Source organism: Brachyistius frenatus, unplaced genomic scaffold, assembly GCF_029030835.1.
Source record: "Brachyistius frenatus isolate BFR_SWC_R1_liver_20210118 unplaced genomic scaffold, ASM2903083v1 Contig_114, whole genome shotgun sequence".
Lineage (NCBI taxonomy): Eukaryota > Metazoa > Chordata > Actinopteri > Embiotocidae > Brachyistius > Brachyistius frenatus.
This window is the reverse complement of record NW_027210713.1, coordinates 1-58,243: the sequence shown is the minus strand read 5'-3', so window position 1 is coordinate 58,243 and position 58,243 is coordinate 1. Positions and strand designations below refer to the sequence as shown.

At 40.8% G+C, this 58,243-nt stretch overlaps 11 protein-coding genes across 11 annotated transcripts; 2 read left to right on the top strand and 9 right to left on the bottom strand.

The window, feature by feature from the left end:
* Nucleotides 1-253: 253 nt before the first annotated feature.
* On the bottom strand, nt 254-4,172 carry olfcq20 (olfactory receptor C family, q20). Its single transcript, XM_069712962.1, has 8 exons — nt 3,897-4,172; nt 3,691-3,777; nt 3,159-3,428; nt 2,366-2,566; nt 2,001-2,270; nt 1,487-1,714; nt 1,277-1,400; nt 254-1,194 (listed from the first exon to the last, which is right to left on the bottom strand). Exons 1-8 carry the CDS (start codon nt 4,161-4,163, stop codon nt 254-256), a joined length of 2,388 nt encoding a protein of 795 aa, XP_069569063.1. The 5' UTR covers nt 4,164-4,172.
* A 2,230-nt stretch (nt 4,173-6,402) lies between these two features.
* On the top strand, nt 6,403-10,517 carry LOC138629329 (extracellular calcium-sensing receptor-like). Its single transcript, XM_069712950.1, has 7 exons — nt 6,403-6,696; nt 6,801-7,090; nt 7,234-7,529; nt 8,062-8,267; nt 8,397-8,618; nt 8,707-8,830; nt 9,239-10,517. Exons 1-7 carry the CDS (start codon nt 6,436-6,438, stop codon nt 10,141-10,143), a joined length of 2,304 nt encoding a protein of 767 aa, XP_069569051.1. The 5' UTR covers nt 6,403-6,435; the 3' UTR covers nt 10,144-10,517.
* Nucleotides 10,518-11,691: 1,174 nt separating this feature from the next.
* On the top strand, nt 11,692-15,631 carry olfcu1 (olfactory receptor C family, u1). The gene is made up of 12 exons (XM_069712951.1): nt 11,692-11,853; nt 12,007-12,135; nt 12,272-12,424; nt 12,513-12,713; nt 12,938-13,108; nt 13,253-13,447; nt 13,549-13,679; nt 13,836-13,932; nt 14,101-14,224; nt 14,400-14,872; nt 14,974-15,054; nt 15,256-15,631. The coding sequence occupies exons 1-12, from the start codon at nt 11,692-11,694 to the stop codon at nt 15,610-15,612; spliced, it is 2,274 nt and encodes a 757-aa protein (XP_069569052.1). The 3' UTR covers nt 15,613-15,631.
* Nucleotides 15,632-16,710: 1,079 nt separating this feature from the next.
* Nucleotides 16,711-21,953, bottom strand: LOC138629338 (extracellular calcium-sensing receptor-like). Its single transcript, XM_069712961.1, has 10 exons — nt 21,916-21,953; nt 21,315-21,476; nt 20,402-20,690; nt 20,231-20,317; nt 19,673-19,864; nt 18,969-19,238; nt 18,705-18,908; nt 18,413-18,619; nt 17,724-17,847; nt 16,711-17,612 (listed from the first exon to the last, which is right to left on the bottom strand). Exons 1-10 carry the CDS (start codon nt 21,951-21,953, stop codon nt 16,711-16,713), a joined length of 2,475 nt encoding a protein of 824 aa, XP_069569062.1.
* Nucleotides 21,954-22,758: 805 nt separating this feature from the next.
* Nucleotides 22,759-25,930, bottom strand: LOC138629307 (extracellular calcium-sensing receptor-like). Its single transcript, XM_069712929.1, has 6 exons — nt 25,794-25,930; nt 25,385-25,670; nt 24,459-25,283; nt 24,123-24,344; nt 23,888-24,011; nt 22,759-23,672 (listed from the first exon to the last, which is right to left on the bottom strand). The coding sequence occupies exons 1-6, from the start codon at nt 25,910-25,912 to the stop codon at nt 22,759-22,761; spliced, it is 2,490 nt and encodes an 829-aa protein (XP_069569030.1). The 5' UTR covers nt 25,913-25,930.
* A 2,459-nt stretch (nt 25,931-28,389) lies between these two features.
* Nucleotides 28,390-31,220, bottom strand: LOC138629310 (extracellular calcium-sensing receptor-like). Its single transcript, XM_069712932.1, has 5 exons — nt 30,957-31,220; nt 30,033-30,836; nt 29,645-29,875; nt 29,401-29,524; nt 28,390-29,303 (listed from the first exon to the last, which is right to left on the bottom strand). Exons 1-5 carry the CDS (start codon nt 31,191-31,193, stop codon nt 28,390-28,392), a joined length of 2,310 nt encoding a protein of 769 aa, XP_069569033.1. The 5' UTR covers nt 31,194-31,220.
* A 6,293-nt stretch (nt 31,221-37,513) lies between these two features.
* On the bottom strand, nt 37,514-40,438 carry LOC138629337 (extracellular calcium-sensing receptor-like). Its single transcript, XM_069712960.1, has 5 exons — nt 40,184-40,438; nt 39,151-39,963; nt 38,830-39,057; nt 38,532-38,655; nt 37,514-38,424 (listed from the first exon to the last, which is right to left on the bottom strand). The coding sequence occupies exons 1-5, from the start codon at nt 40,436-40,438 to the stop codon at nt 37,514-37,516; spliced, it is 2,331 nt and encodes a 776-aa protein (XP_069569061.1).
* A 2,824-nt stretch (nt 40,439-43,262) lies between these two features.
* LOC138629317 (extracellular calcium-sensing receptor-like) lies at nt 43,263-46,119 on the bottom strand. The gene is made up of 5 exons (XM_069712937.1): nt 45,850-46,119; nt 44,850-45,662; nt 44,543-44,770; nt 44,305-44,428; nt 43,263-44,182 (listed from the first exon to the last, which is right to left on the bottom strand). Exons 1-5 carry the CDS (start codon nt 46,102-46,104, stop codon nt 43,263-43,265), a joined length of 2,340 nt encoding a protein of 779 aa, XP_069569038.1. The 5' UTR covers nt 46,105-46,119.
* A 722-nt stretch (nt 46,120-46,841) lies between these two features.
* LOC138629336 (extracellular calcium-sensing receptor-like) lies at nt 46,842-50,427 on the bottom strand. Its single transcript, XM_069712959.1, has 6 exons — nt 50,267-50,427; nt 49,801-50,098; nt 48,884-49,678; nt 48,513-48,740; nt 48,215-48,338; nt 46,842-47,755 (listed from the first exon to the last, which is right to left on the bottom strand). Exons 2-6 carry the CDS (start codon nt 50,062-50,064, stop codon nt 46,842-46,844), a joined length of 2,325 nt encoding a protein of 774 aa, XP_069569060.1. The 5' UTR covers nt 50,065-50,098; nt 50,267-50,427.
* Nucleotides 50,428-51,553: 1,126 nt separating this feature from the next.
* LOC138629316 (extracellular calcium-sensing receptor-like) lies at nt 51,554-55,121 on the bottom strand. Its single transcript, XM_069712935.1, has 5 exons — nt 54,849-55,121; nt 53,932-54,726; nt 53,561-53,788; nt 53,249-53,372; nt 51,554-52,514 (listed from the first exon to the last, which is right to left on the bottom strand). Exons 1-5 carry the CDS (start codon nt 55,104-55,106, stop codon nt 51,613-51,615), a joined length of 2,307 nt encoding a protein of 768 aa, XP_069569036.1. The 5' UTR covers nt 55,107-55,121; the 3' UTR covers nt 51,554-51,612.
* Nucleotides 55,122-57,392: 2,271 nt separating this feature from the next.
* On the bottom strand, nt 57,393-58,238 carry LOC138629335 (extracellular calcium-sensing receptor-like; the record flags this gene model as incomplete). Its single annotated transcript, XM_069712958.1, has 1 exon — nt 57,393-58,238. A coding segment is annotated over one exon (846 nt), but the record flags the coding sequence as incomplete, so codon positions are not given.
* Nucleotides 58,239-58,243: the final 5 nt, after the last annotated feature.

The following is a 58,243-nucleotide window of genomic DNA, read 5'->3' as shown; positions in this document are numbered from 1 at the left end:
GGCCAGTCTGAATATATTTTATTTATTAAAAAAAAAAAAAAAAAAAAGAAGGTCTCAGTTCAGAGAGAAGCTCATTTTGAATTTGGTGCTATTAAATAAACTAGTGAGGCTTTCTTCAAGTCTGAATGAGCTCCAGAATGGCCAAATACATGTGCTTGCAATTGTTCTGGAAGAATTCAAGTTGTGTGCATAATTCATTCAGAGAAAGGGATCTACAATTGAATTGGGGATAAGGTTAACTCTAACCACGAAGTCACAAAGCCAATGATTGCATTTGAAAAACAAATACTTTGGTGCCTCGACCCATGATGGCTTTCTTGGTGTTCCTCTCTGGTCTCAGCAGGATTATGTAACATTTGGGTCCAAACAGTGCCACCAAGAGGCCAAAACTGGAGGCCAGGATGGCAAACACCTCCACTGCATCTGCATATTTGCCTGGAGAGTTGACATAAGCAGGAACAAAGGCCACCCACACAGCACAGAAGATCAGCATGCTGAAAGTGATGAGCTTGGCCTCATTGAAGTTGTCTGGAAGATTCCTCGCCAGAAATGCTAGCAGGAAGCTGAGGAAGGCCAGTAAGCCAATGTAACCCAGTAACACTGCAAAACCAATGGTGGACCCAACTACACACTCATACACTATCATGTCATTGTGGTACTGAGTGTTCTTATGAGGAGATGGAGAGGAAGACACAAGCCAAACAGTGCAGATTGCAGCCTGAACGCAAGTGAGAGCTAGAACTGTTCCTCTCTGCTGCACAGCTCCAAACCACTTGAGATTAGCTCCCCCTCCTGGCTTGGAGGCCTTAAACACAGCCAGAACCACTATTGTTTTCACCAGGATACATGAGACACAAAGCACAAAGCTGATGCCAAATGCTGCATGTCTCAGTTGACATGTCCACAGTCTGGGTCGTCCGATGAACAGCAGTGAACACAGGAAGCACAGTTTAAGGGACACCAAAAGCAGGAAGCTCAACTCTGAATTGTTGGCTCGTACCATGGGTGTGCTGCGATGACAGTAAAAGATCCCTAGAACAACAACACAGATAAATGTGCCCAGTAACGAAGCGGCTGTCAAGCAGATACCCAGAGGTTCATGGTAGGAGAGGAACTCTGTTTTCTTAGGAACACAGTGGTCCCGCTGGGGGCTGGACCAGAAGTCCTCTGGACAACTGATGCACTCCATGGAGTCTGACAAAGAGGGAAAGATAGACACATTCTGTATATGCTACTCCAAAGTAAAATAAAAAAGTATTTAAATATGAACACCCACCAGTCTTATTGCTGATCTTTCCCTCAGAACAGGGGATGCAGTCAAAGCAGCACTCAGGTTGACTCTTTTTTCTGGCCATTCGAGTACCTGGAGGACAGCTCTCACTGCACACTGACTGGGGAGGCTGTAAGAAAATACATCTGTTTTCAATTTGTTATATACTGCTGAAATCTACTTTCATAAAAAGATGTCTGAACAGTTAGAAATCACCTCTTTTGACTCAAAGTTCCAGAAGATTTTGTGTTCATCAAGTGTGAGCTCTTCAGCTTTGGAGGCTGACCTCTTGACCTCACCCACATTCTGAACTTTAGTTCTTCCATCAGGGAGCCACAGCCAGTTCATGACATCATATATTGGTAAGGCATCACCATTCTCATCAAAGGACACTTCATCACCAAATGGAGTGGTGAAGTTGATCTTTTGTAAATAATGTACAAGCTGCAAATGGAAATAGAAAAAAATAAAACTTGAGTGTGACAGACTCCATCCAAACAGTGATTAATCCAACTGTTTAAATGAACAAAATCATGATTTTTTTTTTTCTTTTAAGTTAAGGTCTCACTTTGACTGCACACTGAAAATGAGATGTGAATGGGTTTAAAATGGTGTGTATTGTAAATATCTACAAAATGATATCATTGACTATGACCTCCATTTCTTGTTTCTGTCCTCAGAGTACAGAGTTTTGTCATATAAACAGCGGGAGTGTAAAATGATATCACACCTGCCAGGGCTCCAGTGTTTGCACAGTGGCACAGCTGTGCCCACTGAAAGGCCCCCTCCCTGGCTCACACTGCAGCATGTCATCCAGGGCATACGCCAGAGCGTACACAGCCTTGTACACATTATATTCAGGCCTGAGGTTAGAAAGATCCAAGAACTCTGTCTCCACAGTCTCTAGATTTTCTTCTCCAGTGCACAGTGCTCCACCAGCTTCCACCCAACCTGCTGGATCAAATCCACACTGAAATGTGTGTTCCCAAAACTGTCTCACCTGGAACATTCACAGAAAATATTACATTCAATTATTATATGATTTTATGTATCATTGATTTTATTTAAAATCAGACTGTAAGGTTAAACTCTCACCATGTTATTTCCATAGTTTTCCTTTTTGTCAGGACGTATTTGTAGCAGGAAGTCCCTGAGCCCTGGTATTTCTCCTCGACGGATGGCGATGCCCAGTGTGCCACCCAGGTACGGCATGAGGCGAGGTGTCTGCAGCACTGCAGCTGATGTCCAGGCTTCACTGGCCATCCACTGCAGGCCTGTCACATTCTGGTTCATCACCTGTGTATTGCATTATAAAAAAAAAAATGTTTTCCAAACTTCTGTTGACAAAGTGTAGTTTAGAGCAAATATTGACTTGTCAAAAACATTTCTGTGATTAGGAAAAACATGTTTTTTAATATAGTTAAAGAAAGAACGAAATATGATAAGCTTTTTGCATGACACAACATTACAGAAGTTCTATGATCTACGTGTAATAACTGAGCAATTACAATGAAGCAAGTCCAACTAGAACTGCTGTTTTTTGTTTATAATGGGTGGTTTAACCCTGCTCATAATGTAAAACTAAAACTAAACCTGAAGATTCAATTTGTCTCATAACCAATATAATCCAAATATGGTAATAATTTCATCATTTATTTCATATTTAAAAAACATTCCTTTCATTCCTGTACACTGATGGAGACATTGATACATATACAGAGATACAATATCAAACATTTTGCATTTCATGTGATGATCATCACAAAAGAACCAAATCTGTTGTTGCAGAAAATGGTTGTGCTTAAAACTCATGATATTTCTGATCAGTGAAATTCAATGTACAAAATATCAATAAAATAAACAGAGTTATGTATTTTAAAATACTAACCTCTTCCATTAGATGAATCATATGGATCTCGTGAGCAAACACTATGACCACACGAGCGGTTGATGTCTTTATCAAATGTACAATCCTCCTGAGTTCATTAAGGTCACTGTCCCAGGGCAAAACCTCCACGTAGGCCAGACAACCTCCCCCAGACTGAGCCAGGTCAGACTGGAAGGACTGGGCAACATGGAGTCCGTAGTCATCGTCACTGACCAGCAGGCCGACCCACGTCCAGCCAAAGTGTTTTAGAATCTGAATCATAGCACGCACCTAAGAGGATATATTAGGGTGAAGGGATTAGTGCGCAGAGTAGGATATTATTTTAAAAAAAGACACACAACTAACTTTAATTATTGTAACCCCATATTACTCAAATTATTCATATATTTTTTTTACAATGAAATCTGTGTTAATTATTAACATTAATATCAGAAACAACATTTCTGTGTCATCAGGGACAGTTTTTACAAGCTTGCTGTATTAACTTAATTACACAGATTTTGCAGTTGTCAACTTAGTAACAGTGTTTCACCTGGAAAGCATCGCTTGGGATTGTTCTGAAGAAGGTTGGAAACCGCTGGCGATCACTCAGGCAGGAACATGTGGCAAAATAACTCACCTGTACAGAAACATACAGGATGAACACCAGTCAGAATTTATTTATATATATTACATCAACACATCACTTTTCAAAATGAATAAAATAAATATACAAGACAAAAGGTTTAAGAAACTTACCATAGGCATTTTGAATAAACTTAGCACATTGGAGGAGGCAATAGAAAATGTTGAGTAGGAGTCACCCACGATCCCCAGGACTGGAGGGGTCCCTGAACAGCTCTCCTGAAGCAGAAACTGCTCCTCTCGACCACTGGCCAGTGATAATGCACCACTGAATCCAACGACAAGGGCACCACAGTTGTCATACAGACTGTATCCCAGAGTCACATTAGGCAGCAGCTTGGAGTTCTTGTTGATCTCATCAATAGCAAAGGCCATGGTCATGGCGTGTCTGAACCCTAGAGTGTCAAAGCTAACACACAAAATGTAAAGATTAAACACCAAAAGTTAATATATCACTGTGTGAGTGAGTATATATGTTTGAGTAGATATGGATATTTACAAAGAAAAACAAACCTATGTTCATCATATTTCAAACTATTCTTACAGTAATGTACATTTTACAGTTTTATTTTAATACTTCAAAAGTATTGCTAAAATAGTTATGAGGCATAATATTTCATAAGAATTTGTGCGATCATACAATGAAATGCAATGCCATTCTCTTCTACATCCTCAGAACAGACCTGTGAATAATTTACACAGATTCATGCAATCTGCTGCATGTGTGAGAGCCTTACCCTTTGCAGCGGGGCTGTTGTGGCTCAGAAGTAAACGTCCGCTCAGGAAAAACAGACGTGTAGTGGACCTCAAAAAGCCCACCCAGAACAACCTCACCAGGCTTGTGCACTTCATTAAGATGAAACTTGCTCCGTAGTTTACAAAATGAAGCAAGAGAAGATGACAGGGAGCACACAAAAGAAACACTCAAGATCAAATCTACATCACGTAAAGTCCTCATAACTGTCCTCCTCCCTCACCTGTTTTTATCATTCATTCAAGGTTACCTCATTTTATATGCAAGGCTATGTCATCATGATTATGTGCTTTCCATTAGAGTTTTATCCTTCACACATCCTATGAGAGCAAGCTTTGGAGGCAGGGCACATGTTTTCTTAACATTCAAAATAAAATGTGCCTACACATGGAAGAACTAAAGTTCAGAATGTGGGTGAGGTCAAGAGGTCAGCCTCCAAAGCTGAAGAGCTCACACTTGATGAACACAAAATCTTCTGGAACTTTGAACCCAAACAGGTTACTCCTATTAATTGTTTAACCCCAACTTCTATATCACATGCAAAAACAGCATAATAAATGTGACATAAACCTTTGTATGCCTACAGCCACCGTGCTCAGTGTGCAGTGAGAGCTGTCGTCCAGGTACCCGCACTGCCAGAAAAAAGGGACAACCTGTGTGCTGTTTTGACTGTGTCCCTTGTTCTGAAGGAAAGTTCAGCAATGAAACAGGTACCATTTTATCATCGTATTTGTATACAGGAATCATTCCTTTCTTGGTGCCCAGGTGATGTAGACAAAAAGCACATGCCCACCATGGCAGAAACACAGGTAATATTTGGCATCACTGGTCTATCGAAGATAAACAATAAATCTTGTGATTTACTAGTCATAATAACAACCAATTAAAGGTGAATTTATAAGACTTAAGTATAACATTTGATAAATCAAGTCAAAGGTGGAAGCATATGGAAATATTTATTGTTTATAGTGGTAACTTCACAAGAGGAGAAAGGAAACAGGGACATAAAGTTCTAATTGCATTGTACAAACATGTCATCAAAGACCTCGCTGGGTACGGGCATCAACTCTCTGATGTATATAGTATGCTGACGTGCAGTAGACAGTTTTGTGTTGACCTTTATAAACCAGGAAAAACACACATACGCCCACATACAGGCGGTTGAGGGATGGAGATCTCAGCTCTCCTGTTTGGCCTGAGATTGGCTCTGTGTTTGTTTGAGCTGAACTCAGCTGTTGAATTGGGTGGGTCTCTGGATGGTCTGAAACAAGGGACTGTGAAATGCAAGTTGCAGAGTTCCACTCGACTACCTGCATTTTCAATGGATGGTGATTACGTTATTGGTGGTGTTTTTGCCATACACTACTACATGCACACAGTGAAGCAAAACTATACCATCATGCCTGAGCCACTAAGGTGCACAGGGAGGTCAGTAAGAGAGAGATCTGGGGGGATAAAAGGATGTAAGATTGTTGGAATACAAATGTTTTGATTTATGCAGTTTACCATGTTGGAAAACGTTTGTGTAGTATATTATATTATATTGTTATGTTATGTTGTGTTATGTAGGCTGTATATGAAAAAAAAGGAACTTTTGTGTATTTTAACTTGAAATATAACTTATTCAGCAATTGATTTATAAACATTAAACAGGACAACAAATGCAGACATTGGATTGAACATACTACTGCTAATCTATTTATCACATTTGTGTGAATTTGGACTGACATTTAAATTAATTGGTGAAGCAGCCCTTTATTTTCTGGAGTGCATTGTCCACTTTCTATAATTGTGGATTTCCCTGACAGTGTTTTTTTGTGTTATTGTATGTAAATGTCAACGGTGATACGAGTGTCTGTGTGCAGCATTGTCTCCCGTGAACTGCGCTTCTCACGCGCAATGGTCTTTGCCATCGACGAGATTAACAACAGTACGGAGCTACTGCCGGGTATCAGACTCGGGTATCAGATCCACGACTCGTGCGCCGCAGTGCCCGTGGCGGTGCACGTGGCGTTTCAGCTTTCAAACGGCCTGGACCCCGTGTTCCACCCCGGCGACGAGTGCTCCCAATCCGGTACGGTGATGGCTATCGTCGGGGAGTCCGGGTCCTCGCCATCCATCAGCATGTCACGCGTCATCGGGTCCTTTAACATTCCTCAAGTAAATACTTTTAATTTCTGGCATTCTGCGTGTTAAAAACATGACTGTGGTAATATTTTTTAATTCTTGCTCTCAAAGACTTATACGGTCATGTTTTGCTTTAGGTGAGCCACTTTGCCACTTGTGCATGCTTGTCCGATAAGCAGCAGTACCCGAGTTTCTTCAGAACAATCCCCAGCGACCAGTTCCAAGCGGACGCGCTCGCCAGGCTGCTGAAACACTTCGGCTGGTCTTGGATAGGTGCTGTCCGCTCAGATTCGGACTATGGGAACAATGGCATGGCGTCTTTTCTGGACGCAGCGCACCAAGAGGGGATCTGTGTGGAGTACTCTGAATCTTTCTACCGGACCCACCCTCGGAGCAGGATCCAGAGAGTAGCTGATGTCATCCGCAGGTTCCTACATCACTCAGTTTGTTTGTGTGGACATTATTTTATTCGTTATTTTGACAAACACATACATCTCATAGTTGTTTTGATATTGCAGAAAGTTTGATGTGTATGTCAGCATCCTAAAATGCAATATAATGTCTCTCCAGGTCAACAGCTGTGGTTGTTGTTGCATTTGTTGCTTCTGGAGACATGAGGATCCTGCTGGAGGAGCTGTCACGAGAGCCTTTTCCACCTCGCCAGTGGATAGGCAGCGAGTCCTGGGTGACCGACCCGAACATGCTGAGGTTCGGTTTCTTTGCCGGGGCCGTCGGAATTGGCATTCAGCAATCTGTCATCCCAGGTCTGAGGGACTTCCTGCTGGATCTGTCCCCCTCTGAAGTGGCTGCTTCGCCAGTGCTCACTGAGTTTTGGGAGGATGCGTTCAACTGCAGACTGGGAGAAAGTGAGAGTTGTCTCGAGTTTGTGATGAAAAGTAACCACTCACAATAGGCTCCTGTTTATTTAGTTGTTGTTTGAAAGGAGAGGTGGATGTAAGGTGCATCTCTGCAAATATTCTCATTCAATAGGAGGATATTTCAGGTAGAATTAATACGATTTAGTTTGAACTTAACTGCAGCAGTCTCACAATGTCAACACAGTGTATAGACAGTCACCTATTCACCAAATGAATTCTTGAAACTGTACTTACGAGCATGTATCAGTTACAGGAAATGTACATCTGATCAGGCTATGAACATATGGTATGAATATAAATCAATATAGTACAATCAGTGATTTCTTTTAGTTATTTTTAAAACAAGGAAAGTCAGTTGGTGATTGAAGTTGTGGAAATGTTTTTTTGCACCCACTTATAAATATGAGTAATTGTTTTATATGTGATTTGTGTTATCCTGAGATAATGGTAGAAAAAAGGACAGTGTAATCAGCTTTCATGGATTAAAACATCTCCGTCTCTGTGTGTGTGTTTTTTTTAGGTAATGCTGCAGACAAGCGTGTGTGTGACGGAAGTGAAGACATGCAGAAGCTTCAGAGCCCGTACACGGACACATCTCAGCTCAGAATTACTAACATGGTGTACAAGGCTGTTTACGCAATAGCACACGCCATTCATAATGCCGTGTGTCAGGAAACTAATTTCACAACTCACTGTGACAAACTCAGCGGGTTAGAGTCCGAGCAGGTCAGTCAAAGTAAATAAGTATGTCCCAGTGTCTTTAATGTACTGTCAATGAAACAAAACATTCATTTGATTTTACATTACATCCTTTGTCTCCCTTCCCTTTCTGTCTACTTTACTTCATCCTCACAGGTTTTCACTCAGCTAAAGAAAGTCAATTTCTCTCAGAATAGTTATGATGTCTCATTTGATGCTAACGGGGATCCCGTGGCTTTTTACGAGCTCGTTAACTGGCAGAAAAGTGAGACGGGCATCATTGAGTTGGTAACCGTGGGGTACTACGATGCATCTCTGCCGGTGGGTCAGGAGTTCCGTATCAACAGGAACCTAACCTGGCTGGAGGGTGGCACGCAAGTAATGAGCCAAATGACAACAGGTGAACTTAATCATAACAACTGGGTTGCAAGAATATACGATGATCTTTCCTGTATCTCTTTGACAGGTGCCGGTGTCAATGTGCACGAACAGTTGTCCCCCAGGATCTCGTAAAGTGCTGCAGAAAGGAAAACCTATCTGCTGCTATGACTGTGTGCCATGTCCTCAGGGAGAGATTAGTAATGCTACAGGTAAAATAAAATGCTTTTCCACGCAAATGAAATCTTTTCCTGTACATATCTGCAACATTGAACATATGACAATCTTAAAATGTATTGAAAAGGCCGCAGCCAGACCTATAGATGGAAAGATAGATAATAAATAGATAGATAGATAGATAGATAGATAGATAGATAGATAGATAGATAGATAGATAGACAGACAGACAGACAGACAGACTATCTATACAGCTGTAGAATGACCTACCAAAGGACATTAGGGAAGCTAACAGACTGTCTTCTATTAAGTCACTCTCAAAAACTCACCATTTCAGACATGCTTTTTATTGAAAGCGCTTTATCAGCACTATATGAATAAAGATGTTAGTATCAAAGATATTATTATGACTGCTAAAAGCCCTTTCTGATTCCTTTTTCCAGACTCCCCTGATTGTTTCCCTTGCCGTGAGGAATTCTGGCCTAATGCCAAGAGAGATGCTTGTTTCCCCAAGCCTGTAGAGTTTCTTTCCTTTGACGACGTCCTAGGAATAATTCTGAGTGCATTCTCCGTTGGCGGTGCCCTTCTGGCCATCACAACAGCGTCTGTCTTCTTTCATCACAGGACATCTCCGATCGTCAGGGCCAACAACTCCGAGCTGAGCTTCCTCCTGCTCCTCTCCCTCACTCTCTGTTTCTTATGTTCATTAACCTTCATCGGTCGGCCCTCTGAGTGGTCCTGCATGCTGCGACACACAGCGTTCGGCATCACCTTTGTTCTCTGTATCTCTTGTGTTCTGGGGAAAACGATGGTGGTTTTAATGGCCTTCAAAGCTACGCTTCCGGGTAGTAACGTCATGAAATGGTTTGGTCCCCCACAGCAAAGAATGACCGTAGTGTCTTTCACGTTTATTCAAGTATTAATATGTACTATTTGGTTGGTACTCAGCCCCCCCTTCCCAATGAAAAATCTAACCGTGTACAAGGATAAAATCATCCTGGAGTGTGCATTAGGCTCTGCTGTCGGTTTCTGGGCTGTGCTCGGGTACATAGGCCTCTTGGCTGTCTTTTGTTTTGTGTTAGCTGTCCTAGCTAGGAAACTACCTGACAGTTTTAACGAAGCCAAGCTCATCACCTTCAGCATGCTGATATTCTGTGCAGTCTGGATCACCTTTATCCCAGCGTATGTCAGCTCTCCCGGGAAGTTCACTGTAGCTGTGGAGATATTTGCTATTCTGGCCTCCAGTTTTGGACTAATTCTGTGTATATTTGCACCAAAGTGTTTTATCATATTGTTTAAGCCAGAGAAGAACACCAAGAAATATATGATGAGCAAAAATCAATGCTAGTATATTAAAGGTTTTGAACTAGTTGAGAAGGAAGCAGCAACTATGCAAATTTAATGCAGTCAGCAACGTTATTCATTTATAACTCTTAATTTAATGTTGAATATTTTCTTATTTACATGTCAATTTATGAACAGATTTGAATGTTTTTGCCTTATTTTATTTTATTTGCTGAACAGATAGAATGAATTAAAAAAACTCAAAATTGATAACAACAATGTTTCTCTGTTCTTTTTCAACATTTTAGTACCACTGTTGAAGATGCTGTTTATTTATATACTCTTTTATGATTTTTTTTTTTTTTACCAGCTATCAATGGATTGATTTGTAATGGTATGAAATCAATAAAAAGACTTCCTTCATCCTCTTGTTCACATTTCAAATGGGTCAAGCACATTGACTTTACAAGTTTAGTTAAGATGAAATTGATGACTATTTCATATTTGCAGAACAACCAAAACATCAACAATGCACAACTGTCAATCAGTAGATGTAAATTATGCAACTTGTATAATGTGTTACATTACATGATATCCAGAAGGTGGCAGCAACCAATTTTTTTCTTTGTTTTTTAGAAACAGTATTCACTGTAAGAATAATTTTTCAGCACCACTTCATGCAAATTGTTCATTAGATTGTTGTATTTGTATAATCCAACAATCTCAAACTTAGAACCAACCAAATGAAACCCTGCGCATTATTTTTCTTTTTATTTCTTAAAATATCGGTTTTTTTTTTAAATCTTTAATTTCTGTCATGTCTAGTAAGACAAAAAAGTCCATCAAACTTTTTTCAGTTTTATTACTACTAGTTCATGTGTAATGTCGTGTCCTCTCTCCTGTGCTTCTCACTGATTGGTTGATCTGATGATGACGCGTATGACCGATGAAATGAGCATCACAGTTTTTAACCGTCCACCTCATTAATCTGGAGAACCCCATCTTCAGCCCACACACAGTCTTTATGGGGTCAGTATCGACAATGCAGCCAACCCTTGTTGGGACTGGTCTTTGTGTCTTCTTCAGCTTTTTTTCTCTAGTTTTCTCTGGTTTTCTCTATGCTGTAGATGAAAGAAAAGCCCTCAGTGTGGAGGGAGGTGTTGTGGAAAAAGAAGAGACTCCAGACAGAGTGAACGATGGGGGGACAGAGGGAGTGAGTGGTTTTGATTCTAGTTTGTCTCAGTGTGGGAAACTGGGAGACAGTGAGCCTTTAGCCCTGCAGGCGGAAGGAGATGTTGTGATCGGAGGGTTTTTTCCTCTGCATTATGTGGCCTCCGAACCACAGCACATCTACCACAGCAAACCCCAAATCACACCTTGCAGCGGGTGAGTGTGAGGATACTGTTAATATCTGCGATGTATTCATTTTGGTTTGTTTTTCTTCACCCCACATTCAAAAATCTCCTCTTTTTTTGAGATAATATCAAGTAGCTCTTACTCAACATGTCCCGATTTATATTTCTGTGATACTGTGATGTTTGTCTCTTTAAGACTTACAAAAACTGCACTCAACCTAATTTTCTGCAGCTTTGACCACAGAGCCTTCCGCTGGATGATGACAATGGTGTTTGCAGTGGAAGAAATTAACCGTAATTCAAGCCTGTTACCAGGTGTTAAACTAGGCTACCGGATCATGGACAGCTGTGACCACGTCCACACCAGCCTGCAAGCTCTGTTTCCTTTAGTCAGTCAATCCAAAGTTGTGACGAGTGAGGTCGAACAAACAGAAATGATGATGAAGGTAGATATGACAAAGGATGTCGGTGTTGGAATCAAGACTGTAGAAATAAAAAGAAAGCAAAGGATACTGAATGATACCAATGTCGAAAATACTGGAAATTACATAAAGGAAAATGCAACAAAGGAGATGAGGTCAACACAGTCTGATGCATCCACTTGTCTGTCTGGTTCCCCTGTGCCTGCTGTGATTGGTCTGGCATCCTCTTCCCCTACAAGAGCTGTCGCTCAAACTCTCGGCTCTCTCAACATCCCACTGGTAAGAAAGGAAGAAAAAGGCACGATCATGTACAATACTTCATGTTCACACAGTGTTTAAAAATGTTCAATGATGTTTTATTTACAGCTTTTGTTTTATCCCAGTAGAGGTAAAAATGAAGTTTATCTCTTTCTAGGTGAGTTATTTTGCCACTTGTACCTGTCTTAGTGACAAGAAAATGTACCCATCATTCTTACGAACGGTGCCGAGTGATCTCTTTCAAGTCAGAGGTCTCGTGCAGCTGGTCACTTTCTCAGGTTGGCTCTGGGTGGGAACAATAGGTACCACGGTAAGATAATGACCCTTTTTTTTTATTCTATAATTAGTCAGTAAAACATAACGACATGATTAACACGACTTTTCTGTATATATTTCAGGATGACTACAGTCACTATGGCATCCAAGCATTCTCTAATCGGTTTAGACAACAAGGTGGATGTGTAGCATTTCATCTCACTATCACCAAATCACCCACAGTGGCTGAGATACAAGGAATGGCAGACAGGCTGCAGAATTCAACTGCACAGGTTGTGGTGGTCTTTGCCACAGAGGGACAACTGCTGGATCTGCTCTTCGAAGTAAACCCCTTAGTTGATGTACAGGCCTATTATATTACATGATGTCTATATTTATAATAACAATATGTGAAGTAGTAAATTGGTGTTCATGGTTATTATCTAATTTATTCATGTCTGCTCTTCAGCTTGCTCAGAGAAATGTGACGGGGATACAGTGGGTAGCCAGTGAGGCCTGGGTGACCGCTACCCTGCTGACCACGCCCCACTTCCACCCTCTCCTGGAGGGAACGCTGGGCTTCTCCTTTCCCGGAGTCAGGATCCCTGGCTTGAAAGAGTTCCTTTTCAATGTCCGTCCCTCTCCCGAACCAGGGATGGAGTTTATCAACATGTTCTGGGAAGAGCAGTTTGGTTGCAAGTTTGGAGGAGACAAATCCAAAGAAAATGAAGCATGTACTGTGAATAACTTTACAGGCTTGGATGCTTTTGGTTACAAAGCAGACGCTCAAAACAATTCTGGGTCGTTCGCCGGGCCTATTGTAGGACAAAAAAGCCTATCTAAGGTGTCAGCTGATGGAAATGATAAAGGTGCTTTTGAAAAGCCTGTATGCACAGGTTCAGAGGATCTGAGGTACACTGACAGCAGCTATGCTGATGTTTCTCAGGTCAGAATATCCTATAATGTGTATAAAGCTGTGCACGCCATCGCCCATGCTCTGCACACTTTACTGAACTGTGATCTTTCAGGACCTAACAAGGGAATATGTGAGAAACACAAATCATTTACTTCTCAGCAGGTGGTTTAAACAATTACAAAATGTCTAAATCAATCTGAATGTGATTTCTTCCATTTTCCTTTTTTTCCCTCATTCTGTTCTGTTCTCTTCTTTTAATATAGTTGCTGCATCATCTAAAGACCGTGAATTTCACCAACCAGTTTGATGAGAAAGTATATTTTGACTCCAGCGGAGAGCCGGTCCCTCTCTATGACATCATCAACTGGCAGAAGGACAGCAAGGGTGAAATCAGGTGGAAAATTGTCCTTCAAGATGCAGCAGTTCAACTATCTGTTAAAATAATCATCATCAATAATTGTTCTTTATATTTGTTGTGGCAATCTGAGCATCCAGTTGAGCCATGGTGCAACACTGTCCCATGTATTGAGGATTTTTATGCTGTGTTTAGATTTATTAAAGTGGGAAGTTATGATGGATCAGCTCCACTGGGACAACAGCTGCAGATAAAGCAGAGCACCATTGTATGGACAAAAGGACAGTCACAGGTGGGTCATTTCACATCCCCCTTAAACATGATTTCTTTAGGGAATATATAATATTTTAACCGATTTACCTATTTAACCTGTAAAAACTCTTTGTTGTACTCTGTTAAGTCTGCAGAAAGAAAATCTTGTTCCTAAATAATTGCCAGCTCTTCTCTGATCATTGTTCAGGTGCCTGTGTCTCAGTGCAGCGCTGCATGTCCTCCTGGCAGTAGGCAGGCCAGACGTCCAGGAGAGCCCCGCTGCTGCTTTGATTGTTTGCCCTGTGCAGATGGAGAGATCAGCAATCAGACTGGTAGGCTATACGTGTTTAATTTAGTCATATCCTTTCTACCTTCAAGTAGAAGTAGGTCATTAAAGGCCAATAAAGCCACAGAAATGTTGCACAACTTGAGTCATCAATGTGGATGTGCGTAGAGAAAAGTTTCAGTGTTTTCACAGCGCTGATCTACTTTGTTTTTCTCCCAAAGGCTCCACTGAGTGCACGAAATGTCCTGACTACTACTGGTCAGACAAAGAAAAGGTGAAATGTGTCGCAGGGGTGGAAGAATTCCTGTCTTTCTACGACACCATGGGCATCATCCTGGTAGCACTCACCCTGCTGGGCGTCATTCTGACAACCATCATCACCATTGTCTTTCACCATTTTCGCTCTACACCCATTGTCAAGGCCAACAACTCAGAAATAAGCTTCTTGCTTCTCTTCTCACTCAAGCTCTGCTTCTTGTGTTCCCTGGTGTTCGTTGGCCAGCCGTCTGTGTGGACATGTAGGCTCCGTCAGCCAGCTTTTGGGATCAGCTTTGTCCTTTGTCTGTCTTGCCTCCTCGTTAAGACCATTGTGGTCCTCTTGGCGTTTCGTGCCAATGTACCTAGCTCCAGGGGTCTGAAGCTGTTTGGTCCATCCCAACAGAGGATGCTGATCCTCTGCACCACAGCTCCTCAGGTGGGGGACCATAGAACTGTTTATAATTTTAATATGAATATGTCACTGTATTTGTTTAGTTTTTTTTTAAAGAACTTTCTATCTTCCTTTCTTGCCCTCAGATTTTTCTCTGTGCTGGCTGTATATTGGGTGCACATCCCTTCCCATTCAGGAACCCAACCTACCAAGCCTCAACTGGAAAAGTAAGAACCATGTTTTGATATGTTGTTTTTTTAATATTGAAATCAGCAGCTGCCAAAGTCAGAAATGCTTCCATTCAACACACAGGGGCTTTAATGTTGGTCTTTGAGATCAGAATGACTCGATATATAATCATACTAAATTGATTTTCTCTGTGTATTATGCTAATTGATCTGCATTATTGTGTTTTTGGACATAACTAGATTGTTGTGGAGTGTAAGGAGCCATGGCCTCCAGGATTCTACCTGATCCTCGGTTACATTGGCCTGCTGGCCTTCGTCTGCCTCCTGCTGGCGTTCCTCGGACGGAAGCTCCCCGACACATTCAATGAAGCCAAGCTCATCACCTTCAGCATGCTGATTTTCTGGGCCGTCTGGATCTCTTTCATCCCAGCTCATGTCAGCTCTCCTGGGAAATTCACTGTGGCTGTAGAAATATTTGCTATATTAGCATCTAGTTTTGGGCTGTTACTGTGTGTTTTTGTGCCCAAATGTTACATAATATTACTACAGCCTGAAAAAAACATTAAGAAAGGCATTACTGGAGTATATCCCAGATGAGCTTAATATTTGTAGTTTATGTGTCCAAACACAAAAACGAGCTGTTTGATTTGAAATCATCAATCAATTATTTTTTTTATAGGTAAAAGTTGTAAAAGGTTTGTATATTTGAATATGAGAAAAAAATTAAATGCAATATGAAACATGCCGTCATGTTTTTGATTCTTCAAGAGAGGACCTGACTGAAAGTTTGCCCAATTACTGATATGACTGGAACGTGTGGACACTATTTCTATTACTTCTTTTATCTTATGAATGTAATTATAATATATATATAATATATATCTATATATTGCAGCCTAATGGCTGTCTGCCTCGGTCAACCAGTGAAGTTGTAGTTTACATTCATGTCTGTCCAGACTAATGTAATTTTTATAGTGAAGACTTTGAAGGAATCTTTACTGTATATGCGTTCACATGCTTAGTCAATAAAAACTTATTCTGATGACCTTTGACCTTTTCGATAAAAAGTGTCATAATTTTATCCTGTTTAGTCCTTTGTGTGAAATTTTGTTATAGTTAGCATATAAATTATTTAATTATTGTCACCAATATGTGACCATCGTGACCTTTGACCTTGAACACCAAAATCTTACCAGTTCATGGTCTAAAAGCCTTGATTTATATTCATGTCAATCCATATTTTTTAAGAAACAATAACTGAAAATCATTACGCAAGAGCGTAACTGTATAACAGTGTACTTCACAATACAAACATACAGTATTATGGGACCAGTTAATCAATAATTGGTTAATGATGATTATCTTGTCCTACGTGCGCAGTTCTAAACCCTCTGACATTGGATCAGTCCTCAACTAAAGTTTATCATGAAGCAAACTGAGCATCAGAAACTTCAAACAACAGTCACAGATGAATTAAATTTATTTCTTAAAGATATACATTAAATAATAAGCTTGCTGCATACATATTTAACATAATATACATAACATCTAACAGTTGCAGTGCTATGATTTTGGTTCCAAGCATATCTACCAAGTCAATACAAATGTGAAATAAGTTATAATATGTGAAGAAATAACATTAAACATTGAATAGAAAGCTGAAATATTTTCTCAAAAAGTTAAACTTATGCCACGTTACTTCTTTTCTTTTCCCATTAGGTGCTGTTTTGTATTTTTTTCTGGCTTCAGTAAAATAATGTAACACTTTGGAGCAAACAGGCAGAACAACAAGCCAAAGCTGGAGGCCAGAATGGCAAATGACTCCACTGCATCCGCATAGTTTCCAGGGGAGCTGATGTAAGCAGGGATGAATGCCAGCCACACAGCGCAGAAGATCAGCATGCTAAAAGTGATGAACTTGGCCTCGTTGAAGTTTCCCGGCAACTTACGTGCCAGGAAGGCCAGTACAAAGCAGAGACAAGCTTGAAGACCTATATATCCTAAGACGCACCAGAATGCGAAGCTAGATCCCACACTACACTCCAGTATGATCTTTGAGCGTTCATATTGAGTATTTCGGGATGGATAAGGAGGAGCATCAATCAGCCAAGCTGCACAGATAACTACCTGAACCAGAGTGCAGCTGAAAATAATGGCCCTCTGCTGCTTGGACCCCAACCACTTCATCAGGTTGTTCCCGGGCCTGGTGGCAGTGAAAGCAGCCAACACCACCAGAGTCTTTCCCAGGATGCAGGAGATGCAAAGTGAAAACGTGATGCTAAAGGCAGTATGGCGGAGCATGCAGGACCAAAATGTTGGCTCCCCAATGAAAACCAGAGAACAAAGAAAACACAACGTCAGTGCGAACAGTATGAAGAAGCTGAGCTCTGAGTTGTTTACACGGACGATGGCTGAGTTTCTGTGGTAAAAGAACACTGAAAACACAGCTGTCGTGAGGAAGGCACCCACCACAGAGATTACTGTCAAGGCTATGCCCACAGAATCGTAGGCCAAGAACTCCACCTTCTTGGGGATGCAGTCTGTTCTGTCCTTGTTTGACCAGAAGTCCTCGGGACAAAATGTGCACTCTATTGAGTCTACAGAGAAAAGGGTCCAAAACAGAGCAGCTCATTTTAGTATTCAAATATTATCTGATTGTGAAATAAGTTTAAATTGGAGTGATTTTTACTCCTTAGTTTTAAGCTTACTTGTCTGATTGCTAATTTTGCCACTGTCACATGGTACACAGTCAAAGCAGCAGACAGGCTGCCCACGACGGACAGCCTTCCGGGACCCTGGAAGACAGCTGGCACTGCATACAGACACCGGCACCTAATGTGACAGAAACAATAATGGTCTCAAGCTCCACTGTGTCAAAAGAAAGTCCTGAAATTATTAAGCAATTATTGGAGTAGTCCACTGACAAAAAATACCATTTACAGAAGTGGTTATGCAGTTTATTAAGAAAAGAATACACTGTGCTGTTTCAGCTCCTCAAATGTGAGGATTTTCAGAATATTTCTGTTTAACATAATTGAAAATCTAGTGTTTTTACATTTTGTGATGTTGGTGAGACATAATAAGCAATTTGCAGGCATCACTTTACACTCCAGAGGACTTTAAATACTTTTCTGCTTGCAAACATATTACGGTATCTAATCCTTTTTTTTTTTATCGTTAAGTACAAAACGGGATACATTAAATCACCAAATATGTCACAATGTATGTTTAGCTTTGAATTGACTGTTTACTGTATGAATGCAAAGGGACTCACATCAGATCCAACCTGTCCTGCCCACCTGACTTACCTCCACCTCAACCTACAGAGCTTCAACAGTTGGCATCTGATGAAGCTAAAAACACAGTGGGAGCAGCTTGCCTCACTCTGATGCCCTGCCCACATTATCCTGTCCTCCCGGATCACCAGCTCCTCTCCAGCACGCTTGGTTCCATCAAACAACCCCACGTTGACAAATTCAATGTTCCCACTTGTGCCTCTCTGCCAGTTGATGATATCATAATAGGGAATGGAGTCACCCTTCAGGTCAAAGTTCACCTCCTCCCCGGCTATGTTGAATGTCACTTCCTGGAGGTAGTACTGGAGCTTCAGAAAAAGTGTATAACATGAAATACTCTGAAAAAACAGATTCTAACTGCAGCACCGTAACAGTAAGAATGCTGGATTTTACCTGCCAGGGGAATATGTTGTTGCTTTGAGCACATGAGTTGCTTGGAAAAGGTCCACTGCCTGGTTGACAGAGAAGAAGGTTGTGCAGGGAATGAGCGATTGCATATACAGCCTTATAGACATTATAGGCCACTCTGGGGCTGGATGTGTTCATGTAGGCTGAATGCTGCTCCAACAGTGACTCCTTCCCTGAGCAGAGCGGCAGCTGGGAGGCAGAGGATAGAGAGGACCTGCAGCCATACAGAGCCTCCCACAGCTCCTGCACCAGGAGATCATTGGGATACCTCTGAGGGTTTACTGTCTGCAGGTAGTCGCTGAGTCTGGAGATGTGACCTTTTCTGATGCCAAACCCAATGGTGCCCCCGAGGTAGGGGTAATACTCGCTCCCTGTAAAGACAGATGCTGTGACCCAGGCTTCACTAGCCACCCACTGGATTCCAGTGACGTTCTGCATCATGTAGTCTCTCAAGAATGGTGTCATTTCCCCCTCAGCTGAAAATACCACCACCACTTTTGCCCCAGATCTACGCATCACCTTCACAGAGAAGCACATGATAGACAAGGGGAAAGTTTACAGGACAAAGTGAAATAAAAAACAGCAGATTAAAAGATAGAGCTCACAGAAACAGCACATAATATGAAACAGCCCTTAAATTTAGGATATGGTCATTTCCTTATCTGGTGACCACTTGTGTTAACATCAAAAAGGAGGCTGCAGGTGCATATCAATACACCCCTCCTTCCCTTTGTGGATCCAACCAAGCAACCACCAGCATAAATGGGCTAGAAGTCTCTTATACCAGGGAAACAATTTTCACCAGGATTGTCAAATTTTATGACAAAACAAGATAGAAATTTCACACATACATTAAACGCTTTAGTATCACTGATATGTAATCAGCACCTTCTATAAAAGGGAAATGAGGTGAAAGAAAACTCAATGAAATCATCTGTGCTTATTTGTATTACCTGCATGATCTCCAGTGCCCTCTGACGATTATAGAGCAGAGGGATCATTTCTTGGTATGCCACACACACTTTAGTACCCTGTAATTCCCTCAGTAAACCTTGCACAGCAAAGCGGCCATATTCGTGGTCCCCTCGCACCAGCCCCACCCAAGTCCAGTTGAAGCGTACCAGCAGCTGAGCAATGGCCTTCACCTGGGTTCAACAGAAAAAAGAGCCAACTTGCTTGGTCTCAAAACACTGACATAAAAAACAGTTCACTGACATCATTTGAACGTTGTGTGGTAATAACTTTTTTGCTCTTGATTTTGTATAGCACTGCAAATTAATATGAAAAGCTAATATAAGTTTTAGTAAGAAGATTGTACAAATAAGATATGCTGATTACTTGTGTTCAACTCAAAATTACCATATAAACTAGATGAACCGTCTTGGTAAATTGTTTGTTCTCAGAAGGTTTTTACATAAATATGTGACATATTTAAACTTGTGATTTTTGTTCTACAGCACTGAAAAATCCTCAATCATCAAACCCATTCAATTCTGATTTCAAACTCTTACCTGATAATCATCATTAGGGATCACTCTGAAGAAGGTAGGATATTTTCTTCTGTCAGTCAAACATGCACACGAAGAAAAGTAGCTGATCTGTGCAAAGAAGGAAAATAAGAGTACAGTTCAGTGAATTACGTTAATCTTTGAGGGTACAGAGACAAAAAGAACCTCTATTACCATTGAGATCCTGAATGGCTGCAGGATTCTTGACACTACGATGGACTGAGCAGAACCAGATTCCCCAACCACAGCGAGAAGTGGAGACGCACCGCCACACGTTGGAGAGTCGTCCTCACTCATCCCATTCAACACAGACAGAGCAGCCCTCTGGCCAGTCAGTGGATATGCACATGAATCGAAGATTTTGTACCCCAGGGTGTGATTAGGCAGCAGTTCCGGACTCTGGTTTATCTCCTCCACTGCCAGCCTCATGGTCTGAGCCCAGCGGAAAGCCCTGGGATCAAATCTGTAGCTCAGCATACACAAATGCACAGACCACACACACAGTGAGCTCAGTGGAGAGGAGAGCATTTTTGATTAGAGACAGAGATGTTCTTCTGATCTGAAGTACGAAATGCATTTGTATCTATCTTGTGTGATTAAAAAACGGAATAATTCCTTTTGTCCATGTTTTCTCATTCTCTTTTTCTTATACGTAGCAAGTTATACTGTACTATATGTCTGTGGCAGTACTTTTTTCAAATAATATTTGAGATGTTACCTCGAAAGATTTATGTAAGTTGTTTTAGAGAAAATAGACCCATTGTTCAAGCGCTAACTTGCAAGTTATTACTAGTAATTTCAATTGTGTAACAAGGAGAAAATTTCCATTTTTTAAATCAGTACTACCAAATTAAATAGTTCTTTTCTGATAACTTCGTCAGAAATATTTTTAAATTACTGGAGAATTGCAAACATCTAAGATACCAGTCCAGTCTTTTTGTGTCTCTTATTGGAACCTTTTTTTCAAACCTAAATATAAAAGTCACTGTCTAGACATATTCTGAACGAGTGCAGGAAATTATACTGAATTTTAAAAACTACCTACTATAAATATATGCAGCATAATCGAGTCAATAATTAAACTCACCCATTGCACCTCACTGGTGGTGGCCTGTAGGTGCAGTTTAGGTCCGGCATTTCCTGGTTGTAATGAAGGGGAAAGATCCCTCCGATAACATAGTCACCCTCGGCCACAAAACTGGGCTGAAAGTTGTTTTGAAGAGTGCACACTTCAGCAGCAGAGGTAGAACTGGAGATTGGGATGTAAATTAAAGTGAGGACAATGTAAAGCAATGTATTTAAAGTCATATTGTTCCACATCCCCATAAACAGTGAGAGAGTGAAGAATTAGGAAAGTTATATACAGAGTATGATCTTCTCATTATTAATGACAGAGTGCCTCTGGATTGGACATCCATAGCCCCGCCTAATTCACTAAAGCAGGTTAATGCAGACAGAATGACAAAAAATAGATTATGTAAAAGAACAATTCTATTGGAGGTAGAATTTCCTAATAAAATACATCAATTATAACCAAATCTGCACAAATTTCCTCAAGGTGTTCCTGAGATGTCACATTCACGAGAATGGGATGGCTGGATGGGATGAACATGAGGTCACAGTGACCTTGACTTATCAGTTCATCCCTGAGTCCAAGTAAAGTGAGATATCATGTACAAAAGACAGACCTTGGGTTGCAGTGACCTTGACCTTTGACCCACAACATCTAAGCACGTCATCCTTGACTCCAAGAGAACGGTGCCAAATTTGAAGAAATCCTCTTATCTCTTATCCGGAGATAATGCATCCCCCCAGAATAGGACAGATGGATAGGAGGGATGTGAGATCGTAATGACCTTTAACCTTGGACCATCAAAATCTGATAAATTCATTGTTGAGTCCAACTTTACTGTAACCTCGCAATGTTCTGCCAAAACAATCTTCTGTTCATTATTCGACATCATAACTAAGGAACAGAAGTGGAGATCATATTTCACATTTGGTCGGATACTTGGTGACACTGATCTTAGATGTCCACCTTGAAACTGTGATGATTGAAGCATCCACGTTTTTAGAGTTTGTTGCTTCTTTGCAGCAACATTAATATTTGAAGCATTGTTCATCGTCATTGCTTTATGTTTTAGTAACAATGAAGGATAATGATTTAATAATAAACATGTGGAGACAGTGACAGATGTTATTGTAATATTTTTATTTTGGTTATGATGATAAAAAAAATCTAATAGCAAGTACAGTGAATGTACTTGAAAAAAGATAATGCCATATTTGTACTATAATAGTGCTCAATGGTGGATTATTAATATTTTGCATGTATGTTAAATCCATATGTACATTTATTTATAAAGTGTGTCCACAAATTCAGTTTAAATGAAATATTTATTTTTTCTGAGTTATTTAATTTTACAGCACTCATACAAAGTCAAAATTTGTACAAATGTCCCTTTACTATTACAGTGCACTACTACAGCATATAAATAAAAAGTATTTTCAAAAGTAGATAAAAAAAGAAATTATATTTTTTTGTTAACATTAATTCCCATTACATGTTTCTTGGTATTTTTCTCTGGCTTCAAAAATATGATATAACATTTAGGTGCAAAAATGCAAATTAACAAGCCAAACGCTGAGGACAATATTGCAAATATTTCCACAGCTACCGTGAACTTTCCAGGAGAGCTGACGTATGCTGGGATGAAGGTGATCCAGACAGCACAGAATATCAGCATGCTGAATGTGATGAATTTGGCTTCATTAAAGTTATCAGGCAACTTTCTTGCTAGAAATGCCAGGACCAAGCACATGATTGCAAGGATCCCTATGTACCCCAGCACCGTGTAGAAGGCAGCCTCAGATCCAGTGTTACATTCTAAAACAATCTTCTTATTGCTGTATCTAAACACCATATCTGGGAAAGGTGGGTTTAACTTCAGCCACAATAAACATATCACTATTTGAATCAAAGTGCAGGAACAAACGATGATCCTTTGCTGTCCAGGACCAAACTTTCCTGCAAATTTGTTGCCAGGAAATGTGGCTCTAAAAGCTGTAACAACAACAATAGTTTTTCCCAGGATACAGGAAATACAAAGTGCGAATGTCACACCAAAAGCTGTGTGGCGCAGCATGCATGTCCAAACTGTTGGTCTGCCAATGAAAGTGAGAGGACAGAGAAAACACAGTAAAAGAGAAAACAACAGACAACAGCTCAGCTCCGAGTTGCTGGCCTTTATTACAGGAGTTTCTCTGTAGTGGATGAAAACCATCATCGTGGCCAGCGACAGGGAGGCCCCTACCAGGGATACAACTGTGATCGCTATTCCCATCGGCTCATGATATGTCAGGAACTCAACTGTTTTAGGAATGCACTCATCTTTCCCTTCATTGGACCAGTATTCCTGTGCACAGGATGTGCAGTCTGCTGCACCTGTTGAGGATAAACAGAAAGTGTGAGTTGGACATCCTGTTTGCAGAAATTTGATTCAGAGGAAAAAAGTGAAATGAATTTTAACACAATTAAAATCAATGCGGTGCAGTAACATTCTCTAAATATGAAATATATGCAAACGCTGATTAAATGTCTCTGGATCGTGTATGTTTAGTTCAATGTGGCATCTATGCTTTCAATACATATCTGTTTACCTGTTGAGTTGGCAATAGTTCCATCAGCACATGGGATACAGTCAAAACAACATGTGGGTTTTCCCTTAATTTGTGCTTTCCTGGTTCCTACTGGACAAACATTTGAGCACACTGATGTGGGGACCTGAGGGGGGAAAAGTACGTAACAATAGTGAAGCCATATTCAGTTGATATTAACAATTTTATTCAGCAAGCCACAGAGCTGAGGAACTACTGTATATGACATTATAATTACCCTTTTTCCTGTCCTCCACACTATCTTTTCCCCCTGGATGCTGATCTTATAATCACCGTTTGCATCAGATGCAAAATAACCCAGTGTCACATGTTGCACCTGCCCGTTTTTCAGCTGCCAGTTAATAATATCATAAGAAGCAGGAGGGTCACCATTCTCATCAAAAAACACATTATCCCCGAACTGATTCCTGAAATGGACTCTTTGTAGGTGATAAGTGACCTGAGAAAAGGATCAGATTACATGCTCATGTAAACAAGGAAAGTTCAGTTTAAATGAATTGTTTATTTACTGATAGTCAGAGGTATTGTGGACTATATTTGCACTGTTTCTCACCTCTTTGGGCTGAATTTTTGATACGTTCAAACACGGCTTCACAGGTTTTTCTCCAGCTGGTTGGCAGAATATCAGCTGATGAAGAGCGTGTGCAATAGCATAAACTGCTTTATACACATTATAGGACACTCTGAGCTGTGTGACATTAAAAAACACATCCTGGGAATCCATTAGAGTCTCATTGCCAGTGCATATTTCATTTGGTGCCTCAGTACCTGCCAGTACCCCAGGTAGAAACGGTCTACAGTTTACCATAATCTCCCAGAAATCCCTCACAAATGCTGCACCTGGATCTGTGTAAGGACTAATACCTGTAAGAAATGGGTTTAGATTTGGGATAGGCATCTTCTGCACCACAAATCCCAGGGCTCCACCAAAGGCTTGGTAGATTTCAGGTGTGGAGGGACGAGGTGCTGTTATCCAGGCCTCACTGGCAATCCACTGAATTCCTGTAATGTTCTGTTTCACTACTTCTTTCATCAAAGGATAAAAGTCACCCTCAGGAACAAAAGCCAGAATGACCTTGACAGATGACTGCTTGATAATTTCCACAACATCCAGAATTTTATGCATCGAGTATGTACGCAGAATAGTTCCAACAAAAGCAATACAAATCCCGAGTTTTTTAACCTCTTCAGTAAAAGCCAAGATTCCATTCCGTCCGTAATCGTTGTCGGACTGTATGGCCCCAATCCACTGCCATCCAAAATGTTTGACCAGGGCTGCCAAAGCTTTAGCCTGGAAGTAGTCGCTGGGGATTGTCCGAAAAAAGGTAGGATATTTCGCTCTGTCGCTCAGGCAGGCACATGTTGAGAAGTAGCTTACCTAGAAAAGAGGAAAGGACACTAAAGAAGTTTGAAAAAAAGAAAGAAAAAGAAGCACCTAAACAGTCACTACACAAAGCATCAAATATTTTGTTCTCTTACTATTGGCACTTGAAATGGTCCAAGAGTTCCAGCCACAGCTAAGGACTGAGATGATCCTGACTCTGCTATGAGAGCAGATATAGCTGGAGTACAAGGAGAAGTCATCTCTGTCTCCTCTGGTCCACTGGCCAGTGTTAGTGCAGCACGTAAAGTATTTGTAGGAGATGCACAGGAGTTAAGGATCCTATAGCCAAGAGATATGTTTGGCAGGAGAGTAGGATCTTTGTTGATCTCTTCTATTGCAAATATCATCACTTGAGTCCATCGAAAAGCTCGCAGGTCAAATCTAAAAAAGGTTTGGTGATTGAAATAAATTATATAATGATACAGTTGCAGTTGTACATGTACATACAATGGCAGGTTTACAAGATAAGAATGAACAGGCATGTATGAAGTGTGGAAATCATACCCGGCACACTTTACTCTGGGCGGCTCCCTCTCAAACGTAGAAGTGCTGCTCATCTCTTTGTTAAAAACCGGGAAAATGCCCCCGATCATTATGCTCCCCTCCTTAAATAAACTTGGCATGTCAAATCTGCCATACAGTTCACAGCCAGAAACTGTGTACGTGTACAGAACACACAGGAAAACGAGAATGGCTCTCTGCATGTTTGTGCTGCAACATCAAATGCAGATGAGATTACAACTCTTATATCTGTGTTGGATGGAGGCAGACTTGATTTCATCATGAAGGGCTGATTCATTTCCCACAGGGCACAGCTATTTTAGATAAGTAAATTTAGCACAACAGGGATTCCCATATTCAAAGTGCACTTGTCCAATACATTGATGTGCACATACATACACACAATCCCTTACATAATGCATAATTTAGTCAACAAACTGACTCATTAACAAAGTGTCAATCTATTGATTACAGTAAAGCATCCAAAGCTACGTAGGTGATTCACCATCAATCTGCCTAAATGTAAAACTTGAACATTAGATTATATCATTCATTTGGCAGAAATTTGTTTTAGGCCATTGAACTTTAAAAAAATAAATAAAAATGATGTTGCCCATAGCCATATAATCTGACCTCATAGCCTTATTTTCATATTAGTTATGCTCAGAATAAAGGTATTCAGTTCAATATAAGCATTTTCACTTTAAATGGATTGTTTGCAGTGTACGTCGTGAGCTTCTGGCGTAAACAGAGTACAACCTACCCTGTTTAGTTTTGTCGTATATAATTGGCTGTTCATGAGTTATGTCCCTCTTTCTGAATTGTGATTGGCTGCGGGGAGGGGCGCGAGGAGGGCGCTTGTTTCGGTCAAGCGAAGAAGAGTAAGGGAGCGGCTAGCAGGAAAGCAAATGATAGGCAAAAGCTGAGAAACATATTTCAAATAAATACATATTTCCTCTCTGTATACATTGCAAATTAATACACTGTATAAACTAGGCTGTGTTGAGACTGAGGACCAGTGAACGCCGGGTGTGCGCGGACTGTGAAGAGTTGAACTGCCCAGAAAGCGCTCCGGGGTGACCAGAAGAAAGCCTGGCAGCGCCTCTGGCAACGAGGCACACCTGGGATTAACCAGAAAGCGCTCCAGGTGAGTAGGATTAAACCTGGTAGCTCCTCTGGCAACGAGGGAGATAGACTCGCTCCAGCTCGGCCTGTTTATTCCGCCCCGCTCAAAGGCAGCACCCTCCTGACGTCCATCTCTATTACTGAGTACTCAACTTTTAGTCGTGTGTATTGTGGACTTGATAATGTGTTTTTAATCAAACATTTTTCTGAATCGGATGTACTGGACCTTTGCTGACCTAGCCAGACTGTTTCTTGTCGGACTTGTATGTGTTGTTGCTGGACTATGAGGCTTTATTGGTGAGTTATGTTCATACTGTGGTCTTTTGCTTGGTTGGCGGTGGTCTTGACATGTCTGTTTACTGTGCCCGCTGTGGTGATTGTGTTTTGAATTGTTTTATAACTGTGCATTACTTTAGGAGAAGGCTGCCATGCATATGGTTTTGTGTGTATTGGCAACAAACAAATGTTCAATTATTATTTTGTGGGACTTTATTTTTCATTCATTTTTATTTTCTCTTTTGGACTTTGGAGTGTGTGACTGGATCCATTTAAAAATAATAATAATAATAATAATAATGAGTGAGGAAATAATCCTTGGTTCACATTCTTAACCAAATCAGGGAATTTAGTTCACAAACTCAGGGTGTTACCTAAAGGAAAGGATATAAAAGCACCAAATTTATTTTATAACATTTTTCTTTTTTACGACACACAAAACCTCCACAAACAAATAAACATGACAAAATGTGAACTCCGAGAACTTGGGACAGTACCACGCATGTCTGTCCATACAATGACAGATATGTCCACAAGTGGATTGAGTGTCAATGCAATCAAGACCAAGTGAGGTTGAGAAAGGCCTGAAAACCTGAAGTCACGGTGGATCAATACTGTACAATACTGAACAGTGCAATACAGTGTGAAATCATTAGCTCCCAGGTGTGACACCTTCCTTAATATAGTCAATGAAGGGGCTCCAAATCTTAACAAACTTACAGCTGGCATTGGTCAAAGTATGTCAAACTTTTATTGGCAAGACCATACAAAAGAAAACAGCAATGTAAAAATCATGTTGTGGACAATTGTGGAAGTATGCAGTTACCAAAAGTTACTATTGTAAATCATTATTTCGATTTTGAGTGCAGTGCCTTGTAGACCAAGTTACATCTTTTTGCAGTCATTTTTACATTTGTTGTTCTTGTACATTTTCATGAGCTGATTGGTTAAATTAAAAAGAATAATAGTTACTACTTTCCTAATGGACACTGATGGCAAGCGAGAATGTTTTGTGTTTATCTTTAATCACTTTTATAGTATTTCAATTTGGTTGAATGACTGTTTTCAGTTTATTCAACATTTTACAAGTTAAAGGTTACAAATTACAGCAATGGCTTGTACAGCTACAATAACTGTCAGACTAATCATTTGTTCTCACACCAGGACTGTTTTTTAGAGGTCCTATTTGAACTACAGATTAAAGAGTCCTTGGTGGTATTTTCCCCATCAAATGCTTTTTTGAGTTTTGTTCTGGCCTGAATATAATGATATAGCACTTTGGAACAAAAATACATATCAACAAACCAAAACTGGAGGCCAGAATAGCAAATATCTCCACAGCTACAGTGAACTTCCCAGGAGAGCTGACATACGCTGGGATAAAGGTGATCCAGACTGCACAGAATATCAGCATGCTGAAGGTGATCAGTTTGGCCTCATTAAAACTGTCTGGCAGCTTTCTAGCAAGAAAAGCAAGTATAAAACACAAGAGAGCAAGAATTCCAATGTAACCCAGGACAGCCCAGAAACCAATAGCTGAACCCAGGGCACACTCTAGGATGATCTTTTCTTTATAGTACTTCATGTTCATCTTTGGGAATGGGGGGTTTATTGTAAGCCACAGTATACAAATCACAACCTGAATGAGGGTGAAAGAGAGAATGCTGAGTCTCTGCTGCGTAGGCCCGAACCATTTCATGACATTACTACCTGGAAGTGAAGCCCTGAAGGCCATTAATACCACTATAGTTTTCCCCAGAACACAAGAGATACAGAGGACAAAGGTGATGCCGAACGCTGTGTGTCGCAGCATGCAGGACCACTCAGAGGGCCGACCGATGAAGGTCAGAGAACACAGGAAGCACAGAGTCAAGGAGAAGAGCAGCAGGAAGCTCAGCTCACAGTTGTTGGCTCTGACTATAGGAGTATCCTTATGAGTCAAAAATAGTATTGATATCAGAAGAGATAAAAATACACCCATTAAAACAAATCCAGTTAAAAGTGCCCCCATGATCTCTTCGTAGGAGAGATACTCAGTAGGTTTCGGAAGACACTGGTCTCTCTTTTCATTTGGCCAAAATTCAGGTGGACAGATAAAACAGTCTGGAGCATCTGTGAAAGATATGACATAAATTTATTATACAAAATAACACCCCAATTTTATCATTCTGTCATGCTTTTCATATATTTTTTTGAAATCCCTACTCACTTGTCTGATTACTAATTGTTCCCTCTGGACACTCGAAGCAGTCAAAGCAGCACACGGGCTTATTCTTGTTTATGGCCTTTCGAGTCCCCGGTGGACACGGTTCTCTGCAGACAGACCTTGGCGCCTGATTAGACAAACGACGGCACGTAAAAACTCAGAAATGAAACAAAAAACACGGCATGTCACGGACATTGAAAAGTTGCTGTAAGATTGGCATTAAGCTATGAAAGTTAAACAAAATTACCTCATTGCTCTTTCCTCCCCAAACTATTTTGGTTTCTTTTTTTAGTTTGAATTTTTCACCCTCTGGAAAAGAGGTATCGTATTGACCAATATTTACAATTTCAACAGAGCCGTCCTCTTTCATCTGCCAGTTAACTAAGTCATATTGGGCAAACGAGTCACCATTTTCATCAAAGAAAACCTTGGCCCCGTTTTTTGTCGTAAAGTTCACATGCTTAATGTGTTCCAACACCTAGAGAAGGATAATCAGCACATTTTAGCATATATACAAACATGAAAGTATAAAAAAACACATCAAAACAGTTATGAAAGAAGTGGTACTGTCAAATGAATACCTACAGAGAATAGAATCACCACTTGTAAACCGGTATAAATATATCAGAACTTACTAATTTAGGCTGAACTTCACTCTTGTTCACACAGGCCTTTCCTGTGGTAGGATTGGAGCCATTTTGACATTGCAGTAGTGCATTTAGGGCATATGCTAAAGAGTACACAGATTTGTATACATTCATCTCTGGCCTGAAATATGCCACATCTGTGTAGTCATTGGAAACTGTCCGTAGATCCTCTTCCCCAGTACACATAGTAGAAGTATTTGATGGCGAAAAGCTGCAGTCAAAGAACTTCTCCCAGAATTCTTTAATTATTGAACTCTGTGGTTCATCAGAAGGTTTCAAGCTGAGTAAGAAATCACCAAGACCTGGTATCGATGCCTGAGGGAGGGCGAAGCCCAATGCTCCCTGTAAAATGGCCTTTCTGTCAACAGAAGCCAGGTCTCCCTGTGTGATCCAAGCTTCACTGCCAACCCACTGCTTTCCAGTTATGTTATATGCCTCCACTTCGGACAGGAACGATTTGGTTGAAAAAAAGGCCATAAAGAGCAGAACCACCTTTGACGAGGATTCTCTCAGAGCTTTTACAATAGCTTTCAATTGTTTGTCAGATGTATTTGAGTAACTCAGCCTGTATTCAACACATATGCCTTCTTTCTGTCCTTCCTTCACAAAGTCAGCTGTACCCGCATCTGAGTACAGGCCTGCAGTATAAATAATCCCCACCCAGCGCCAGTCAAAGTATTTCATGAGATGCACCAGACCAGTGATTTGGAAGCGGTCACTTGGCACAGTTCTGAAGAACGTGGGGTAAATTCTTTTGTCACTTAAACAAGCACAGGTGGAGAGGTGGCTCACCTTCAAAGACAAGAACAAAAAAACATTAAACACAACAAGGCCATGTATGTTTTAAAAATGGAAATGTAAGCAAACGACGTAGGACTGTCTGCAGTTAGCTTCCAGTCATTTTCTTCTCACCTGTGGGATTAACAGCGGGCTAAGCATGAGGTTTATGTCTTCACTAACCCCAGAGGATGAATGGCCTAAGAGAGCCTGGATCTGCCCACTGCAGCCATCGGAGTCCTCTCCATTCACAGCTTCTACAGCTGCTCGTATCAGGTTTTCACTCCCACAGCCGTTGTACAGCCTGTAGCCCAGACTCACTCCGGGAAGGAGCACAGCATCCCTGTTGATCTCCTCCACCGTGAAAATCATTGTCCTGGCAAACTTTAGTTCCCTGTCATTCAAGCTGCAAACACGGTGTTAGTATTGACGCATTCCTAATAAACGCATTATTACAGACCCATCATTTTGCAACACATCCCACTGGGACATTAAGCATTTCCCTTATATAACATACATATATTACTATTATTTTTTTTTTTTAACCTTTACCTTTTGCAGTATGTAGATGGCAATGCCTGGTAGCCTTTATCTATCAGTTCCCGTCTACTACTCATAGAGAAAACTCCTCCGATAATAAGATCACCGCCTTTAGAAGACTCCATGAACCCAGTCTGCCCGATCACTTTGCATGTTTGGTTCTCTGACTTTGTCCTTGCCAGCAAGGTGAAGAAGATAACAGTGATCCAACCCATCATGAGCCACCCTCCCCTTCCCTGAAGCAGCTGTGACCTGACCTTTATAGTATCGTCTACCGCGAGAGAAATATCACCTGCCAATGTGAGCACATTCTCAATTCTCCAAAGATGATTTTGTTGTTTACGCATCACTGAAACCGACCCTGCAGATTGACATGTAGAGGACAGACATCTGATTTACATTTTTTTGGGGGAGAATTTACACAAGTCCTTTTAGGATAATGAAGTATTAAACATGTGGAGATATGCTGTATTAGACAATAATAGTTAGATTTCACAGTCAAGGATTTAATGAACATTCCCTGTCTGTATTTTACTCAAGCAGTCATGAGAGCAGAGCTTCAGAGTAGTAATTCACAGCTACTGTGTAAATAACCAGTATAATTTTGCTATAAGATGATAAGCTGTGCCATAAAATCATGCATTACATTTTTAAACAACCATTATTGAACATCATAAAAAGAACCCGTTGTTACCAGGCTCTGGAGCTCTTTAGGTAAAACTGTGTGACGCTGTGAGATTAGACGTCACGGTGCAAACAGGAGAAACATGTGAAGACAACTACATCCCTCAGAAAGTTCTGCGAGTGTAATGTCGGATGTGCTGCGCAAACAATGTCCCTCATCTCAGAGATGAAGCTGAAGACACATTTCTTGAACAAAGTGAAGATTTTAGAAATTGGATGCCATTTGTTAACAAATTAACAAGTTAACAGTGCAAGTGAGTCTCTTTCTCTCTCTGTGTGTGTGTGTGTGTGTGTGTGTGTGTGTGTGTGTGTGTGTGTGTGTGTGTGTGTGTGTGTGTGTGTGTGTGTTGCCTTTAGCACAGAGATAAGACAATAATATTTTTGGGGTCAAGGTTATTGCCTCGTACCTCAAAACATGTGGTTGTGGCTCAAGACTAGGCTAATTATGACAACATTTCGAAATGATGAAGTAGTGACATTTTATATCCAAAAGGTCAACTTCCCAGTGACATCAATATATTCTGCATAAACACTTTTCTGGCCATTATTCAACACTATAATTCAGGAACAGATGAGAATATTATGACTGTATTTCACATAATTGTCAAATATTGGATTGGTGACACTAATCTTGGGTGGTCCACCTTGAACCTGTGGCGACTGTATGGATCTGTGTTGTCGGGTTGAAGATGTGCGAGGCGTCGACAGTTTAGAAAATGTAGGATCTTTCCAACAACATCCATATTTAAAGTGTTGTCTGCTGTCATGGCTGCAACTTTGTGTCGTCAGAATCAAATTAATTGGCCAAACTGAACCAAACTGAATAATACGAGGTGACTGAACTATTAACCTTGTGTACAGTGCTTTTATAGTCTTGTTTTATGCTGAACCAAACATCACAGCTCAACGTGTTCAATCACTTAATGCATGTGAAGGAGTGCATCTAAACATGGATGTGACTGTTTAGTGAATAAAAGCCAACAAAAAAAAGTCAATGCAATGTTTTAATATCAGAAAAAAATCTAAATGAGGGGGAAATTGATGCTTACGGGTTAAATTTTATATTTTTAATCAACATTTTTTTAGAATTCTCGTACTTTGTTTTCATTTGCATATAATATGGCAGCTTCAATGGTACAGAAAGATGCTCGAAAAGGAACTTTAAATCAAGCTGCTGATCTTTATAACCAGTACATACTTTGCTGGTATCCTTGAACTCTGTAGGCAGGTAACCAGTTGCACATGAAAGAGGACAGTCAAAAAATTCAGTTTAGTCAGGATAGATTGTAGCAAGCAGGGAAGTGAGACAAACACACTGTACAAAGTAGTCAGTAGCTCCATCTGCCCTAACACAGCCCAGGGTCTTAATGCTGATCCCACACTACCCTCAACAAGTACGTCTTCAGACCAGTGTCTCATGCTCTTATCTGGGAAAGGAGCACTTAACGTCAGCCAGAGGAAAAACACGGTAAATGGTAGAGCCCTAAATTGCCGTTTCATGACGGTATGAGCAGCCCTGAAGCCAATTAACACGTGTAGAGTTCTTCCCAGAGCAAAGGAGAGGTACATGGCTGTCACGGACCACTCGGACGGCCGGCGGATGGTGACCGATGGTGAACAGCAGCGCAGTGCTACGGTAAACAGCGTCACCATTGTGGAGTTATGGTCATGAGCGCGACTGACTCGGTTGAATGTTTTTTTTCTTGTTGTGTAGGTTGTAAGCAGTAACACAGCTGCCAGAAAAATTCTTCCAACCCATCTGCTGGAGTCTGTAGGTCGCACACTCTCCACCCGGCCTGTACAAACAGGGACTTTGATGCCATCTGAGGGGGGTAGGGGGGAACACGATTAAATAAATGGTTAAAACAAATAACAAATAAGCGGGCTCTCCTTGTAATAAATGACACACTTCACTCTTTGCTTTTTTATAACATTACCTGCTGCTGTTAGAAATGCCTTTTTTGGACAATTGAACGTGGATTGCATCTGTTGATGGAGGATATTAAAATTAGTTCATGCACACATCATTAAATTAATGCGCTTAAAGGTGGTTAATATGAGAATGTATGACAACCATTTTTACTCATGGTCATACTGAATTTAAAGAATAATGCTTATAGATTGATATATCAATAGGGTGCATAAGTACCACACACACACACACACACGCATATCACCACACGTGAAATGTATTACCTTCTTTTCTAAACTTAATTACAACTAATACAAAGTGTGTGTGGTTGATATATATTTGCTTGGACAGTTCACTGTCCGGCCTTGGCAGGGGGGGGAGCACTGATGACACAGAGAAACTGCTGCTCTTCATAGAACAAGGCTGCACACACACCTTAACACAGCACATCCAAATATAAGCTCTCTTTGATCCTTCAGAGGATTTATGGCTCACTTGGGTGTCAGACAGTATGAAGATGAAGTGTTCTGAAAATTCAAGGCTAAAAACTTGCAGGATTTTGTCGTCAAGGTTGCACACCTTCCAGATGCAGATACAATCCATTCTTTTCCCGTTGTACATTAGAACAAGGGTGGGGATGTGGTGGGCCACACATCTCAGGAGGATATTTCTGTAAGTCACGTGTGTGCTGTGGTAATCGGATGTTTTCTGTGTCAAGGAAAATTACAGACATGAGATCAGGAATAAATGTCACAATAACCGTCATGATGGAATATTATAAATTCAGTAGTCATTTCACATGCAGGGATATTAATTTGGGGCGCTTACCTCTATCATAAGTAGGTGACAACTGGTCTTGGACAGGGAATGTACAAAAATGTGCATAATTTTACACCTGCAGACACGCCTGTTTTCCTTCTCACCATCCTTGGCTCTTTTCAACAGGTTCACACAACCATTACAGAGCATGCCGTCATAACATACACCAGGAAAGACAGTAAAGTCTTTTGTGACCATATCTTGTGTGAAAGTCCTCCCAAAGGCAACAGTAGAGCTAAACAGGCATGGGAAAAAAAATACAAACATAAGTTTGTTACTTTGCATTATATAGTAGATTATCACATATTCATAACACTTACCTAATGCCATACATTGCATTAACTACTGCTCATCATTTCTGGCACAAACTAACACTTAAAAAAGCAGAAAATGCAGAATCCTGGTAAAACACCTTCTCATGTGAGTGGATAAAGAGAAAAGCATGGTGACACATATAATTAGAGTGAAATGATTTTAGATTGTAATTGACTCAAAAACTTCTCCTGAGATTATCTAATTGCCTTTTGAGGGGTCTCTCAATACGGTGTTTAGGCCCTGATAATTCAAGCTGGTTCCCTTCTGAGAAAATCATTAAATTACAAGCTAATTGTTGATGAATCTGTGGGAAACCACTCTGGGGTATCCAGGTCCTTGACAAGAAAAAAGCATGTTAATGAGCAAGATACACGTGAAAAAAATGGAGAAAACACACATCAATATTTAGGAGTGCTTTACTCACCTCTCGTATATCGGTGTTAGTTTAGTTTTGTCATTGAGTTGAATGACAACATTTTTACGTGGCGCACTTAAGGCCTTTGTTTCTTCATAATGCCCATGCTGACTCAGCTCACACTGGTCCAGGCTGAGCCAAGTGCCAGATGACACCATCCAAAGGAATAGTGTTAAGACGACAAATGGGACTGGTGTCATCTCAAAGCCTTGCCTGTGGCACACGTGTTTCTTGGAAGGATGTGTTTTATAGCTTCCTCTCTGCTACTCAAGTGTAGGAGGCAACGTAATGGGCCATTCGGAGTGGTACATGCAAATTATCATTGCGAAAGACTTGAAGAGTCTCGGGCATGAAGACTAAATCTTGACAGGAATACACATGAGCCCTGTTTCTCAACAACAATCGATCTTAGAGTGTTTACTGAGACCTTAAAGTTAAACAGTTAAGTTAAGCGCAAACAGTTAATACATTTGAAAGAAATCATGTATTTAATTGTCATTTAAGCCACAGTGTGAATTACATAAATTACAGAATATATGTGCATGTTACAACTCAAGAGAGTACTTTAACCAAGGACGTTGGTTACCTGGTTGTGATTACATGTATGAAAAGGACAAAGTGAAAAAGGACTTTGCACTCTTGGTTTGTGTTTGTTGATTAGACATTATTTTTCTATGAGAAATAACAGTGCAGATTCTACTTGTGCTCTTTTTCCACTGCAGGTACCAGCTCTGCTCTTCTCGACTGGCTTTTGGTACCAGGTACTTTTCTGGAATATATTTTCCACTGGAGACAGCACCCCCACTATGTGCTGCGGAAAGTCTGCACCTCCTAGATTGATAAAGGCATGATTTTATGGGTTGCCATTATTGCCACTTAGTAATGGTGGGTTGGTGCAGGATGTTACGTAACATATTACACACGTTTACTGCAGCTACCGATTGTGACCATTTTCTTACAAATGGTTTGCAATATTTTCATGTCAACTTTTAGTATTGGTAGTACCAGATACGATACACAGCTTTTTCCCAATGGCAACTAAAAAAAAAAAGCGTGTAGAGTCGAGCTGGTGCAGCCAGTGGAAAAAGGGCTTTAGCCCAGTTTATAGCCAAGTACCTTGCTAGCTGTTTGGAGAGGTTCCAGATTTTTCAATTTCTGCTCATTCTGTGTGAAATGTGAATAATACAAAACGAAACTGCTTGTGTCACCATCTACACTCCATGTCTGCAGGGCAGCCCTCCACAGTGCAAAGGGCTTTTTTCATTTTGGCTGTCACAGTAGGAAAAGGACGGGTGTGAATGTTAAGAATAATCAATATCGTTGTTAGCTACACTTGTGGTTTGACCATTTGCATATGATTTGAAGGGCCAGATATACAGTGAAGCATGAAGGCAGAGACGTGCAGTACCGCCACATGGTCCCTGCAATAAAAGATACATCCATGGCAACACGTTGGTCTGTCTGAAAGCCTTGAGTGCACAGGTGGACGACGGGGCGTTGCAGCCTTCTTTAAGTGAGAACTCCATAACCTTTAAAAAAAATGTACATTTATAGAATACCTAATCTAATATAAATATGCACTAACAAGTGAAGATAAGCCAGCAATCTCCACATTTCTGCAACAAACTGGTCTAGGAAGGATGGCAAACAAAATTACCCAATGTAAGTCAGTCAAAAGATACAGAATGAATGGTCAGATTTGAGTAAATGTCAAAAATGCAATCAAAGATTTCATTAATAACCAACAATTATGTTAAAATTTGATTAATTTAGGAATTTATTATATGTAGAAATGAGAAAGGTATTTTGGAAAGCAGATACTGATTAAATGATTTCACATACAAACTTTTGTTTAGTGTTTGTATAGTATGTCAGTAACAACAGTGGGTTTGTTTACACAATGGAAAAATGCAGGATTTTAAACATTAATAGACACTGGGAAATTCATTAACCATTAAAAAAAAAATTTAAAACTCAAAAGACAGGCGTTACAATGATGTCAAATTATCATGGATAATGTTTAGTTTTTCCCATTATGTGTTTCTTAGTATTCTGTTGTGGCCTAAACAAAATGATGTAACATTTTGGCAGAAAAATGCAGAAAAGAAGTCCATAACTGGAGGCCAGAATAGCAAATATCTCCACAGCTACAGTGAACTTCCCAGGAGAGCTGACATACGCTGGGATAAAGGTGATCCAGACTGCACAGAATATCAGCATGCTGAAGGTGATGAATTTAGCTTCGTTGAAATTATCGGGCAGCTTTCGGGCCAGAAAAGCGAGTACAAAACACAACATAGCTAAGAGCCCTATGTATCCTAACACAGCCCAGAAGCCTACAGTTGAGCCCAGAGCACACTCAAGTATAATCTTCTCATTGTAATGGTTCATATTTTTATAGGGGAATGGAGGGTTGTTTGTTAACCATAGTATGCAAATTACAACTTGTATGAGAGTGAAAGCCAGAACGCTGAGTCTCTGCTGCGTAGGCCCGAACCATTTCATGACATTACTACCTGGAAGTGAAGCCCTGAAGGCCACTAAAACCATTATAGTTTTCCCCAGAACACAAGAGATACAGAGGACAAAGGTGATGCCGAACGCTGTGTATCGCAGCATGCAGGACCACTCAGAGGGCCGACCGATGAAGGTCAGAGAACACAGGAAGCACAGAGTCAAGGAGAAGAGCAGCAGGAAGCTCAGCTCACAGTTGTTGGCTCTGACTATAGGAGTTTCATGGAAGTGAAAGAACACTAATGCTATAATATTGCTCAAAATCCCCCCCATCAAACAAAAGAATGTTAAAATGATCCCCATGACCTCCGTATAGGACAAAAAATCAATTCCCTTCAAGATGCATGTGTCTCCTCTGGTGTTTGGCCAGAAATCAATGGGACATTTGAAGCACTCTGTAGAGTCTGTTTCAGAAAGAGACACAATGGTGTTTAGGTTAATGAGGAAGAAGGAAAAGCACACTACATGCAGCATATTCCATTTGTGAAATTTATTTTTGTGTAAGTCTGACCTGTGATGTTGCTTATTTCTCCTTCTGCACACAGAATACAGTCATAACAGCAAACAGGTTTTCTTTTGTGCAGGACTTTGCGTTTTCCAGGCGGGCAGCTCTCACTGCACACCGACACAGGCACCTGGTGGAGTTGTAGGTGACCCACAGTATATTCAATTTGATTCATCAACATTCATCAAAGCTATGAACATTTGTATTTGCTCCATGCTATTCTACTGGGTTATAACATATTATGCAGTATGACGTTGTGACTGACAAGCCAGAAATGTGAAAACAAAGCAATATGAATATGTACCGTATCACTTCCTCCTCCCCAAACAATATCCATGCCATTCATAATAAACTGATGCTCACTGGGCAGAGTGGCATCAAAAATACCAACTGTGGCAACATGCATGGTCCCTGAGGTTACGTGTTGCAAATTTACGAGTTCATATCTCGCATACGAATCTCCATTTTGGTCAAACGTCACTCTCTCCCCCTCACTTGTTGTGAAGTTGACGTTCTGTAAATAATGTAGCACCTGTAAAGAAGAGGAAGGACCTTTATGCGTTTTATTGGAAATATAAACGTTTCAGAATTTCTAAAGATCACTAACCTTGGTCTCCTTCCTCACCTGCCATGGTGGAACGTTTTTAATATCAGCACAGCTCCCATTGTAGAAGGGGCCATTCCCCTCTTTACATGTGACCAGGTTGTGGAGAGCGTTGGCCACGGCGTAAGCTGACTTGTAAACATTGTTAGTGAATCTCAGCTCAGAAACATCTGTAAAGTATGATTGAACACCCTTTAAGCTCTCAGAGCCGCTGCATGGCTTCCTTTGACTGTTTACGCTGTTGCTCAGAGAGCAGTCAAACATGTCTTCCCAGAAATCTCGGACAAACTGACTGCCAGGAAACTGGGAAGGTTGGAGCCGCCTCAGGTGCTCTTCCAACCCGGGGATCTGAGCTCGGCCGGTAACAAAGCCCAGCGAGCCCACCAGCACGCCGTGTCCCTCGCTGTCAGTCAGGGAGTGATCTGTGATCCAGGCGTCGCTGCCGATCCACTGCAGTCCCGTAATGTTCTGCTTGTACAACTCACCCGCCAGCACTTTAATCTCTCTGTGAGACATGAAAGCCACAATGACTTTAGAGGTGGAGTACTTCACAGTTTCTAGTATTTGATCTAACTCACGAGGAGGACCTGTTTGCTCAAACGTCCGGTAGTACTCTATGCACACCCCTTCTTCCTGTGCCACTTGTATGAATGAGGCGATCCCGTTGATGCCGTACTCATTTTTGTTACTTATCGCCCCGACCCATGTCCAGCCGAAGTGCTTGACCAGCTTTGCCAGGGCTCTGCTCTGATGGAGGTCACTGGGAATTGTTCGGAAGAACGATGGAAACTCCTCTCTGTCGCTCAGACATGTGCAGGTTGCAAAGTGACTGAGCTGTGCAAAGGAAATTTGGAAGAGTGGGAAATTTGTTACTAACAAATCAGTCATCTAGGAAACTCTCATATACAACTAAATATCTAAACTATTAGAGAAAGTGATCATGAAAGGTTTTGAAATTCACAACTCAAATGGCAGGCAACTGAGAAAAATGCGTTTGTATAGGAGTTTTCGTCGTTATTTATGCATACACACAGAATAGAAGTAAGATATTTACCACTGGTACGTGGAATCTTCCAATAATCCGAGCAAATCCGACTGTTGGTGCTGAACCGGAGTGGCCTAGTACAGCCTGAGCTGCGTCAGCCTTTGTACAGTTCCTCTCGTCTATGATCTCTCTCTGCCCGTTGGCTAAATCTAGAGCAGACTTCATAATGTTTGTCATTCCACATGAATTGTATATCATGTAGCCCAGTGTGTGGTTCGGCAGAATAGCAGGGTTTTTATTGATTTCCTCTATTGCAAAGATCATGGTCTGGGCAAATTTGAATTCTCTTACGTTGATGCTAGAAAATTTAAAAACAAAAACATACATGTTTTAAAAACAATTTTTGATGAGCACAAAATGTATTGAAAGCACATTATAGAACTAAATCTAAATTGCATTTTGTATGACTTATACATAAAAGCATGAAATTAAATGATACAATTTTTTTATTTTTTTTAAAAACACACTTACTTGAGGCATGTTGGAGGACTGGGCCGGGTTTGAAACGTCGGCACGCTGCCCGTGTACCCAGTACGAAAGGTGAAGATGCCCCCTAAGATGAAGTCTCCGGCCTTGGTCAGCTCCGGTGGTTGCGTCCTCCCCTGCAACCGGCACACAGGTGTCCCTCCCCTGATCAGATGAACTAAGAGGACCAGCTTCAGCAGTGGCATTGCTCCGCTTTGCAGACTGGCCTCTTTACCTCTGCTTGCCCATGACGCCCTTTATGCCCTCAATATGAATGTTCAGCCTAGTTCCTGCCCACGCTCATGTCCGCGGAGCTACTGCTTTGATTTAGGTGCCCGAGGGAAAGGGGGAGAAAAAAAAAGGGGGCGTGGTGTATAACAATCGGAGAGTTCGCAGTAAATACACTCAGAATATATCTTGTTTATGTTTTAGTTCTTCTTTTTTAGCGCGTGAAGCTGAACACTCTCGGGGGGTGTTAGAGGTAGAGTGCAAAAAAAGAGGTTTCACGTACACAGTTACACATTAAAGCTGTATCGTAAATTTCAGTGAGCAACTTCTGTGTAAAATTCTTCAGTTCTTAAGTCATTCAGTGAATCTCAACCATACGTTGATGTCACCATGATGCCAATGTCTTTATTAACCAGCTGAAGTCATTTTTTTTTATCAAGTTTTTATAAATCTGATGTCTCTGTTCGCAGAAAATATGAGTAGTTTTCTCATGTATTGTGTAAAAAATTTTGAAAATTTAGCTAGCTACCAACACCAACCTTGACAGTTATTTGAAAAATATTTATTTAGTCGTTTTAAAAAAAACAAGCTTTTTTTTTGTTTGTTAATTTTGATAAGAGGCTTATGTTTTCAGCCTTTCACGTTGTCCACATGTTTCTTTGCAGGACATCTCACTTTTGGCAGTTAGGCCATGAGTAAACAGCTGAAACCAGGAAAATATCTGGGGATTTTTAATGGATGTCTAAATATTGCATGAAGAAATTTCTGAAAGTTTTGGCCTGCTGTACTGCACAATGAATGCAAACAGGACACGCAACGGAAAGCGTTGGTTGAACTATGAAATTTCAAATGTAATGTTTGAAGCTAAGCTCTTACAGACGGTAGCTGGACGTTGACATATCGAGACATGGGCAAAATTTAGGCCTTCTGTTTATCAGGACTCTCTAACTAAAGAGGGAATAGCAGACAATAGCTACCAGGATCTTAATGTTTTTTTTCCTTTCTGTTTTAAAAAAAAAAATTATATATTGTATATTATATATTTTTTTAATATTATATCGTGTCAAACAAATGACACTTTATTTAGATTGCTTACAGGGTAAACAAGACCTGAAATCTCAACAAATACAAAGACATTTTTTTTTCTTCTGAAAGTAAGCCAGGGGGAGAGTGATCAAAACAAGTCTTAATTAAATTACGTGTAGTCGTTACTTGTTGTGACAAAGGTGTTGGTTAATTGCAGAGCCTCTTTTGTTCTGCTTGAAGAGACTTGCCACCTGTTGTTCCTGTTGTTGTGTAAAAGGATGAAGCAATCTGTTGCAATGTTGAATCTCTTGTGTGTGTTATTTGGTGCCCTGCTGCAGCTGTGCCACTGGAGTCAGGCCACTGGGTAATTAAAATCATGCATGGAACAGATGGTGACTTATTTACCTGACATTGTTTTTCTTCTGTGTTGTTTTCGTGCATATACACGTCACCTTTTTTGGTTTTCTGTTGCATCATTGTATGTTTGAACTTGAGAGTGTCAGGTGATTTTTTTTTTTTAATATTATATTTTAATTTTTTTCTCATTAAATGTCAGGGGGATTTATGGGCTTAGTTGCAGGCGACAGGCGCTACTGAGTCCTTCATGCTATCATAAAGTTTCACAGTTACACAGTTTTTCATAAACATTTGTTGGTCAGTTTATGCTTTGTAGCAGTTTTAGATTCAGATAAGGGCTGTATTATACTTTTACAAACCTAATATTGTCTGCATACTCCATGCCTGACTTCATCTTAACCCGAGCTTGGCCCCAGATGTTTGTGTAAGAAAGTTGAGGACTCCAGTTATAGTTTATGCATAAACACTTACTATGTGGAAGGAGCCTAACAAGTGGAAGAACCCACAAAATGATTTAGACAGAAATATCAGTGGTATTTTGGTTAATTCTGTAATATTCACTGTAATATTAAGCTGTAGTGTTATATCTACATTTCTCTCATTGAAAATACTTGAACTAAAAGATTATATGAAACATACAAACTCTTGGGAATATACAACTATGCTATTTTTTTGCTCATTGAAGTCCTACTAACTGCTGTTATATAGTGTTTTCAAAATTGTGGCAGCTAATCTAATATTGAGGACTTATTTCTTATTGCTGTATTCTACTTATGGACAATACTCTCTTCTGCTCTTTTTTTGGACTTCTTGTAGTTGAATATTTGCATGAGGGCGAATAAATACACGTGTGGAACAACATGACGACAATCGAGATTTATTCACTGCAACAAAATCAGGCACTAAAAATACAAATAAGTAGGAGCACAGATTACAGCTTCATCACAGTAGAAGCACTGCACCAAATAACAAAAATACTTGAAAGTTAAGTGTTTGAAAACTGATAACAATTTTAATAATGTATATCAGTATGAGATGTCTTTCCCATTATGTGTTTCTTAGTATTCTGTTGTGGCCTAAACAAAATGATGTAACATTTTGGCAGAAAAATGCAGAAAAGAAGTCCATAACTGGAGGCCAGAATAGCAAATATCTCCACAGCTACAGTGAACTTCCCAGGAGAGCTGACATACGCTGGGATAAAGGTGATCCAGACTGCACAGAATATCAGCATGCTGAAGGTGATGAATTTAGCTTCGTTGAAATTATCAGGCAGCTTTCGGGCCAGAAAAGCGAGTACAAAACACAACATAGCTAAGAGCCCTATGTATCCTAACACAGCCCAGAAGCCTACAGTTGAGCCCAGAGCACACTCAAGTATAATCTTCTCATTGTAATGGTTCATATTTTTATAGGGGAATGGAGGGTTGATTGTTAACCATAGTATGCAAATTACGACTTGTATGAGAGTGAAAGCCAGAACGCTGAGTCTCTGCTGCGTAGGCCCGAACCATTTCATGACATTACTACCTGGAAGTGAAGCCCTGAAGGCCATTAAAACCACCATCGTTTTCCCCAGAACACAAGAGAGACAGAGGACAAAGGTGATGCCGAACGCTGTGTATCGCAGCATGCAGGACCACTCAGAGGGCCGACCGATGAAGGTCAGAGAACACAGGAAGCACAGAGTCAAGGAGAAGAGCAGCAGGAAGCTCAGCTCACAGTTGTTAGCTCTGACCAGTGGAGTTTCTTTGTGGCAGTAGAAGACTAGTGTTGCGATCAGAGTTAGAAAGACTCCCAGCAGTGAAGATAATGCTATCAGGGTTCCCAGAATTTCATCACAGGCCAGGAATTCAATTGATTTGGGGACGCAGGCATCTCTTTGTTGATTGGACCAGTGTTCCGATGGGCATTTCATGCAGTGTATTGAATCTGCGAAATGAAACGAGGAGTTATGGAGTGAAAGTAGATGGTAAAGTTTCAGAGGTCCACTCTGAGTCATTAGAACTGCTTTTCTTTCAGGTCATTAGTAAACAGTTACGTTGTTTATTTACCGGTTAAGTTACTGATCTCCCCTGCTGGACAGGGGATGCAGTCATAACAGCAGACTGGCTTTCCTTTCTGGAGGACCTTATGAGTTCCCGGGACACATCTCTCACTGCAGACTGACACAGGCACCTCCTGCGCACATAAGGATTTATTCTATATAGCTTGTACAGCACAGTTAAATACACATAAAATCAAGATGTTCAGAACAGTTTTCATTAACTTTGAGTCCAATTCTTGCTTTACCTCAGTCAAACCTTTACCCCAGATTAGTGAGATGTTGTTCATAATGAGCTGGTGACGGTCTGGAAGAGAAGCATCATAAATGCCAACGGTTGCTCCTTCCATTGTTCCTTTGTTAGTAATTTGTAAATTGACAAGTTCATATCTTGCCGGTGAGTCGCCACTACTGTTAAAATAAACTCTTTCCCCTTCCTCAGTGGTGAAGTTTACTGTGTCGAGATATTGCAAGACCTAGATAGAAAATACACGGTGGTTAAAGGACAGATTCCTGCTGTTCTCACTGTGTTACCATTACCTGGCAGATTCTCACCTGCCATGGTTGAATCTGTTTGGGGTCAATACAGCTCTGATTAGAAAAGGGCCGTGTACCGTCATGGCATTTGATCAGGTTGTCGAGAGCATGAGCCACGGCATAAACCGACTTGTAGACGTTATTGGTGAATCTGAGCTCAGACACGTCAGTGAACTGTGATTGAACATTTTGCAAGCTCTCAAAGCCAGAACATGGCTGTCTGTGCGTGTTTGTAGTTTCACCCAGAGAGCAGTGGAACACGTCTTCCCAGAAATCTCGGACAAACTGGCTGTCGGGGAGCTGTGAGGGGTGGAGCTGCCTCAGATACGCCTCCAGCCCCGGGATCTTAGCTTTAGTGACTGAGAAGCCCAGCGAGCCCACCAGCACGCCGTGTCCCTCGCTGTCAGTCAGGGAGTGATCTGTGATCCAGGCGTCACTGCCGATCCACTGCAGTCCCGTAATGTTCTGTTTGTACAACTCACCCGCCAGCAACTTCATTTCTCTGTGAGACATAAACGCTGTAATCACTTTGGAAGTGGATTGCTTAATGACCCCAATTATTCTCTGTAGTCTATCAGGTGGATCTGATGATGAAAAAGCTTCAGAATACTCGATGCACACGCCATATTCTTGAGCAGCTTGGATAAATTCTGCAATGCCATTGAAGCCATATTCATTGTCCACAGCGATAGCCCCAATCCAGGTCCAACCAAAGTGCTTGACCAGCTTTGCCAGGGCTCTGCTTTGGTAGTGGTCACTAGGAATAGTTCTGAAAAAAGTGGGATACTCTCTCCTGTTGCTCAGACAGGCACAGGTGGCGAAATGGCTGATCTGCAATCAAACATACAAACACCTGAGTGGCAGTGACAGCTGTTCTTCATTCTTGCATCATAATAATTTAAGCTCATGCACTACTGTAGTTACAATTTTGCACAGCAGAGTACTAAACTGTAGGAATATAACAGCATACTTCCCACAAAGTTAAATGACACTTCTTGACCTTTGTTCTTTGACTCACCACAGGAACTCGAAACCTTCCAACAACCCGTGCAAATGAGATAGTTGGACTTGATCCTGAATGTCCCAAGATAGCTTGCACTGTTTCAGTTTTTGTGCAGTTGTCATCACTTACTTCTCCCTGTAGTCCGCTCATCAGAGCCAGTGCAGCTCTCAGTATGTCCATGGTTCCACAGTTATCATAAATCCTGTAGCCCAGTTTAACATTAGACAGCATTGCAGGGTTTTCGTTGATTTCATTTATAGCGAAGATCATAGCTTGAGCAAATTTGAATTCTCTCAAATTCAAGCTGTGATAGTGAAAGACAGAATTAAATATGTTAATGGTTACAGAGCAAAATATAAACAGCCGCATAAACATTTGAAAATATAATCATATGATGAACATACAATAAATAAATGCAAAATTTGATGCCCAACAATACATACTTTTTGCATTTTCTGAATTCTGGAACTGTCTGAAACGTGTTAATTACATAATCCTGCCCTGTGTGAAATGAAAAAATGCCTCCAATAACAAGGTCACCATCCTGGGCTAGTTCAGGAGGTTGTACTGAGCCTTGCAGTCGGCACACAGAATGGCCATTCCTTGTTAGTAGAACCACGACGAGCAGGCGAAATAACGGCATATCTCTACTCTGCTCTGACGGCCGGGCCAGTCAGCTGTGCACCTCGTGATAGAGCTTTATAGACATTCACAGCAGGTTGTTGTCATGGGTGAACTCAGCCTCAGGAGACCAAACCAAATGAGTTCAGAGTTTTTAAAAGGGAAAATGTTTTTTTTTTATTGTTTGTAATACAATTTTATTAACTGCATTATACAATGTAACATTCATAAAAATTTGGTAGTAGGCTTTTATAATATAATTATAAGAAATGCTGCATTTTCCATCTGCTATGTCACAAATGAGAAGATGTCCAGCCAGAATACAATATTGTTTGAGAACACAGATGTTCAAAGTAACTGAAGATATGTGTCTGGTTAACAAAATATTATGTACATTTTGTTGCCCCCTTTTCCATCATGTTTTTTTTTGTGTTCTTCTCTGGTTTCATTAAGATGATATAGCATTTAGGGATAAAAATGCAAATCAGTAGTCCAAAAGTGGAGGCAAGAATAGCAAATATTTCCACAGCCACACTGAACTTTCCAGGAGAGCTGACATACGCTGGGATAAAAGTGATCCACACTGCACAGAATATCAGCATGCTGAAGGTGATGAATTTAGCTTCGTTGAAATTATCCGGCAGCTTTCGGGCCAGAAAAGCTAAAATAAAACATAACAATGCCAGAAGTCCGATGTACCCAAGCACAGCCCAAAAGCCTACCGCTGAGCCCAGAGCACACTCGAAGATGATTTTGTCCTTGAATTCCTTGAAGTTCTTAAATGGAAACGGAGGAGAAATTGTTAACCAGAGGATACAGATGACGACTTGAGTAAGAGTGAAAGCCAGAACGCTGAGTCTCTGCTGCGTAGGCCCGAACCATTTCATGACATTACTACCTGGAAGTGAAGCCCTGAAGGCCATTAAAACCACCATCGTTTTCCCCAGAACACAAGAGAGACAGAGGACAAAGGTGATGCCGAACGCTGTGTGTCGCAGCATGCAGGACCACTCAGAGGGCCGACCGATGAAGGTCAGAGAACACAGGAAGCACAGAGTCAAGGAGAAGAGCAGCAGGAAGCTCAGCTCACAGTTGTTGGCTCTGACTATAGGAGTCTTCCTGTATCTGAAGAAAATGAATGCCACAACCACAGTCATGCATGTTCCAAATAGAGATGCTGCAGTGAGCAGGGCTCCCATAATTTCTTCGTATGACAGAAACACGGCCTCCTTCTTTATACAGGCATCTCTCCTCTTATTGGACCAGAATTCAGGAAGGCATCTCACACAGGTGATAGAATCTGCAAAATGGAAAGAGATGTTAGACTTGCTGAGGACATTTCTCTCATGATTGTTTCTTCTTTGCATCAGTACTATTTATATGATGATAGATGGATAATAGAATTACATGTATCTACAATGATTGGAAATGATTCAGTTATGAAACGGAGCTGAAACGTGGAAAAACAGAAATGACACCAACATTCCCAAGGATATTTTTGTATTTGTACAGACAGCTAGAAGCAAATACAATTTTCAAGTGATAACCTTGTTTTGAAGTTTACTGAGTGTGAATCATTGATTAAGGTGATTTCTGGAACTTGATTAATATTACAAATCATTATCCTCTGAGAGATTCCCTCAACGCTTTGAAAATTGCAATACAAAAAGAAGTTACTTTGACCAAAATTTGTCAAATCATCATTGCAACTGTATTTTATTGCACGTAGCCCAACATCTTAAATGAAACATTACTGGACCTGTAGTGTTGCTTATTTCTCCCTCAGCACATGGTATACAGTCATAGCAGCAGACAGGCTTTCCTTTCTGGAGAACCTTGCGTGTTCCTGGGGGACACTTCTCACTGCAAACTGACACAGGCACCTACATCAACAACAACAACAACAACACAACGTGAAAAGTCCATAGAAGTCCATATCTTTATAAGCATCTATAATTAACTTTCTTATACAAATTGAAAGCAAACAATAGGATAGAGAATAACATTTCTGTAATAACTTTTCAATGTACAGTTATTAAGAATCACGTTGGTGTTACCTGCTGTGATTTCTGGGCCCAAATTAAAGACTTATTTTGCAGATTCAGCTGTTTGTCTGCAGGTAACGATGCATCATGGAGACCAACTGTGACAAAGTCCACAAGGTCGTTTGTTCCTGGCTGCCAGTTTATAATTTCATACTTTGCTGCTGGATCTCCGTTCTCATTAAAGTAGACCTCATCTCCTTCCTTTGTTTGGAAGTGAACACTTTTGATGTGCTGCAAAATCTGAGGCAGTGTGTGTAATTTGAATTAGTTACCTGACAAGCATATTGAAGCCCTGTTGACTGAAAAACAGACAATTCTAACAATTTTCCTTAAGTAGGACTTCTTGTAAATGCTGTAATTTAAGTCTGTGATGTTAAGCTCACCGTGAATGGATCAAGCTGCACCCTGTTGTTACATGTTTTATTACAGCTGAGAATGCTGTGAAGTGCGTGGGCCACTGCATACACTCCTTTATAGACATTGTTAAAGATAGGCATGAGGGACATATCAGTGAAGCTGTTTTGCACTCCAGTCAGATCTTCATGTCCAGTACAGTCTGTCTGCTTGTCTGCTGGCGACTTTGACTGCTTGAACTTACAGTTGAATAAAGTCTCCCAGAACTCTGTAAACATTTCATTATTAGATGAATTGAGCGGCTTTACGTTTATCATGAACGCTCTCAGGCCCCTGACATGTGCTTTGGGAATAGAGAGGCCTATGGCTCCGTCCAGGATGTGATGCCTGTCCATTGCTGCAGTTTGCGAATCAAATATCCACCCCTCGCTGCCTACCCACTGGTAACCAGTCAGGTTGTGGTGGGAAAACTCATGTATTAGGACATCCATGTCCATATGGGAAAGAAAGGCTACAATGACCTTAGATGTTGAAGCCTTGATAATATCAATTATCTTTTTGATTTTGTCAGATGGATCTGTTCTGAAGAAAGATACAGAATACTCCAGACAGATGCCCAGCTGCTCTGCAGTTTCTGTGAATGTAACCATGCCATTATTGCCATAATCATCATTGGTTCTAATAGCTCCAACCCAAGTCCAGCCAAAGTGCTTGACCAACTGGGCCAGGGCTCTGCTCTGGTAATAATCACTGGGTATCGTTCTGAGGAAGGACGGGTACTTGGTTTTGTCACTGAGACAAGCACAAGTAGCAAAGTGGCTGATCTAAAAGAAAAAAAGAAACGATGAGCTGAGATTAAAGGATGAAATAAAACATTTGCTGTGAGATCCTGGAATAGATCCTGTTTTTAAAGAACACAGTTACATTTTTACTAATCCTTACCCACCAGTGGCATCTGAAACGGTCCGATAACCGTAGCTATGGCCATGCAAGGAGAGGAAGAGGTCTCTCCTATTATGGCCTGCACGTGTGCAGGTCTGGTACACGTTGCCTCAGAGGGTGCAGAAACAATTTCATTCCCATTAGCCAAGACTAGTGCCACTCGTACGCTTCTGGCAATAGAGCCACAAGAGTCATAGATCTTGTAGCCCAGAGAGATGCCCGGCAGTAGGTCTGTGCTGTTATTTATTTCCTCAATGGCAAAAAGCATAGCCTGGGCATACTGGAAGCCTCTGAAATTCAAACTTGATACAGACCGTATTAAATGTTACATTACAATCAATTTACCATGAAACAGAAATATGGCATTTTAACTCATTTGTGCATGAAAAGAAACAATAGCAACACATCAGTTAACATATCTTATTTCTACTCAGTTTGATCTTCTTTTCCCACCTAATGGGGTAGTTTACCTGGTGCACTGCAGTGCCAGTGGTTTGTGCGTGTAGGTATCCTGTCGGTCTTTCCAGCTGCTGTGGAAAGAAAAGATCCCCCCCAATACAATGTCCCCATCCTTAGATAGCTGGGGATTCTCAGGATCGCCCCTCTGCCTGCACACCGGCTCCTCAGCCTGAGACAGAGACACCAACAACAGCTGTAAAAGAGCCCAACCCTGTTCTGGCCACCTGTGTGTGGACGTCATGCTGTCTGAAAGAGCTCCAATACCTTAATGCGTAATGACGGATTAGCACTGGTATTTATACATTTTGGAGCAGCATAAGAAATAACAGAACGGTGATGTTTTATCTCTGTGGACCTGGAGAATGAGGAGGGACGTACCCAAATAGAAAAGGAGTTTTGGATGTAGCTTGTTCAAAATCCCTGGAGAATATGTGTTGTCTGACTGAAATATTCACTTCTTTCAAATATTTGTCCTTTTGAGAACCTTTTACATGTCAAAGGAGAAATGTATACAAATGAAAAGTGCTAATCAATGAAAAACAATGCAGGATGAAGGTAGTGTATGCTAAGTGAATAAATTTACACTTGAGGCTGGCTCACCGAAATATGTGGAAACCGTACAATTGATTCAGTGTAAAAATGAGGGATGGGCATTTTAAGAATAAATACTTCCTGGTAACTAAAGCCCTGTTACTAGGTGGTGAGGTGGTGAAGTGTTCAGGTGGTGAGGTGTTCAGGTGGTGAGGTGGTGAGGTGTTCAGGTGAGGTGATCAGGTGGTGAGGTGAGGTGGTGAGGTGTTCAGGTGATGAGGTGTTCAGGTGGTTGTGCTGAGGCTTGCACTTGGCACAGAACCAAAAAACCAAGTCGAGCCACCTTGATAAGGGCTTAGCTCTGCTCTGCTCTGATGGCTGGCCCAAACAACTCTATAACTTGAGGTGGTGAGGTGATCAGGTGGTGAGGTGTTTAGGGCTTTATACACCTTCATCAATGGGAAGGAAGTTGTCATGATTGATCTCATACCCATCAAATCAATTCAAACACGTAACGATGTTTTTGTCTGTGAAAATTCATAGTTTATTCTTTGATTGCAATTGTACGAACTGAATTAACTGTAAAATCAGTACAGAATTGGGTTTTAGGCTCATGCATTTATTTGTATTCATAGTAAAAATATATATGAAATCATATGATTGCAAATTGCAGACTATTGTATTAAATGTTGTCAAAATGGAACACAACACAGGTCTGGAATAAAATAAGCATAGGTGTGTACTTGAATGTCTGGTTTGTAATTGTTGATATAAAAATAAAAATAGCATTTGAAATACCCTAACGCTAACAGTACTTCGAATGATTTTAGTGCCCCTTCCCCATCATGTTCTTTTTTGTATTCTTCTCTGGTTTCATTAAGATGATATAGCATTTAGGGATGAAAATGCAAATCAGTAGTCCAAAAGTGGAGGCAAGAATAGCAAATATTTCCACAGCCACACTGAACTTTCCAGGAGAGCTGACATACGCTGGGATAAAAGTGATCCACACTGCACAGAATATCAGCATGCTGAAGGTGATGAATTTAGCTTCGTTGAAATTATCAGGCAGCTTTCGGGCCAGAAAAGCTAAAATAAAACATAACAATGCCAGAAGTCCGATGTACCCAAGCACAGCCCAAAAGCCTACCGCTGAGCCCAGAGCACACTCGAAGATGATTTTGTCCTTGAATTCCTTGAAGTTCTTAAATGGAAACGGAGGAGAAATTGTTAACCAGAGGATACAGATGACGACTTGAGTAAGAGTGAAAGCCAGAACGCTGAGTCTCTGCTGCGTAGGCCCGAACCATTTCATGACATTACTACCTGGAAGTGAAGCCCTGAAGGCCATTAAAACCACCATCGTTTTCCCCAGAACACAAGAGAGACAGAGGACAAAGGTGATGCCGAACGCTGTGTGTCGCAGCATGCAGGACCACTCAGAGGGCCGACCGATGAAGGTCAGAGAACACAGGAAGCACAGAGTCAAGGAGAAGAGCAGCAGGAAGCTCAGCTCACAGTTGTTGGCTCTGACTATAGGAGTCTTCCTGTATCTGAAGAAAATGAATGCCACAACCACAGTCATGCATGTTCCAAATAGAGATGCTGCAGTGAGCAGGGCTCCCATAATTTCTTCATATGACAGAAACACGGCCTCCTTCTTTATACAGGCATCTCTCCTCTTATTGGACCAGAATTCAGGAAGGCATCTCACACAGGTGATAGAATCTGCAAAATGGAAGGAGATGTTAGACTTGCTGAGGACATTTCTCTCATTTCAAAATAGCCCAGTCTATTTATGAATGGAACACAAACTGGTTCCTCAATACCAGTGTCCTCAGGTGTGATTTTATCTGAAGGGCTCCAAACCCCACAGAGAAAATCCTGCTCTTCACTAAACTTGTGACCTGACTGCAGCGCCATTATGTTACTGTGACGGGAGGCCAAATACTACCAGCTCTGTGTCGTTTTGTGTGTTTCCAGGTTTTGTGACAGTGGGGCAGCAATACTACCAAGAGGTCAAACTACAATCCTATGTATTTGACATACCTCAGGTTGCTGTAGCAACCTTATACACGAGAGATTAATGCTTTGAGGACCACAAATTAAATCTTGTTCACCCTCAATTCATCTGAAGCTTGAAACAACACAAACTGCACTGATCGGCCCTGGCTCGTTTACATTTTTCAACAAAAACAATTATTATTTAGAAAGCTCAGATTCAATCATTTTTAAAGATGGAGATTTTCAATTAGTTTAGTGTGCTTAGTTTAATTAGGTTGTGAGACTTTGATATAATTCTAGAAAAAATAATACACATTCATATTACATGATACTCAAAGGGGGTTAATGCATACTTTGGAAACTAAAATACAAAAATATGCCATTTCTTACAATTGGCCTGACTACCTGTTTTTTGTGATACATTTAAGCTCAACATCTTAAATGAAACATTACTGGACCTGTAGTGTTGCTTATTTCTCCCTCAGCACATGGTATACAGTCATAGCAGCAGACAGGCTTTCCTTTCTGGAGAACCTTGCGTGTTCCTGGGGGACACTTCTCGCTGCAAACTGACACAGGCACCTACATCAACAACAACAACAACACAACAACAACAACAACACAATGTGAAAAGTCCATAGAAGTCCATATCTTTATAAGCATCTATAATTAACTTTCTTATACAAATTGAAAGCAAACAATAGGATAGAGAATAACATTTCTGTAATAACTTTTCAATGTACAGTTATTAAGAATCACGTTGGTGTTACCTGCTGTGATTTCTGGGCCCAAATTAAAGACTTATTTTGCAGATTCAGCTGTTTGTCTGCAGGTAACGATGCATCATAGAGACCAACTGTGACAAAGTCCACAAGTTCGTTTGTTCCTGGCTGCCAGTTTATAATTTCATACTTTGCTGCTGGATCTCCATTCTCATTAAAGTAGACCTCATCTCCTTCCTTTGTTTGGAAGTGAACACTTTTGATGTGCTGCAAAATCTGTGGGAGTGTGTGTAATTTGAGTTAGTTACCTGACAAACATATTGAAGCCCTGTTGACTGAAAAACAGACAATTCTAACAATTTTCCTTAAGTAGGACTTCTTGTAAATGCTGTAATTTAAGTCTGTGATGTTAAGCTCACCGTGAATGGATCAAGCTGCACCCTGTTGTTACATGTTTTATTACAGCTGAGAATGCTGTGAAGTGCGTGGGCCACTGCATACACTCCTTTATAGACATTGTTAAAGATAGGCATGAGGGACATATCAGTGAAGCTGTTTTGCACTCCAGTCAGATCTTCATGTCCAGTACAGTCTGTCTGCTTGTCTGCTGGCGACATTGACTGCTTGAACTTACAGTTGAATAAAGTCTCCCAGAACTCTGTAAACATTTCATTATTAGATGAATTGAGCGGCTTTACGTTCATCATGAACGCTCTCAGGCCGCTGACATGTGCTTTGGGAATAGAGAGGCCTATGGCTCCATCCAGGATATGATGCCTGTCCATTGCTGCAGTATGAGAGTCAAAGATCCAGGACTCACTGCCTACCCACTGGTAACCAGTCAGGTTGTGGTGGGAAAACTCGTGTATTAGGACATCCATGTCCATATTGGAAAGAAAGGCTACAATGACCTTAGATGTTGAAGCCTTGATAATATCAATTATCTTTTTGATTTTGTCAGATGGATCTGTTCTGAAGAAAGATACAGAATACTCCAGACAGATGCCCAGCTGCTCTGCAGTTTCTGTGAATGTAACCATGCCATTATTGCCATAATCATCATTGGTTCTAATAGCTCCAACCCAAGTCCAGCCAAAGTGCTTGACCAACTGGGCCAGGGCTCTGCTCTGGTAATAATCACTGGGTATCGTTCTGAGGAAGGACGGGTACTTGGTTTTGTCACTGAGACAAGCACAAGTAGCAAAGTGGCTGATCTAAAAGAAAAAAAGAAACGATGAGCCGAGATTAAAGGATGAAATAAAACATTTGCTGTGAGATACTGGAAAATATCCTGTTTTTACAGAACACAGTTACATTTTTACTAATCCTTACCCACCAGTGGCATCTGAAACGGTCCGATAACCGTAGCTATGGCCATGCAAGGAGAGGAAGAGGTCTCTCCCATTATGGCATGCACTTGTCTGGTACACGTTGCCTCAGAGGGTGCAGACACAATTTCATTCCCATTAGCCAAGGCTAGTGCCACTCTTACACTTCTGGCAATAGAGCCACAAGAGTCATAGATCTTGTAGCCCAGAGAGATGCCCGGCAGTAGGTCTGTGCTGTTATTTATTTCCTCAATGGTAAAAAGCATAGCCTGGGCATACTGGAAACCTCTGAAATTCAAACTTGATACAGACCGTATTAAATATTACATTACAATCAATTTACCATGTAACAGAAATATGTCATTTTAACTCATTTGTGCCTGAAAAGAAACAATAGCAACACATCAGTTAACATTTCTCATTTCAACTCAGTTTGATCTTCTTTTCCCACCTAATGGGGTAGTTTACCTGGTGCACTGCAGTGCCAGTGGTTTGTGCGTGTAGGTATCCTGTCGGTCTTTCCAGCTGCTGTGGAAAGAAAAGATCCCCCCCAATACAATGTCCCCATCCTTAGATAGCTGGGGATTCTCAGGATCGCCCCTCTGCCTGCACACCGGCTCCTCAGCCTGAGACAGAGACGCCACCAACAACAGCTGTAAAAGAGCCCAACCCTGTTCTGGCCACCTGTGTGTGGACGTCATGCTGTCTGAAAGAGCTAAACCACCAGGTGACATCATATCTGCCTTCATCTAAATGAAAGAATTACATGGGTATTTATACACTATGGAGCAGCATAATAAATAATCGTGACTCAGTGATGTTTTATCTCTGTGGACCTACAAGGTGGAGTAAGAGAAGTGTTGTGGTGACGGGCTCATTGCTTCATGTTCTCAGCCCTCCTTGATCATTGTGAGGGTCTCCGTTGATGAGTTTGTTTGATACTAAATCTGACGTTCGCCCCCTGGTCATGTCCAGGAAACCAAAATCGCCGACACACCCAAAACACTCACAAAAACATGTGTAACTCAGGAACTGATGATGATCAAGCAACGACATCTGCACCAGTTACTTATTAGGGTTACATTTTTCTCTTGCTCCGTGCACGTCACGTTGTACGTGCACGGGCAATAGTATCAAAACTTATTGATTTACCCTCATAGGTACTATGTGTAAAATCAAGAAAAGTACACATAAGGCAGGCCCACAAAAAAAACAAAAAACACACTTTACAACATTTAGTACAATGTAGTCTCTCTAAATCTGAGGACTTTGCAATGAGCTGTGAATGTATCACATATGAAGTTGATATTTTGATTAAGTTAACATATAGAGTCGGATTTGCAGATCCAGTCGAGGAAAGAGCAACGTTAGCATTTAGAGACATGTTTGTTTTACCCTGATGAATGTAAAGCATCTGTTTTCCTTTTTGATGGGACTGGCTCCTTATGTGACGTGTGAAACCCTGGTTGTCTGAATCTGTGTTTTTGGGACTGTCAGACTGTCACTGCAGTTCCAAAATGGAAATGCTCAGCCATGGCAATGACATGTTTGTGCCTCGCGATTTCTTCTGCCTTATAATTGACCACATCGACAGGTTAACAAGGTTAAAAACTTGATTTTCACTAGACGGCATCTTTAAAGATGCAAATGATGGAGAGCTATAGAGTTGAAGGAAACTGCAGATTAGGGTGAACATTTTTTTTTAATGGGTTTATCACAAGCCGTCAAACATTGTTAATGTGTAATATTGATTAGAACATATTTAATCCACTGGCTCAAATTAGAATTCTGCCTCTGTACGTTGAAGAGAATCTGCTGCAATTATAGTGTTTGAAATCATAAAGCCGTCTTTACTGTCATTGGTGAAATGTTGGCCTTTGACATGCTATAACTTTTAATAAACAGCCATAAGACTTGGTTGGAACTCATTTATTTTTATTTTTATTGTGGCACGTTGAACAAATCAGTGAATAATAAAAGAAGTATTCATCAACTGAAATAAGAAATGTTACTATTCCAGTCCATAGTCAAAGTGCTTGAGTGAGTCTTCATGATTCTGCACTCACTGCATGACTCGCCTGCGTATATATATGATAAATGTGTAGGGAAAGACTGCTGTCCTTCCTCACTTGTTTTTTTTTTGTGATGATTGGACATTTTATGTAATCCTTTTATTTAAATGCTAGGAATAAACATCGTATATATACCAAAATGTATTCATTTAATTCTATTTATAAAAAAGAAAAACATGTGAGCTTATGACGTGAGAAAACTCAGGTGCACATTGCTGTTTCTTTGTGATCACGTATTGAATTTATGACAATATTTTTCAAGTCATCTTAGTTGTTAATATACAGACATTTTAAGAAGGGTTTTAAATATAGGTGTATATTGCTTTTTTGTATAGGCCAGAGAACCAGCCTTTACCATCAATAATTTACTGTAGTTAAAGTGTTGCCTGAAAGTTCCTATTTCATCAGAAATTATGATATTTTAAGTATCTAAACTACATTAAAGAAACAGAAAAATTCTGTCATGTTCTAACAAATATCCTAAAGGGCTTTCAGGGTCCCTTTACCCATCAAATGTTTCTTTGTGTTGTTCTCCGGTTTTAATAAAATGATGTAGCACTTGGGCAAAAAAATACAAAATAGCATTCCATAACTAGAAGCCAGAATAGCAAATATCTCCACAGCTACAGTGAACTTCCCAGGAGAGCTGACATACGCTGGGATAAAGGTGATCCAGACTGCACAGAATATCAGCATGCTGAAGGTGATGAATTTAGCTTCGTTGAAATTATCAGGCAGCTTTCGGGCCAGAAAAGCGAGTACAAAACACAACATAGCTAAGAGCCCTATGTATCCTAACACAGCCCAGAAGCCTACAGTTGAGCCCAGAGCACACTCAAGTATAATCTTCTCATTGTAATGGTTCATATTTTTATAGGGGAATGGAGGGTTGATTGTTAACCATAGTATGCAAATTACGACTTGTATGAGAGTGAAAGCCAGAACGCTGAGTCTCTGCTGCGTAGGCCCGAACCATTTCATGACATTACTACCTGGAAGTGAAGCCCTGAAGGCCATTAATACCACTATAGTTTTCCCCAGAACACAAGAGATACAGAGGACAAAGGTGATGCCGAACGCTGTGTGTCGCAGCATGCAGGACCACTCAGAGGGCCGACCGATGAAGGTCAGAGAACACAGGAAGCACAGAGTCAAGGAGAAGAGCAGCAGGAAGCTCAGCTCACAGTTGTTAGCTCTGACTATAGGAGTCTGCCTGTAGTGGAAAAATATCAGTGCTATGGTCATTGCCATACATGCACCAAAGACAGAAAAGGTGACCAACAGCATCCCCATTAATTCCGAGAAGGTGAGAAATTCAATAGCTTTCAAGT

Bases quoted from the DNA above. Each gene is read 5' to 3' on its own strand.
- LOC138629307 (XM_069712929.1), bottom strand. From the start codon at position 25,912: ATGCCAAGTTTATTTAAGGAGGGGAGCATAATGATCGGGGGCATTTTC. The intron at 24,012-24,122 runs GTAATTATAATG...TTCCCCCCTCAG, and splicing joins TGTGGAGGACAGGAAAAAGG to GTCCCCACATCAGTGTGCTC. The intron at 23,673-23,887 runs GTAAACAGATAT...TATCCTCAACAG, and splicing joins AACTATTGCCAACTCAACAG to GTGCAGCAGACTGCACATCC.
- LOC138629338 (XM_069712961.1), bottom strand. From the start codon at position 21,953: ATGTTGTGGGTCAAAGGTCAAGGTCACTGCAACCCAAG. The intron at 18,620-18,704 runs GTAAAATCCAGC...CTTTTTCTGAAG, and splicing joins ACAACATATTCCCCTGGCAG to CTCCAGTACTACCTCCAGGA. The intron at 17,848-18,412 runs GCAGGGCATCAG...CTGTCACATTAG, and splicing joins GGGAGGACAGGATAATGTGG to GTGCCGGTGTCTGTATGCAG.
- LOC138629310 (XM_069712932.1), bottom strand. From the start codon at position 31,193: ATGATTTTCACGGTGGAGGAGATCAACAGGGATGCTGTGCTCCTTCCC. The intron at 30,837-30,956 runs GTGAGAAGAAAA...TTGTCTTTGAAG, and splicing joins GCCCGCTGTTAATCCCACAG to GTGAGCCACCTCTCCACCTG. The intron at 29,876-30,032 runs GTAAGTTCTGAT...ATCCTTCTCTAG, and splicing joins GTGAAGTTCAGCCTAAATTA to GTGTTGGAACACATTAAGCA.
- LOC138629317 (XM_069712937.1), bottom strand. From the start codon at position 46,104: ATGATCTTCGCTATAAATGAAATCAACGAAAACCCTGCAATGCTGTCT. The intron at 45,663-45,849 runs GTGAGTCAAAGA...GTTTGATTGCAG, and splicing joins GAAGGTTTCGAGTTCCTGTG to ATCAGCCATTTCGCCACCTG. The intron at 44,183-44,304 runs GTAAATAAACAA...TTCATTTCGCAG, and splicing joins GGAGATCAGTAACTTAACCG to ATTCAATACACTGCATGAAA.
- LOC138629337 (XM_069712960.1), bottom strand. From the start codon at position 40,438: ATGATCTTTGCAATAGAGGAAATCAATAAAAACCCTGCTATTCTGCCG. The intron at 39,964-40,183 runs GTAAATATCTTA...TCCTTTGCACAG, and splicing joins GAAGATTCCACGTACCAGTG to CTCAGTCACTTTGCAACCTG. The intron at 39,058-39,150 runs GTGAGGAAGGAG...TCTTCTTTACAG, and splicing joins AAAACGTTCCACCATGGCAG to GTGCTACATTATTTACAGAA.
- olfcu1 (XM_069712951.1), top strand. From the start codon at position 11,692: ATGATGACAATGGTGTTTGCAGTGGAAGAAATTAACCGTAATTCAAGC. The intron at 11,854-12,006 runs GTCGAACAAACA...GCAACAAAGGAG, and splicing joins CCAAAGTTGTGACGAGTGAG to ATGAGGTCAACACAGTCTGA. The intron at 13,109-13,252 runs GTGAATAACTTT...GCTTTTGAAAAG, and splicing joins AAGAAAATGAAGCATGTACT to CCTGTATGCACAGGTTCAGA.
- olfcq20 (XM_069712962.1), bottom strand. From the start codon at position 4,163: ATGACCATGGCCTTTGCTATTGATGAGATCAACAAGAACTCCAAGCTG. The intron at 2,567-3,158 runs GTTAGTATTTTA...TGCAATACACAG, and splicing joins TGATTCATCTAATGGAAGAG to GTGATGAACCAGAATGTGAC. The intron at 1,195-1,276 runs GTGGGTGTTCAT...CCTCTTTGTCAG, and splicing joins AAAGATCAGCAATAAGACTG to ACTCCATGGAGTGCATCAGT.
- LOC138629316 (XM_069712935.1), bottom strand. From the start codon at position 55,106: ATGCTTTTTACCATTGAGGAAATAAATAACAGCACAGACCTACTGCCG. The intron at 54,727-54,848 runs GTGGGTAAGGAT...TTTTTCTTTTAG, and splicing joins GACCGTTTCAGATGCCACTG to ATCAGCCACTTTGCTACTTG. The intron at 53,373-53,560 runs GTAACACCAACG...TTGTTGATGTAG, and splicing joins GGGCCCAGAAATCACAGCAG to GTGCCTGTGTCAGTTTGCAG.
- LOC138629336 (XM_069712959.1), bottom strand. From the start codon at position 50,064: ATGCTTTTTGCCATTGAGGAAATAAATAACAGCACAGACCTACTGCCG. The intron at 49,679-49,800 runs GTGGGTAAGGAT...TTTTTCTTTTAG, and splicing joins GACCGTTTCAGATGCCACTG to ATCAGCCACTTTGCTACTTG. The intron at 48,339-48,512 runs GTAACACCAACG...TTGTTGATGTAG, and splicing joins GGGCCCAGAAATCACAGCAG to GTGCCTGTGTCAGTTTGCAG.
- LOC138629329 (XM_069712950.1), top strand. From the start codon at position 6,436: ATGGTCTTTGCCATCGACGAGATTAACAACAGTACGGAGCTACTGCCG. The intron at 8,619-8,706 runs GTAATGAGCCAA...TCTCTTTGACAG, and splicing joins GGCTGGAGGGTGGCACGCAA to GTGCCGGTGTCAATGTGCAC. The intron at 8,831-9,238 runs GTAAAATAAAAT...TCCTTTTTCCAG, and splicing joins AGAGATTAGTAATGCTACAG to ACTCCCCTGATTGTTTCCCT.